This window comes from Sarcophilus harrisii, chromosome 4 (genome assembly GCF_902635505.1).
Source record: "Sarcophilus harrisii chromosome 4, mSarHar1.11, whole genome shotgun sequence".
Taxonomy (NCBI): Eukaryota; Metazoa; Chordata; class Mammalia; order Dasyuromorphia; family Dasyuridae; genus Sarcophilus; species Sarcophilus harrisii.
The window spans coordinates 280,205,511-280,277,599 of record NC_045429.1 but is presented as its reverse complement, the minus strand read 5'-3'; the positions used below and the strand labels follow the sequence as shown (position 1 = coordinate 280,277,599).

General features: G+C 37.7%; 1 protein-coding gene and 1 long non-coding RNA gene across 2 annotated transcripts; one reads left to right on the top strand and one right to left on the bottom strand.

Moving 5' to 3' along the window:
- The first annotated feature begins 17,747 nt into the window (after positions 1–17,747).
- MAPK13 (mitogen-activated protein kinase 13) lies at positions 17,748–35,918 on the top strand. Its single transcript, XM_003769000.4, has 12 exons — positions 17,748–17,962; positions 19,608–19,737; positions 20,256–20,314; positions 27,466–27,574; positions 27,715–27,744; positions 30,441–30,488; positions 30,679–30,793; positions 33,851–33,922; positions 34,091–34,170; positions 34,921–34,999; positions 35,138–35,314; positions 35,698–35,918. Exons 1-12 carry the CDS (start codon positions 17,844–17,846, stop codon positions 35,778–35,780), a joined length of 1,101 nt encoding a protein of 366 aa, XP_003769048.1. The 5' UTR covers positions 17,748–17,843; the 3' UTR covers positions 35,781–35,918.
- Positions 35,919–44,493: 8,575 nt separating this feature from the next.
- Positions 44,494–68,282, bottom strand: LOC116423207. The gene is made up of 3 exons (XR_004233711.1): positions 68,019–68,282; positions 58,672–58,735; positions 44,494–45,148 (listed from the first exon to the last, which is right to left on the bottom strand). It is a non-coding gene; the product is annotated as an uncharacterized LOC116423207 (long non-coding RNA).
- Positions 68,283–72,089: the final 3,807 nt, after the last annotated feature.

The window sequence follows — 72,089 nt, the reverse complement described above, 5'->3', positions numbered from 1 at the left end:
GAGTGTCACATTGATTGCTACTCTTAAACAAGCTCTTTCTGAATACAGAGTGATGAGTGAGGCACTGTGAAAAATAACCCAGTAAAGGAGAGAATAAGGTCTCTTCCCTCAGGTGATGGTATATTACATACCTCCCAGGCTGGAAATAGATGAAGAATTCAGGACACAAATCACAGTTCTGGAGTGGAACTATGATAGGAGGTTTCAACTACCTAAACATAAGCTGGAGCCTAAAACTTTACAAAAGAAGTTGGCTCAGAAAGAATGAAAAGCTATGAAGTGAAATTCTAAGCTAGACACAGTGGCCCAAGTGTGTAATATCTGGCACTGAAGACATTGAGGGTGATGGCTCGTTTGAACTTGGGTGCTTTAGCTGCAGAAGGATTAAACCATCTAAATCTTTGCATCAAAATGGTGAACCCCTAGGAATACTGAGATCACTGTAATACCTAACAAAGACAAATCAGCCCAGCCCAGAAACTGAGTCAAAGCTTCTGTGTCAATCAATAGTAGTGGAAGGAAGGAAGGAAGGAAGGAAGGAAGGAAGGAAAGAAAAGAAGAGAAAGGAAGAGAAAGGCCATGAATTAGCTCAGATACTGCATACTAGGCAATATAGGAAGATAGTTCAAAAAAAGAAAAAGAAAAAGGAAGGAAGGAAGGAAATAAAGAAGGGATGGAAGGAATAAAAGAAAGAAAGAGGAAGGAGGGAGAATGGGAGGAAAGAAAAAAGAAAGAAGAAATTCTGAAGACACAAATAATTCCAATAACAAACAAGAGAGACCCTAAGAGATCTGTGTGAATAACTTGGAGAACTCACAAGAAGATTGTATACAAAAGATGGAAGCAAAGATAAGCAATAGAGGATTAATACAAAAGCATTTCATGATCCTCTTAGAATAGTGTCAGGGGACTAAAGTTTGTAATAAACTGAATGTGATAGATGGAAAAACAACAACCAAATGTAATAATAATTAAAAAAAAAACTATTCTCTTAGCTATATTTAAAGGTAAGACTTTGAGGTGGTCAGGATGATAATAACAGATGATGCAAAGAAAGCAGAAGGGTTGAATCCTTTATATTTTTCTTTTCACTACAAGGAGAATGACCTCTGGACCAGGAAAGACTGACCAGAAATGGTTGGTTGTCAGGGAAGTGAAATTAAAGATAATTGAGGAAATGATGAGAGCTGGTTACCTTCGATGTGTTTGTCATTGGACCCAGACCAGGTGGTGGTAATAATCATAATTTCCGATAGTTACATAGGACTTTAATGAGAAAATTTGCAACTGTGGCTACTAAATTACCCCCTAGCACTTATAGAGAATAGTTAAGATATTACAAGACTGGAAATAGAAAAAAATATCCTTGTTTTCAAAAAGCAGAAAGTAGATTCCTGGCATAATTCTAGGACATTTTATCAAAAGGATGCTTTGTGAGCACATAGAATGGGAAATAACCATCACTAAAAGTCAACATGAAATCATTAAGAACAGGTCTTGCCCAGAATAACCTCATTAATTTTTTTCCCACAGAATTACTGGAACTGGTTATTAGGGGGTAAGAAAGCATTTTATAGATATATATATATATAGGGCAAACACTCACAAGAAAAAGTGATACATGGACACTCTCAAGGTCTTTCTTAAGAATATTATAATTGAATTATGACATGGGAGACACTGGAACAAAACTGCCCAGCATGGTGTGCCCTCATCAGAGAAGGTGCTGTGCTCTATGATCAAAGCAGAATTGAATTAGCCTAGAAGAAACACAAGATGCATAAAATTAGAGCGGCCACCCCAAATGTTTATAGGTTCTATTTGTGTCTGATTTAATATAGTGATGTCCTTTCTTCTTTTTTTCTTTCTTTTTTTTCTCTTTCTTTCTTTCTTTCTTTTTTTACTATCTCCCTGCTTTTTTTAAGTTTTTTTTTGCATGTATTGTCTTTCTCCATTCTTACCAAATATAAGGTACTTAAGGACATGTGCTGTCTTTCTTTTTGCTTGAATTTGTACCCCCAGTACTTTGCACAATACCTGGTGCACAGAAGACTCTTAATGCTTGTTCCCTGCCTGCCTTTCTGTCTGCTCAAAGACAGTGGATAGAGTCCCAGGTCTAGAATCAGGAAGATTCATCTTCCTGAGTTCAAATCTGTGCTCAGATACCTACTAGCTGTGTGATCCTGGGCAAGTCACTTAACTCTGTTTGCCTCATTTTCCTCATCTGTAAAAAGAGGCAGAGAAAGAAATGGCAAACCACTTCAGTATCCATAAATGGAATCACGAAAAGTCAGACATGACTGAGGGAGAATCCACTGCCTCTTGACCATTCCACCTTCAGACAGCCCTAGTAGGAAATTTGGTTTTACATCAAGTTTAAATCTGCTTCTCTATGACTTCCTGATTCCACACTCAGACAATTGCTAGCAAGGTGCGACTCTGTGTAAATCACTGAATCTCTTTGGACCTCACCAAATCATAGGTTCAGAGGAAACTCATAGGATAAACTAAAGCTGAAAGAAAGTGTGGCAGCCACTTAGTTGAACCCCTTTATGTACTATGAGAAAACTGGGCTGTGCTCAAGAAGCACAGATAACACGTTTCAGACATAGAATTTGAATCCAGTTCTCTGACTTCAGAGTTGGTGCTTTCCACTGTAAAGGATGATAATAACACCTGTCTCATAGGATTAATGTAAGGATCACAACTACTCAGTCAATAAACATTTATTAAATACTTACACTGCACTAAGCCCTAGGGATAAAAAGACACAAGAACTGCTTGCAGATTTTGAATTGGAAACCAATAGAAAATCAGAGGATGAGCTTAGATTCTCATGACAGAAAACAATGTGTAGAAGTGAGCTGAAAATCTGGGAGGAAAGGGGAGCAGGGGAAGGTACTATATTGGGGCATAGAGGCAAAATCTGGAGAGAGACAGGTCTGGATTCATTCTCAGAATAGAATTTCTGAAAGAAAGTAACAAAGAAAGAAAGAGAAAGAAAGAAAGAAAGAAAGAAAGAAAGAAAGAAAGAAAGAAAGAAAGAAAGAAAGAAAGAAAGAAAGAAAGAAAGAAAGAAAGAAAAAAGAAAGAAAGAAAGAAAGAAAGAAAGAAAGAAAGAAAAAAGAAAGAAAGAAAGAAAGAAAGAAAGAAAGAAAGAAAGAAAGAAAGAAAGAAAGAAAGAAAGGAAACTAACCAATGGGGAAAGGGAGTTTCAGGGAAAGCTAAGTATGTTAGACTAACTTTTCCTTAAAAGATATTAAAACCACTCTCAGGGGATTACAACATTAGGTTTTTGATCTTGCTTCCTAGCTGAAAGAATGTAAAAGAGACAGGAGGAGCTCCACTTGTCATCAGACGCTTAGCTGGTAGATCTTGACAAGCAACTCAGAAGCAGGAGAGCTTTGCTTAATTGAATCAACTCAGTGTGTACTGAATACACAGCCTTATTTTGAATAGCTTTTTTTGCTATGTTTAAATCAATTTCCTTTTGTTAACTTTTGAATGACTTAAAAATATCTTATTTCATTACAATATTGAATATAAACTACCAGGAAACTTTCCTAAGTCAAATTCAGTCTAGAACAAAAGCACTTTGTAAACTTTAGGGTACTATGTAAATATGTACTAATATTTCCAGTTTTGTCCTTTGGAGCTAGATAAAGAAAATCTAATCTTTCTACTACATAATAACCTTTCGAATTCTTGAAGCTAACTATCATGTTCTAAGTTTTTTCTTCCCCAGGCTCTATTCCAATTTAACAAAATTCTTCCTAAAACCTTTACCTGAATACTCCATATGTAGCTTGAACAGGTCAGAGCAGATGGGCCCTATTCCCCCATTATTCTAGATCTTATGTCTCTAAGACAAACATCATCTCTTTTTTGCTTCCATATTTGATTCATACTGATTCCTCATCTTCTACTTGTATTTTTTAAAAAACTCAAATGTAGGGTTAGTATGTAGTTTACATACATCATTTTAAAGAGTATCTCAACAGTCACTTTAAATTTTTAATAAATAGTATAAAATTACATCAAGACTTTTGGTTGTTGATTCTACTTCTACAACATTTGCCCCTGTCCACTGAGATAGCTACTATCCTAGTTCAGGTTCTAATCACCTCTTGCCTGGATTAATGTAAGAGTCTGCTAATTGGTCCCCCTACATCGAGTATCTTTCCTTTCTGTTCCATCCTCTACAATTTGATATTCTTTTTTTTTTAAATTTTATTTTATTTTTAATAGCCTTTTATTTACAGGATATATGCATGGGTAACTTTACAGCATTAACAATTGCCAAACCTCTTGTTCCAATTTTTCACCTCTTACCCCCCCCCACCCCCTCCCCTAGATGGCAGGATGACCAGTAGATGTTAAATATATTAAAATATAAATTAGATACACAATAAGTATACATGACCAAAACGTTATTTTGCTGTACAGGAAGCCCCATATATGACTTCAGATATTTCCTAGCTATGTGACCCTGGACAAGTTACTTCATCCTGTTTGCCTCAGTTTCCTCATCTGTAAAATGAGCTGTAGAAGGAAATGGCAAAGCACGCCAGTATCTCTACCGAGAAAATCCCAAAATCACAAAGAATTAAATATGACCAAACAATGACAAGTACATGTTCTAACTCATTCCTTCCTGATTTTGCACAGGCTTTCCCCCATGCCTATTGAGAAATATTTATCCCTCCTTACCTCCACCTCTTAGAATCTCTCCCTCTTATCAAGGCTCAACTTGGATGGCACCTCCTACATGAAGCTTTCCTGATCAACCCAATTGTTAGGGCTCATTCTTCTTTTCCCTCCAAATTTCTATTTATTTCTTTTGAATATATTTTAAATTCATCCATCCATCAATCATCCATTTATTTGTTTTTCTAATTACTTAGCTATCAATTTCTTTGTTTATTTGAAACTTTGGGGATACCATTTGGATTTATTCTGCAACATCCTCCCACTAGTATGTATACTCATTTGAGGTCAAGGACCATTTTCATTTTGGTCATTGTATTCTCAGAACCAAGCACAATCACTGGCACCTAGTTGATGCATTTCAAAATGTTTGTTAAGTTGAGTTTAATCTCTCTTAAATTTCATCTTATTATATTCATCTCATGGTTCTAGCCTGCCAAAATATTTTTGTACCCTGTCATCCAACGTGTTAGCTTTTCATCACTTACAAATTTGATCGTATGTCATCCATGAATTTATAGAAACTACCTCTAAAAATGCTAAGTACATTCAGTACATTCCTGGCACAGGGCCAAGAACTAACCCTTGGGGCTCTCCATTGGAAAGATTCTTCTACAGTGACAGTCATCCATTAATTATTACTTCACCAGTCCAGACATTCAAACAATTCTGAATCCTCCTACTTTTATTATCATCCAGTTAATATATCTCCATTCTGTCCACAAATGTGTCAAAATCAATGCTGAAAACCAAGTATTCTAAGTCTATACCATTCCCTGACTTGCAGCCTAGTAGCCCTGTCTAAAAGGGGAGGAGGGAAATAAAGTTGAGTCTGACATAGCTTGTTCTTGATTAAAAAAGAAAAAAAAATGCTAGTTCTTAGCAATTACTGATTCCCTTCTTAAATAATCACAAAATGTCTAATAATAGGTTGCAGAATTTTTACCAGTAATCAAAAGCTAAATGCATCAGCCTATAAATGAAAAGAAGTAATCTAGATGACTGCATGATTAAGGGGATTTGAAGGTGTTTAAATAACTGGATTCAAAGAGTGCTGTTTAATGACTCCATGCTAGAGAAAGGATTCCATGATCTGGTCCTGCTCTGTGTTTCTATCGATTGCCTATATAAAGGAACAGATGATAAGGAACTAGAGCTGGGAGGGTTAGCTAATATTCTGAATTCCAGAATTAGGATCTCAAAAGATGGACCAAATCTACTAGGCTACAAGACAATCCTTGCCTTCATGTAACTGAGGGCCTACCATGAGAAAGACAAGTTATGCTCACTTTGCTTAGCCCCAGGAAAACAGAATTAAGGACAATCAATGGTTAGCAGTTACCCAGAGATAGATTTCAGTTTGGTGTAAAGACAAATTTCCTAATCAGAGCTATGTGCTGAAGGTAGGGTGGCCTGCCTCAGGAGATAGTGGGCTCTCCATCACTAGAGCTGAACAGTCACTTTTGTTTTGGAAGGATTTGCAAAATGAATTCCTGTTCATTTAGGGTTAGGCTACTTCCTTATCCCTTTCAGCCCTGGGATTCTTGACTAAGCCAGACCTTATGTTATTTTTTTAAAGAATATATTGTATGGTAGAGGATACAGAAAAAAAGAGAAAAGTCCATGTACTTAAAAGGGATATATCCTGGTTAGAGAGTCAAAAATAATCTTGAACAATTGGAAAGCAACAGTAGTCAAGGAACCAATAAGTTAACAATGAAATTAAATGATATGACATGAAATAACAAAAGCTCGCAGGAGCTCAAACATAGGTATTAAGAGCTTGGCTCTCTGGTTAATATATAGGTAATTCACATAACGGTTTTATATCTTCCACATTTCAACTTTCCTTATCACAGTTTTGATATATTGCAGGTCAACATAAGAAATTAAATGGGAATTTTGGGGAAATTTTGCAGACACTGCAGATGACTTGCAAAGGTCAGCAGACAACAAAGACAAAATTTAGAAACTCAATAATGCATAAAATATGTGTATTGTATGATATCAACAAATTTTATCTTTGAATACCACAATAATTCAGACTTCTATGGTACAGAATGAAGGTCAAAAAAATGTTATGTGAATTTTTCAGAATGCAGGAAGACTGTGCTCTGACCTCCACAATTTGGAAGTGAAAATTGTGTATAAATGGGAGAAGAGACTTATCATCAGGACTATTCTTCATGTAGTTTTCTTTTAATTATTTGCATGAAAATATAAATAATGATCAATAAGCATTTATTAAGTACTTATTATGTACCCATAATAAGCACATAATAGGTGTTGAAGACATAGACAAAAAAAAAATGAAATAGTGCCTGTCCTCAAGGAGATTATGTTCAAATATGTATGTATTTGTATGTATGTACAAATATGTATGCAAACAAGATGTATATTGATGTAATGAGTGATTGCCCAGGTCATACAGTTATTTGAGTTCCTGAAGCTAGGTTTGATCCAGGTCTAGTGCTGTATCCATTAGGCCACCTAGAAAGGACTAGCACATCTGGTGTAAGCTGTCAAGACCTTTTCAGGGCTTTTTCATTCACATGTAGAATCCATTTTTCACCCAACTCTAATTTGTGGCTCCCAGAAGGTGTAGAATCACAATGGCCACATGCCAGCAAAATCATCTTGACAGATGGTCTAAACCAGGTTGAATTAGGGAGCTGTCTATTCCAAGCATGTGAAGAATTCTCTATTGGAAAGAGCAGATGAGAACAATTTGTTCCAATGTCCACAAAGGTGACTGAAGTGGACACTGGAGCCCTTAGAGTTTGGTTAGACAGCAAAGATACCAAGGTCATTCACTGCATCCACTGTCATCCATTGTCCTGACTTTTGTCTTGCTACTGGACTTCAATAACTATGGAAGAGTAAGGCTGATGAATTTGTGCAACTCTGACTCACTTAAATCCAATTCACGTACAAATGAAGACATCATCCCATGATGTTATTGGTCCTTCTTGAAATGAAAGAAAAACAACAGATGTGACAAGGGCGAGGTCTAGAGAAGCAATCCTAGGAGCATGAGCAAAAGTTCTCTATTGGATTGTCTCCTCAAAGGACTGGTCCTCTCTTCTGGAGAGATTTTTATTATATCAGCCAGTCCATTAAGCTGCTATCCATAACTATTCCTGCTGTGATTGATGCTATTGATGCTATGGCTTCTCTCTGCTCTGCCTCTCTTCTCTCTGCTTCTTGTTCCTCCTACTCACTCATCCCCACAAAAAAAAAACAAACAAATAAATCACCCAAACCTAAAACAAAAAACCAACTTTCTAAGTAAAAGCAGGGAACAGAAGCCCAGATAAAGGACTAAGCTTGAGACTTCTGGCTCTAAAAGAGGAGACTTTTGTCCACACCGTGGCTTGTCTTGATAAGTATATGTCCTGTCTGTCCACAAACTTCTGTCTGTGTCCATGTCTGGCCCCCATGTATCTAACCTTGTATGTTCTGGACAAGGCCTGGCTTGTCTGGCCAGCCCCATCCTAGGAGGCCTTCCTCCTACTCTCACTTTTCTGTCCCTGGTCCCCATGGATCCTCAAAATATTCTTCATGCATAGTCCTACAGGATCAAGATGAATCAGTGAATTTAATCAGAGTTTGGCTGGCTTTTAGTGTTGTTTTTAACTTATATTTATGCTATATTTATTTTTATTAGTGTTGGTATATGTAGTTTTTCTTGGTTTTACTTTTCCCTCGGTTTTTATGAATTTTCTGAATTTTTTGAATTAGTAATCTCATACATTGCATAATATTATATCAGTCACAGTTTTCTTTAGCTTTTCTGTAAGATAGGCACCCAACTTGTTTCTAGTTTCTTGCTATATTTTCCTCCTCTTGAAAGATGGAGACTATAGGTATGCATTCTTTATTATGCTCTCTTTAGTATGTCCTCTTCTCAGAGTGCATCATTATCATCATAATAATAGCTAGCTAACATTTATGTGCCAGGCACTATGAGGAGTGCTTTAAATATTTGTCTCATTTGATCCTTAGAACTCTGTGAAGCTGAGACTCATACAACTAAGTTTAGGATGTAGGAATTTACTTGTGAGGACCAATGAGACTTAAAAAGAAAGTGATGTTGAAGAGTAGTAGGTTACAACTGGTTTTCTCCACCTCTACTTCTGCCCTTATAGAAGAGGATCTCAGTGTATATGTTAACTCTCCCTCAAAAATCATCAGTTCCTTAATATACTAGTCTCAGCCACACACAAAGATGGTCATTCCCTTGACTTTGCTTTCATCCACAAATGCACCACATCCAAGCTCAAGAATTCTAAAACCCCTTTATTTGACCATAATCTCTTGGTTTTCAATTTTTCCTGCTGTCTTCCCTTACCACACCCTAATCTTCATCCATGCTATGACCAATTCATTGACCTCTACATTCTTTCCCAGTCTATTACCCTTGAACTAGACATTACCTCCTCTTTTCCCCATCGTAACCCTTTGGTGAATCATTTCAACTCATATTTGAGTCCTTTTTTTTTCCAACAATATTTTATTTTGGGGGCAATTAGACGGTTTAGTGGATAGAGCACCAGCTCTGGAGGCAGGAGGACTTGACTTCAAATCTGACCTCAGACACTTAACCTGGTGATCGTGAGCAAGTTACTTAACCCTAATTACCTCTCAAAAACCCAGTATTTTTATTTTATTTATTTATTTTAATAGAGCATTTAATATAAATAAATAATAAGTTATTTATTTTATTTTTCCAAATATATACAAAGTTAGTTTTCAACATTCACCTTCACAAAATCTTGTGTTCCAAATTTCTCTTCCTCCCTTCACTTACCTCCCTCCTCCCCAAGACAGCAAGCAATTCAATATAGGTTAAACATATGCAATTCTTCTAAACATATTTCCATATTTGTCATCCTACATAAGAAAAATTAGATCAAAATGGGAAAAAATAACCATGAGTAAGGAAAAAAAAACAAGCAAACAACAATAACAACAAGTTGAAAATACAACTCCACATTCAGTCTCCATAGTTCTCTCTCTGGAAGCAGATAGCACCTTCTATCTTAAGTCTATTGGAATTGCCTTGAATCACTTCATTGTTAAAAACAGCCAAGTGCATCACAGCTGATCATCACATAATCTTCTTGTTACTGTGTACAATATTCTCTGGGTTCCATTCACTTCATTCAGCATCAGTTCATGCAAGTCTTTCCAGGCTTTTCTGAAATCAGCCTGTTGAAAGATGGCAAGAAATACAGAGATAGTAATTTTATCTGTGAATGTGAATGGGATAAACTCTCCCATAAAACAAGTGGTTGGATTAAAAGCCAGAATCCTACAATTTGTTGTTTACAAGAAACTCATTTAAAACAGAATAATACATTTAGAGTAAAGATAAAAGGCTGGAGAAGAATCTGTTATGCTTCAGCTGAGGTTAAAAAAAAAAAAAAAGCAGGGCTAGCAATCCTGATCTCGAATCAAGCAAAAGCAAAAAAAGATCTAAAGAGATCTATATATAAAGAGATAAGGAATGAAACTACATCCTGCTTAAAGGTACTATAGATAATGAAGTAATTTCAATACTAAACATATATGCATCCAGATTCCAGACAGCTGCAAGAAGAATTAGATAGCAAAACTATACTAGGGGATCCCAACCTTGCTCTCTCAGAACTACATTGAACCACAAAATAAATAAGGAAGAAGTTAAGGAGGAAAATAGAATCCTAGAAAAATTAGGGATGATAGATCTTTGAAGAAAATTGAATGGAGACAGAAAGGAATATACCTTTTTCATGGCAGTACATGGAATCTATACAAAAATTGACCATGTATTAAGGCATAGAAACCTCAAAATCAAATGCAGAAATAGTAAATGCATTTTCTCAGATCACAATGCAATAAAAATTACATGCCATAAAAGGCCAGGGGAAATAGACCAAAAATTAATTGAAAACTAAATAATCTAATCCTAAAGAATGAATGAGTGAGTGAAACAACAAATCATAGGCACAATCAATAATTTCCTTCAGGAGCATGACAACAATAAGACAACATACCAAAATTTGTGGGATGCAGCCAAAGTGGTTATTAGAAGAAATTTTAAATCTCTAAATCAGCCTGTTGAGTCATTCCCTTGAGTCTCTGGTCCCCTTATTTTTCTGATTAAGTCTTGCCAAGCATCAGCATTGGACCTTTCTTGTCATCTATCACCTTCACTCTAACACATTACTACTGAAAAAAGGTAGGAAAAAAAATCATACAACTATTTTGACTAGGTCCACTACAAAGTTATGTGACAAAATCATAACAGGGTGTTTGTTGCTGCTTGGCTAGCCTCCTACATCTTTCTTGTCAACTCTATCTCACTCTCCATAACAGCTCTTATAAACTTTTCATCCCTTTTCACATCACCTATGGCTTCCCCTCCCACCACCCTGTCAGTTAAGAAATTTTACAGGAAAAAAAAACAAAAACTGAGGCAATCCTCTCCCCCACCCTTCCCATGATCTCCCTTTCCCCCTCTTCTTTATCTCATATTTTCTGCCATCATCTCTTCTTCCACTTCTGTCTCACATGAAGAGGTGACCTTACTCCTTATGAAAGCAAACCTGCACAAGTGATATCATTCTATCCCCCCTCTCCTTTAACAGATTATCCCCTCTGATATCCACACTCTCTTATCTTCAATTCCTCTCTGTCTCCTCTCTCTTCCCCTACTGCCTACCTATAGGCCCATGTCTCTCTCCCCCATTCAAAAAACCTTTAATTTGATCCTTCCATCCCAGCTAACTATTGTTCTTTACCTCTTATGTCCTTTGTGGCTAAATCCTTGAAAAGACTGTATAATAGATATTTCTCTCCCCTTTCTCTGGTCCCTCTCTTCTTTAAAAAAAATTTTAATAGAATTTTATTTTTCCAAATACAGGCAAAGATAGTTTTCAACATTCACCTTTGCAAAAACTTGTGTTCTAAATTTTTCTCCCTCTCTCTCCCTTCCCTTCTCTTAGCAATCTGCTATAAGCTAAATATGTCTCACTTTTTCTTAACTCCTTCATTACAGATTTTAATTTCCTCACTCCACTGAACCTGTTCTCTCCAAAGTTACTAATGATCTCTTAGTTGCCGAGTCCAAATGGCTTTTTATTGATCCTTATTCTCTTTGACCCCTCCAAAGTGTTTGACACTGTTGACCATTCTCTTCTCTATGATACTCTCTTCTTTCTAGGTTTTTGGGATACCATTCTCTGATTCTCTTCCTACCTATCAGTCTACTTCTTCTTAGTCTCCTTTGCTGGAGCTCGTGTTCACTAATTCATCCCCAGAATGTGTCCCAAAGGACAATCAGAGGTGCCCTTTTATCTTCTCCCTCACCATTACTTCACTTGGGGATCTCATTAGCTCCCATGGATTTAATTATTATCTCTATGCTGATGATTATCAACTCTCCCCTTCCTACCCTAATTTCTCTGCTGATCTCAGTCTTGCATTTCCAGCTATCTTTCAGATATTTCAAACTGGATGGCTAATAGATATCTTAAACTCAACATATCCCAAACTGAACTCAATATCTTTTCCTATAAACCCTCCCTTCCTCCAAACTTCCCTATTATTATCAAGGGCATCATCTTATCTCTCACCCTACATGCTCAATGGAAAAAAAAAAAACCCAAAATTTTAAAATTATAAAGTATTTTTTTAAAAAAAGAAAACTGCAAAGCACTATTTATTCTAAGTTTTCTGCATAATTCCAAAAAACAAAAAACTGAAAGAAATCTACATGTCTACTAAGTAAGGGAATGATTGAATGCATTGTTACATCAATGCAAGGGACTATAATAAAGATCATCAAGTAGGACAAATGTAAAACAATCTGTAAAAACTTTAATGAAATAATGCAAACATAGTTTACATTAACGTCACACAAAGCAAAAATTAATGAGAATGAATAGACAAACAAAGAATTCTGATAGGGACTTTGAAAAACTCTTATGGTACATACATATTGAAATTAATTAGGATCATGAGATTATAGATTCCAAAACAGAAGAAATCTTAAAAGTCAAAGTTCTAAGAAAAGTTAAGTGATCTGTCCAGTCATACAGTATTTTAATGGATGAACCAAGATTTGAATCTGGACATAAGACCATAGATTTGGAGCTGGTAGGTATCTCAGAGGCTATATAATCTACCTCTTCATTTGCTTTCATAGATAAGGAAACTGAAGACCATCAAAGTTGTGATTTATCCAAAGTAGTGTTTATTTGTGAAAGGAGTTAAACCAGATATTTAAATCAATCTTTCCTGAATTGGCTCATCAATCTTTCTATTGTGCTACATCACTTCCATTAATTAATAATAAAAAATACTGATATAGTAGTAATAATTAATTAAAATATAAGTAATTTCTGAGCAATTTAGTGGGTTTTTAATAAAATGTTTAAAAAAATAAAATATTACAGGAAGGTGGGAAAGATAAGAGGGAGAAAAAATTATTTTTTGTTCATTGAAAAAATAAAATGAAATCACAAAATGGACAAATTTGAGGGGAAGTGATATAATGACTGAAAGGAAGGGATTTAGCATTATATAGTGCCTACTATTATTATTCCCATTTTATAGTTGTGGAAATGAGATAAACAAAAGTTAAATGGCTTATCCAGGGTCACACAGCTAATAATTATGTGAGCCAGCCAGATTTGGAGTCTTCCTGACTCCAATCCAAAACTCTATGGATTGTGCTACCAGCTCCCTCCAGTGACTAAGGGATTAAACTAGTGACTGAAGCCAGTTTCTCTAATTTCAAATTCAGTACTTTTCCCATCATACTATATTGTCTCATAGTTAAACCATGTAGCAAGAATGGGGTTTGGTTTTGTTGCTGTTGTTCAAGTCAGTGTAAGAAATTCCATCTCAATGCAGATCTCTATTAGAGATTTTCAATTTCATATAGGATCTTTTTTTGAATATTTAAATCCCCATTTTACATGAGCTTTGTTAACTTCAGCATAAAAATTAATTTAATTAAAAGTCAGCTGATAAAAATAAAAAAAAAAGATAGAGAAAATTGACAGTCTCAAAAGGTTGTAACCTTGACTGGAGTCCCAGGACCAAGCCCAAACTTGAACTCAGATCTTTTTGAGGATCCCACAGTACCTGACAGTTGAGATTAAACAATAGATATCTGTGATGACCCAGTCATTACAATTTTAAGATTTCCTCCTGAGTCCTTGATATAGCAAATGATTTATTTCTCCAAGGTCATCTCAGTAGTAGCAGAATCAAGAGTCCAAGCCAGCTTCTCTGACCCCTAAGTATAATTTTTACTCTCCATGAGTTTCCAATGCATATACTCCCTGATTGAGATATCAGACCCTAAATAAAAATTCACTTTGACACATAAATGAAAAAGACATAATAACTAGACCAAAGACAAGAGATTATAATTATAAAAATTATTAAAAATAATATAATTACAAAGTTAGAAATTTTTACTCTTCTTCTCTGACCAGATCACATAGGGTTGGAAAAAGACAGTATGAGTCAGGTTAATTGCAAAAGAATGAGATGTTTTTGGAAATGCAGGTTTTGCTTAGGACAGTGTCCCAAGAGAATTAGGGACCCTTAGTCATTTCCTGACACTGTTGCTAAAGAAGGTGCCTGCCCAAGCTCTGCCATGCAAGACTGAAACAACCTGGGAATCAAAATTTCTGGGGTCTGGTCCTAGTTCTGCCCTGAATTCCTGGGTGACCCTGAGCAACAAGAAGCAATAAGTATTAGTTGAACACCTACTATGTACAGAGCACAGTGCTAGGCAAGGGGACAAATACCCAAGATTTACTTTCTGCCAATTCATATTGCAGAGAAAAAAAACTGAGGCTCAAAAAAGGTTTTCTCCAGTAAGCAGATAATAAATAGCTATGTTCCTCAGCTTTAGATCAGGGTGGTTTTGTTGTTGTTGTTTATTTGTTTGTTGGAAGGTAGGGTTGGTCTAAATTTTATATTCATTTTAAATTTAAATAGAAAATGACAAAAGAATCATTTTCATGTATGCAGTAGAACATAAAAGGGTATTCAATAAAAACCTATGAAATAAATGCTACATTTTTTAGAAATCCCTACTTTGCTTCCTTCTGTGTTTTCTTCTGTTCTCTGCCATGAATCTTTACTTTTTTTTTTCTCCCTCCCTTCCCTCACCCCATTTTCCCCAAACCAGGGTGGGTTTTTTTTTTTAGTATGTTTGTGGAGACAATCGGAGTTAAGTGACTTGCCCAGGGTCACACAGCTAGTAAGTATCGGAGGCCAAATTTGAACTCAAGTCCTCCTGACTCCAAGGCTGGTGCTCTATCTACTACACCACCTAGCTTCCTCTTAGATCAACTATTGTTAAAACATTTTTTAATATCACAGATCCCTTTAGCAGAATGATAAAGCCAATGGACTCCTTTTCAGAATAATGTTTTTAAATGCATAAAATAACAGGATTATGAAGGAAATAATATTGAATAACATTGAAATAAAAATGTAATTTTCTCCCATCCAAGTTCTTGAGTCCCCTGAAATTTGTTCATGGACCCCATCCAAGTTAAGAATCCTTGCCCTATGGCAGGTCTCTTTGTAGTGGCCAGAAACTGGAAACTGAGTGGATGCCCATCATTTGGAAAATGGCTGAATAAATTGTGGTATATGAATATTATGGAATATTATTGTTCAATAAGAAATGACCAGCAGGATGATTTCAGAAAGGCCTGGAGAGACCTAAATGAACTGGTGCCGAGTGAAATGAGCAGGACCAGGAGATCATTATATACTTCAACAACAGTATTATATGATGATCAATTCTGATGGATGTGGCCATCTCCAGCAATGGGATGAACCAAATCAGTTCCAATAGAGCAGTAATGAATTGAACCAGCTACACCCAGCGAAAGAACTCTGGGAGATGAGTATGAACCACTACATAGAATTCTCAATCCCTACATTTTTGTCCGCCTGTATTTTTGATTTCCTTCACAGGCTAATTCTACATTATTTCAAAGTCTGATTCTTTTTGTACAGCAAAATAACTGTTTAGACATGTATACTTATATTGTATTTAATTTATACTTTAACATATTTAACATCTATTGGTCAACCTGCCACCTGGGGGAGGGGATGGGGGGAAGGATGGGGAAAATTGGAACAAAAGGTTTGGCAATTGTCAATGTTGTAAAATTATCCATGCATATAACTTGTAAATAAAAAAGCTATAATAAAAATAAATTTAAAAAATGTTTTTACTTGAGTTGGAAAAAAAAAAAAGAATCTTTACCCTAGAACCTTCTGGTTGAACACCATTGCTCTATGGATAAGAATAGTAAAATGATTAAAAAAAAAAATAAGTTTTTCACCATCACAGAACTGAAACTATACATCATGGCTCCTGATTAATGAATCCATCCAGATCTTTGATTTCCTCAGAGAAGACAGCTCTAAGTGAGTAAACTATCTCCCAGTGCAAATTTCCACCTATAGTTACTTAATATTTTAGAGAGTTATATTGACTAAGGTCGGTTGTTCACCCAAGAACTTTAAACTATACAAGACTGTCTCAAAAGCTTCTACTCTTTTAATTGTAGGCAATATGGTATAGAGGAAAGCCCACTGGATTTGGAAACTAGGTTTTGAACTCTTGAGATGTGTGTCCTTAAATAAACCACCTAATCTCTCTGAGTCTCAGTTCCCTTATCTATACATCAGAGCTAAAAATACTTATACTCTCTATTTGACAATGATATTATGAGGATCAAATCAGACAAAAGACATGAAAACCTTTGTAACCATTAGAGTTCTAGAGGTATGTGATAATACTTTTTTTTTTTTTTAAGGTGCTCTTTCTCTTGATCCTCTCTACTCCCACCACACACGTTTAGATGCTAAAGGATCCTAGGGCCTATGCTGTCTTTGTCCTTTTAGAAAATGAAGGGGCAACCAGTTTTTTCTTGGACAGCCCTGAGAGACTTGATCAGAGACTCCCAGAATCCGAGTTGGAGGGAACCTTAAATTTCATCAACAGAAGAAACAGCATGGAGTAACAGCCATCAGTGGACAGAGGACTTAGATTCAGACAGACTCTCTCCTGATTTAAGCACTTCTTAGGTATATGACACTGGGAAGTCATAAAACTTTTGGAACTCCGTTATCTGTAAAATGAAAACCATTTGGACTTCATGATTTGTAAGGTCCTTTCCAGCTCTAAATCTATGATCCAAATGATTTGCAATTTATCACCAACCACTCCCTTCCTCCCTCCCACCCCCCAAACTCTGGAATCCTCTGGGTAACATCCCAATAGAACAAATCATTCAACTTTGGTTGGACATTTCCTTATTCCATTGCACTGGAAGTTCTTCCTTCCACTGAATCATCTCCTTCTCTGTAACTTCTACTTAGTGCTCAGGGTTCAGTCTGGGACGCCACACAGAATGATTCTTCCCAATGACAGCCTTTTGAAATATTTGGAATCAGGAACCATATCCCTCCTTTCTTCTCTTCTCTCCCCTACCCCCTCAACTCTATCCTTTTTTCTAGGCTAAAATTCCATTTATGAAATGATTTCCAGATTCCCAATGCACTCTGACCTTTCCTCTCCTCTCCTGTAAATGCACACCTCACCTGCCCTTTCTGGGGTCCCAGAGAGGTCCCCTTCTGTCTCCGCTAGAAAGGTTTTTGAAGCTTCTCTTCCCTGTGCAAAAACTCAAGGATTCCGAGTCTTCCAAATAGCTAATCTTTGAGATGGTACCTTGGAGAGAAGGGGAGAGTAACTAATGCTAGTGTGACTGGGAAGTTCCCGGGACTGGCAAGGGCAGGCCCAACTGGCTAAGGGGAGAAGAGGAGGAAGAGAAGGTGGAGGAGGTGCCCCAGGCTTCGGGCGGGGCCCCGCCGCCTTCTCCGCCACCACCTTCTGCACCTGGGCGAGTCGGGAAGGTAAGCAACTGAAACCTGATACCTGGCCCCGTGAGTACGGGGGCGGGCAGGGAAACAGAACTGCGAGGTGGCCTCCTGGGGCCGCGCCCCTTGGGCCTAGGGCGCACTGGGCAAAGCGCGCCATCCACGCGATTCACTGAGCGCTGTCCGCGGTGCACTGGCTGTCTGGGGGCCCAGACACTGAGCCCGTGATGAGCTTCATCCGGAAAAAGGGCTTTTACAAGCAAGAAGTGAACAAGACTGCCTGGGAGCTGCCCAAGACCTACGTGAACCTGACCCACGTGGGCAGCGGGGCCTACGGATCTGTGTGGTGAGACCCTGTTCCCATCTCCCGAGGACTTAGGTGGAGGTTGGCCTGGGCTGGGGAGTGAGGGCTCTGCTGGTTGATTTGAGCAAGTACAGGTTGTAGAGACTCCGGCAGCCGTTCCTGGATCTCCCCAGAGGGTCTGGAACTTTACTTTTTATGGTGGATATTGGAATGACTCTTTTTGTGCCCCTTGAGGACAGGATTTAGAGTAAGGAGTCCCCTTTCCTCCCACTGACTTTTTTGGAATCGCTGATGGGGTACCCTTAGGCAGGTAGACACCTCAAGCAGACAGATTCCATGCCTAACCTTGGCTTAAAGCTTTCCCATCCTCTCCCAGACCTAAACTTGGGTTTTCCGTGGGACCATTCCAGACTGGTAAGCCTGCTCAGAGGTCCCTAGCCTCTCTAACTGGAGAGTTGGGTGGAAAAGGAAACAATAGGGTTAAAGAATAGAGTATGAAAGAATAGATTTATAGTTGTAATAATTTCCAAATCAAAATATACAGACTGACCAAAAAAAAAAAAAATGTTACCCCAGATCTGTGAATGAGACCAAATATTTGATACTGGTCTGTCTTGGAAAATACTGAATATGGGAATGGTTACTATAGATAGGAGTAGAGCCGTGAACTAGCCTCTACAAATTCATGGAGAGTGCTGATGGTCTGAGATGGTTGTTTTGGTGTGAGCAACGGCTTACATTTCAGCTCAAAGAATCCTTAGATATCACCTAGTGCAACTGCCTCATTTTACAGAAGAAAGATGAAGTAATTTCTATAAAATCACAGATTACAAAACTGGAAGACTAAGATTGCATCATAAGTTATGGAAATAGGGCTGGAAGGGATCTTGGGATGTTGTCTAGTTTAATTCCCATATCTTTGGAGATAAGGAAACAAGAGACCCGGAAAGTTAAATTACTTGGTCAAGTTCACAAGCATAATATGTATCTGAAGCAGGTACTCTGATTCCAAGCCAGTGCTCTTAGTACTGTACAGATCACATAGCAGAACTGGGACTCAAACCCAGCTTTTCTGATTACAGACATAATGATGACCCACTGCATTCTGCTGTTTCTCATTATTTATGCTGCTTTTTGCTTACAGAGCTCTTTCACATGCAATTATCTTATTTGAGCCTTGCAGTAATCCTGTGAGGTCAGTCAGGTAGTTATTTTACCAATGGAGAAATGGAGGTTTACCTTATTGAAACATCTGCACAGATATCTGCCTTGTAGTTCTGTGACTGTATGGAGGCTAACCCTCAGTATGTCTCAGCATCTTTGTACCTAATTTTCATTGGTAGTTGATTGTTGGGTTTTTCCCCCAGTTCCTGCCTATCTTGGTCTATGTTTGTAATGTAGTAATCCTCTCTTCCCATGCTGGTCTTTCCAGATTTACCTTTTGGGGGAGGGAGACTATAAGCAGGCAGGCAGGTGGAGGCTGATTCCCCCAATTTGCTCTGCCACTCCACCCCCAGAACAGGATTAGGAGTAGCAGACTAGAAAAGAGTCATCAGAAATTGAAGGGGTGTGTGTGTGTGTGTGTGTGTGTGTGTGTGTGTATGTGTGTGTGTAGAGTCTGTTGCACATAGCAAGAACTACCTGAACTGTTACCTCCCAACCAACCCTGTTCCCCATGTTTCTATAGCTCAGCCATTGATAAGAAGTCAGGAGAGAAGGTGGCAATCAAGAAACTGAGCCGACCTTTCCAGTCAGAGATCTTTGCTAAAAGAGCCTATCGGGAGCTGATGTTATTGAAACACATGCAGCATGAGAATGTATGTATACGGGAAGGATCCAAAGGGGACTTGGAAGGGAAGGGGCCCAAAGCGTCTGCTGAAGTTCGGGAAACAAAGAACAGCGGGGATTAGGTGTGGAATCCTGTCAGGGATCACTCATCCAGTTCCCTCATTTTAAGGAGGAGCTAACCCAACCCCCAAGAGAGGAAGTGATTTGATTGAGGTCCCCCAATAAGTCAGTGGCAAAGCCAGAACTACAGGTTAAAGTCTCCTGCCTCCCAGACCCATGTTCCTTCCATACATAGCAATGGAAAAAGGAAACTGGACCCTGCCAGTTCTTTTCTTCTACCTGGCATAGCCCTTAACCATCTGTGATGATGAGGCAATAGAAATAAAACTTCATAACTCTGACTTAACGCCAAGGTCCCTCAAGAAAGAAGGGGGAGGTTGTTGGAGGTGAGCTGTACTCAGAACAGCCCCCACATCTAACTGTATAGCCACTGACCACAAGGGGAGGCAGGGAGAAGCCCCCTCTGACCTGCTGATTCCTCCTCCAGGTTATTGGACTCTTGGACGTCTTTACTTCGGCTACCTCCCTGCACAACTTCCATGATTTGTAAGTTTGGGGTGGGTGGAGTCCTGGAGTATTTGTCTGTCATTTCAGCTGAATTAAAATGCTTGGGCTGGAAGTGAGCAACCCACCTTGACATGTGCCTGCGGCTGTCCATTTAGCCCTTATAGAGTTCTTATATATGTACCTTTCCCCTACCTGGCATAGTAGGAGGTTACTGCTAGGCACTGAGAAGATTAAAAATATGACACAGTCCCTGCCTTTTATGGATTTACAGTCTACACAGGAATGATAAGAAAATGCACACAATAAAGGAGAACATATGACTGGAATATATATTACATGGTCAGAATTGGAAGAGACAGCTGAGACTTCTTGTCCAACCTGGCTTGATTAAGAATACCTGTAAGTTGTGATAATCCATTATTCCGCCTCCAGTGAGGGAGGCACCCAGCTGCTACTCAAGCACTTTTTCCACTGTTGGGTAGTCCTAATTGTTAGGAAGTTTTTCCTGACATCAAACCTAAATTTATAGCCTCTTTTCAAGTTTACTCTGTGCTTCCAGTTTGGCTCTTTGAGCTACATAAAACAAGCATGTAGCATATGTAGCATCTCTCTCTCTCTCTCTCTTTTATAATAATTTTTAATAATAGCTTTTTATTTTCAAAAACATATGCAAAGATAATTTTCAACAGTCACCCTTGCAAAACCTTGTTTCCAATTTTTCTCTCTCTCTTTCCCCACTCCCTCCTCTAGACAGCAAGTAATCCAATACATATTAAACATAGCATATTCTTATATGCTAAGCTGATACATTGTAGACTGTTTATGATGTTTGGGTATTATAATTGTAGTCACTTTTTTAGTGGAAAAATCTTTCCTGGGCTAATTGGTAGACATGATTTTTTAACTCCTCTGAATGAATACAGATAACACTTTCTATCTGCCTCAGTACTTTAATATTCTCTCTTATATTATGACTTATTTTGTATGCATGTTAGATTATAAACTATACGAAGGCAGGAATCATTCATCATCAGATCCCCTATAGTGTTTCACATAGTACCTTGCTTATGGTACATACCCAATAAGTATTTGCCAAGTGAATGAATGAAAGAATGAATGTTTTGGGGACATATAAAATCAAATAGAAATTTATTTTAAGATTATCACTTAGATCTGGTACTGAAAGTACCATTATAGTGCTGAAAGAAAATTTGAAATCTCAATTAGCTTATTTCCATACCTTAAAGCAGGATTGTTCTAAATCTATTTTAAAATTTATTCAATAAGCATATTTTAAGTACTTACCAGATGCTGGACATTGTACAAGGCACTAGGGCTGTAAAGGCCAATTAAAAAAAAAAAATTTCCTTCCTCAAAGGAGTTTACAATCTACTATGTATATCTCTTGACAAACTATTACAATATCTATTAACCCTCATTATTAGGAAATTCTTCCTTTTGTCTCACCTGAATAATATCCATCATTTATGTAGCATTCATAAGGTTTACAAAGTACTCATTTGATTTTCACAGCCCCATTGGATATAAGTATTTGTTGCTATTATTATTACCATTTTAGAGATTGAAGTAGCTGAGACTCAGTTCAGAAAATGATGAGTGAATAAAAGGAGCAAAAAATTCTAGTAGCTCAGCCCAGTGGAGCCTGGTGGAGGAATGTGCCAACAGAGGATGAGGAAAGTAAAGAGAATGTCTTTCAGGAGGGGAAGAGACTGGCAGGGCTGAAAAAAGGAGGACTGGGGGGAGGGATTAAAGGAGATATTTGTAGCTGTCCAGGCTGTCATCAGGACAGATCTATTTAACCTGGTAACCCAATCACATCTACAACTTGGAAAATTTAACAAGATACACATAGTGAAATTGTTGTTTTTATTTTTATTATTTTCTCCAACATTTTTGATCTTAGTTCAGATGTCTACCTGCATCATATGACGGCTTCAGCAAATTGTTGAGATGACAAACATCTGTAAGGAAGGCAGATCATAGAATAGATTATAGTATGTGAGAGCTGGAGGCAGCCTTAGAGACCATCTTGTGCAGGGATGGGAAACATGAAGCCTGAAAACTCATTTGCCAAGGCAATCAAAGGTGATGATGAGCAGAAAACTAGGTAAAAAAATCTCCCACTGCTTGAATTTTAAAAATTGATTATTTTATGTGGCCCATAAATCATGTTATAAATATCCAAATGGCCCTTGGCAGAGAAAAGGTTCCCCATCCCATTTAGTCCAATCCCTTTAGTTTAGAGATGGGAAGACTGAAGCTCAAAGGGAGAGAGTCAACTTGTCAGCCAGTATTTATTAAGTGCTAACTGTGTGTCAAGCACTGTGCTATGTTCTGGGGATGTAAATCAAGAACAAACCTAACTCTCAAAGAGCTTATAGTCTAATGGGGGGGGGGGCGGGGTGCAACTTGCACACAACTATGAACAGTTAAAGATACAGAGTAAATTGAGATAGTCTCAGAGGAAAGGCATAGGGTATGGGGAAAGGCTTCTTTCACACATAGTGAGAGGCCATGCTAGGACAAGGACCTGATTGCTTGGCTAGTGTTTCCTTGTCATGCCCTCTCTTCTTTCTTCCCTCCTTCTTTCTTTCCCTTTCGTCCCCTCCTTCTGTGTCTTTTCCCTCTCCCCTTCTCTCTTTTGCTTTTTCCCTCCTTCTTTCTGGAAACATAGGAAGCATGGTAGCAGGATGAAATATTTAACGGGTCAGAGCAAGAAATGTCACACTGCTGCAAATGAAGGCATATGAAGGGTACATTTAATAAGTGTTAGAGACATTCAGAGAGAAATAGAAAACAAGGCCATTGTTGGTTGGGTAGATTGCAAGGAGAAGGAATTTGAACTAAATCTAGAAAGATGAGTGGAATTTGGACAGGTAAAACTAAGGCAAAATTTTCTCTTCACCACCAAACTTCTCATTTGAATAATCTATATTTGATTCTTCCATTTTCTCACCAGACTCTCCCCTTAACTCTATCTTCCCTCCCCACCTCATTCCACCAAATCAACTCTCAGGTCAAGGGCTTGCAATGTACTGAATTGAATGGCTTCTTCTTAATCCTCATTCCCTTGGGAATATTTTATAGGATTCTTCACAAGCAATCGGAGGTGGGCGATTTAGGGAGGGTGAGGTAAGACAACCATACACTATATAAAGCACACTGTATATGCTTGGAGTCAGAAAGAACTGATCCAATTTCTCTCAGACTCTTACTAACTATAATTCTGGGCAAATCACTCAGTCTCTCTAGTGTGTGTGTATGCACAGGTACATGTGCATTTTTTTTTTTATCTAAAAATGGGGATAATAATAGCACTAATTCTGCAAAGTTTGTTGTGAGAGATAAATGAGATGTATAAATACTTTGTAAACCTTCAAGCCTATATTAATGCTAGCAGTTGTGATTTTTTACCAATATGGGAAAATTTTCACTTTCCTAGGTTGCTTTGATACACCTCCCCCAGCCTGATTTTCTCTATACACATACTGGCTGGTATCCTTCTCCAACTCCACTTCTTCCTTCTACCTTCTGAATTTGGTCCCACCCCCATGGGGCTGCTCTCCAGCCCTGGCTCTCATCACTGTGATTCCTGCCTCCTTAAGAAAACTGAGCTAACTATGTTTCTCCATTCCTCTGCCTGTAAACACGATTATCTTGAGATGCTGAGTTGTTGGATTCACTGCTGCTAAGTCAATAAACCTCCAGGAACTTGAATATCCTAGACCAGTGGTTCTCAAAGTATGGTCTAGAGAATCCTGGGGATCTCTGAAATTCTTTTAGAGGGTCTATGAGTTAAAAAATAGTTTTTATTTCCAATATGGTAAATGTCTATAAATATAATCCAGATAAACAAAAACGCTTTGGAGATATCCTCAATAATTTTTAATAGGATAAAGATACTGAAAACAAAAGTTTGAGAACTACTGACCTAGACTTTTTAAAACCTCCCCATCCATTGGAAACTCTGGAAAGGTAGCCTCTGTGTTATCAGGTTCTTGGTTTAGATATGGTCCCTTTGTAACCATGTCCCACACTCTGTGGTTTCCAGACATATTAAAAGAGCCACAAAATCTTACTGCCAATGTGCCCACAGAGCTTACTTACTGTTTCCTGAATCAGCTTTAGAAAGAAGCTGTCATATTTCCTGTTCTCTGTACTCTTATATACCTTACTTAACTGAGTAAAAAAGAACTTGACCACTCCTTGACTCCTTTCCCTCCCCATCTCCTATGTAATAATTCTTCTCTGTAAGTCCAGACCTTCTGTCTGTGGTTCAGCAAAGTGGTGGAAAGAATGAGAGGGGGGAATGAGGAAGGGAAGAGGGTGTGGTGACATTTTGCACAAAATGAGAAGGAAACATTTGCAGTTGTACCTGATACATGCTTTTGTTCAGTGTGTGGAAAGATAAAGGAAAATGATGTAATAAAATAAGATAGTTGACAGAAGCTTAAGATCTCAATTACAGAAGCCTGCCCCAAGAGTCATTCTGAGTTCTGGGGAAAGTCAGTCAATAAACATTTACTATGTGCCAGGTACTGTGCCTTTCCAAAGAGTTTTCCATGGATAGGAAGGCTTTAAAAATTCTATTTTATGGGGCAGCTAGGTGGTGCAGTGGATAGAGCACCAGCCCTCAAGTCAGGAGGACCTCAGTTCAAATCTGGCCTCAGATACTTAATACTTCCTAGCTGTGTGACCCTGGGCAAGTCACTTAACTCCAATTGCCTCAGTTTTTAAAAAAAAAAGACAAACTATCTTATTCAAATTCTCAATAGCAATATTTTTAAACTTTTTTTTTGTAAATAACATTTCCAATTACATGTAAAAATAGTTTTCAGCATTCATTTTTATAAGATTTTGAGTTCCAAATTTTTCACCCTTCTTCCCTTCCTCCTCTTCACCCTCCCCAAGATGGCAAGCAATCTGATTTAAGTTATATGTGTCCAATCATGTTAAAACATATTTCTGTATCAGTCATGTTGTGAAAGAAGAAACAAAACCAAAAGGAAAAACGATGAAAAAAAAAAAACAAAGTGAAAATAGTATACTTCGATCTGTATTCAGATTCCATGGTTCTTTCAATGGTAGTCATGTTGTGAAAGAAGAAACAAAACCAAAAAGGAAAAAAAAAAAAAACATGAAAAACAAAACAAAGTGAAAATAGTATACTTTGATTTGCATTCAGATTCCATGTTTTTTTCTATGAATGTGGATAGCAGTTTCTATCTTGAGTATTTTGAGTATCTTGCTATTACTGAGTATAATGTTCTCTCAGTTCTACTTACTTCACTTAACATAAGCTCATTTAAGCCTTAAAAGGTTTTTCTGAAATCTGCCTGCTCATCATTTCTTACAGTACAATAGTATTCCATTATAGTCATATACCACAATTAGTTTAGCCATCCTCCAATTTATGGGCATTCCCTCAATTTCCGAATCTTTGCCATCCCAGAAAGCTGCTAGCTAGATTATGTGATGATAAACTATGATAGCCTTATCTCCTTTCAGAAATACAGTGATCCAAGACAATTCCAATAGAATTGGGATAAAAAAAAAAAAATGCTATCTGCATCCAGAGAGAGAACTATGGAGACTGAATGAAGATTGAACCAATTCTGTTTTCACCATTTCTCTGGTATTTTGTTTGCTTTTTTTCCTCCTTGTGTTTTTTTTTTTTTCCTTTTGTTCTGATTTTTCTTTCACAAGATGACTAGTATGAGTATGATTGTACATGCATAACCTGTATCAGATTACTTGCTATCTTAGGGAAGAGGGAGATAAGGGAAGGAAAAAATGAAGAACTTGAAATCTTACAAAAATGAATGTTGAAAACTATCTTTACATGTAATTGGAAAAATAAAATACTATTGAAACTTTTTTTTAATTGCTATAAATATTTTTGTACATGTATATTCTTTCCCCTTTTTTATAAACTTTTTGAGATACACCTAGAAGTTGTTTTGCTAAATTAAAATAAGTTTCCTAAGTTATAAGCAAAAACTGACTTAGCAAAAGTCAATAACCCAGCTGTTCAAGATATTTATGTGTTCAGTCAGAACATTGTAGAAACACAGGGTTTGTCAAGAGAGAAGGAGAACACAGTGGGATACAAAGAAAGGCCAAAGATATCCTATTCCTCAAGGAACTCACTATAAAACAGGGAAGACAATCTGCTCACAACTACATACAAACAAGCAATATGCAGGTTAAATTGGGAGTAGTCTCTCAGGGAAGATGCTAAAATAAAAGGGAGTGGGAAAAGCTTCCTATAGAAGGTGGGATTTTTATAACCATAACATTTTCAAGCTATTGTTTTCCTTTGTTTTTTTCTTCCCAAGTGGCTACCAGTGATGATGGGATTCGATGCTACTTGGCCATCCATGAATATGGAAACTCTCAAAGGGGAATTAATGCCCAAGATTCCCCAGGAAATAAAGTGGCAGATCTAAGATTTGAACCCAGGTTTTTTGATAGAAAAAAACCCAAGTTCTTCTACCACTGTGGGGCAGTAGCTCACTGTTGATTTTTGTAAACTCTGAAGGAATCTAACCTGTGAGGGAGCATGTTGCTTTCTGGAATAATATTTCTGTTCTGGATCATGCTTGCCCACTTTTTTTTTTTTTTTTTTTTTTTAACTTTGCTCAGTTCAGTTTCTGAAGCTGCCCCCAGTTTCCAGTAATATCCCTCTTCCTTTTCTTTGGAACCATCTTTTGTTTTAAAAGAAAGAAAGAAAGCAGTTTAGCGAAGTTGTCCAATGTATTAATGGAGTTTGGCAATGTATATTTCATCTTCATGGTCTCCTGCCTATGGGAGAGGTAGAAAGAAGGACATTTGGGGAGGGAAGGGAGAGAGGGGAGGAGAAAGAAAAGTCTAGTCCCTATTTGTTTTTGCCCCATTTAAAAACTCATCTGTTAACATTGAGTTCTGCTAGTCTTGGGGGCTGAGGGTGGTAAAGCAGTTATGCTGGGATACTGGAGGCCTGATGTTACATCTTTCATTGTTTCAGAGGAAAGATAATGGGATTTCATTCATATACATTGGTGCTTTGTCTGACAGAGAATCAACAAATTCTGAGTCCCCATTCTCTTTCCTACTGGAAAGCAACTCTGACACTGGATGGAGACTGGTATTACAATTGGATTCATCATTCAAGAGCCTTTGTTTTTCAGCTATCTGGTGATGCCATTTATGCAGACTGATCTTCAGAAGATAATGCGCATGGAATTCAGTGAAGATAAAATCCAATACCTTGTCTATCAGATGCTGAAGGGGCTTAAGGTGAATGAGAGCCAACTTGGAAGGGACCAAACTCTTCCTATTCTAAGAAAGTACTTTTGGTCCAATGTCAGGGTGGGTAGACAAGATAACAATAAATTAATTCACCCTTCTCTTTTTCTCATTCTCTTTTCTCATTCTAGTATATCCACTCTTCTGGGGTCGTCCACAGGGTAAGTCCCACCATTGGTCTTCTCTTTCCTATCTCCCAAGGTCCCTTTGCCATCTTTGGTGTTCCTCTGACACCAGGTAGGGAGGGAGGAAGAAGAGAGGCATCTCCAGAAAAACTAGGAGTGTGGGGTTGCCTAAGACCCTGTTATAGAAACAAAGAAACCAGAATTTCTTTGCAGCTTGGACTAAAGCCTCCTAGGTTTGGAACCATGGCAACTTGGAAAAAACATTGCCTCTGGAATCTGAGGGCCTAGATTCAAAATCCACCTTTGCTTCTTTCTAGCTATGTGTCCCCGGACAAATCACTTAAGCCCAGTGGGCCTCAGTTTCCTCAGCTGTATAATAGGGGTATTGAAGTAGATGACCCTTCTTCCAGCTACATGGTACAATAGGAGATTTCTGGGGCTGAAGTCAAAACCTGAGTTCAAATCCAGCCTTAGATATTTACTAGCTGTGTGATACTGGGTTGTTTGCTTAACCTCAGTCAACCTCATTTTTTTTTTTCAAATATAAATAAAAATAATAGCAGCTATCTCCTGACGTCATTGTGAGGATCAGACGAAATATTAGAGGTTTTAGCACAGTGCCTGACATATAGTAGGTGCTTAATAAATTTTCCTTCTTTTTTCCTTCCCTAAATTGATATTTCTGCAGTTTTATGACTAGTCTGAAGGCAGTTGGATGACCTAGTAAAGTGCTGAACTTGAAGTCAGAAATGATTTTAAAAAAACATTTGTTAAGTGTTTATAATATGCCAGGTACTTTGCTACGTGTATGGGGAAGTGGGGAGGAGTGTGCTATCTCTGTTCTCAAAGAGCCTACATTCAAATGAGAGAAAATAACATAAAAAGAAGGGGAATATATATGCAAAGGCATGGTTTAGAAGTAGTCAGGAAGTGATGTGGTGACCTGGTTCTGAACCAGATGGCTCAAAAACTCATCTATCAGAGCTGAGGATCCCAGGAACAGTCTGAGTTCCGAGGTATATGGCTAGCATGTAGCTGGCAGGGCTTGAAAGTAGCTTGATGACCTTAGTTCTGAGCAAAAGTATAAATCAAAGGCTTCCCTATCAGAAGTTCTAAGTTTGAGTTTTGCCTCAGATACTTATTAGTTGTACAATCCTAAGCAAGTCACTTACTTACTTCAGGCTCAATTTCCTCATTTGTAAAGTTGGGACAATATTAGCATTTACCTCACAAAGTTGTTGTAAGGATCAAATGAGGTAATATTTGCAAAACACTTTGCAAATCTTAAAGTGCTATATAAATGATTGTCGTTATTTTTATCATTATTATATCTGATTTATGGTATTGGTCAATGGCCTAAGAGTATAGTGGTGCTAAAACAAAGTTACTGTACTATACTTTCTTGATTCTTAGAATAAACTTTTTAAGAGTTAGAAGGTACCCTAGAAATTATCTAAGTCAACCCCCACATTTTAGAGCTGAAGAAGCTAAGTCTCAGAGATAATTAGTGGCTTGTTCCCAATGTAACAACCAATAAGGAGTATAGTTCAGAATTGGAAACTAAAATTCTTAGGTAAATAAGAAATTTGTTTATCCTCACTATTTACAAATTCCCTGAACCTCTGTATATCATTTGACTTACTCTGACATTTAGTAGGTAAGAATGTGAAATGAAGACAAACTACATATATATTATTTTGACTTGAGGAGTTAGCATGGTGAGAAGTCTTTTTTGGGCATTACAGCCACCTCACTTAGTGGTCTTGGCATGAAGTCTAAGAGACAGTGGAAACACTGAAAGACCTGGTCTTGTTTTCAGGATGCCTATAGAATGGTACCCAGGTCTTAACTCATAGCCCATAGGTTTTGAGGCTACCAGAAGTTGAAGAGCATTTAAGATTTCTCATTATTACATCTTCATTTGGATGATCTCAGTGGTCAGGAATATGGTGGAGGAAATTCATACTTAGGAATAGTTATAGTACATGTCTTTTGAAGTCCCTCCCAGGGGAACTCAAGAAACCCAAGAAACTCTTAAGAGATGGAGAATTGCCTAATGGGAAAGGTAGAGGCCCCAGGTTTCACCACTTAGTGATGTTCCAACAAATGAGATCTTGGCTATTAGGAAGAGTAAGAATACTCCTTCCTCCCTTTTTTGTGGAGGTGGAAAGCTATAAATATGAAATGCTGTTATGGTTCTTTAGTCATTTTTCAGTTGTGTCTAATTCTTCTTGGACCCAACTGGGGTGTTGCAAAGATACTGAAGAGGTTTACCATTTCCTTCTCCATTTCATTTTATAGATAAGAAATTAAGGCAAACAGAATTAAGTCACTTTCCCAGGGTCACACAGCTAGTAAATGTCTGAGGTTAGATTTGAACTCAGAGATAAGTTTTCATGACTCCAAACTTGACACTCTATCTACTGTGCCACTGAGCTGTTGGTGAAAAAGTATTCATACTGTCAGATTTGATTACTGTGTTAGCTTTGCTAACTGTTTGCTTAGCTGTTGGACTTTTGCGGGGTTGGGAGGTGGTTATTCTGTTATTGTTATTACAGTTGCTTTTCTGGGTGGGAAAAAGGAAAGGGAGGAAATGGAAAGTAAAGTTGATAGAGAAGATATATATATATATATATATATATATATATATATATATATATAAAATTTTATTTATTTTTTTCAAAAAAGTGAGCTCAACCTTGGTCTTGATCTTCTATTCTTATTCATTGTAGGACTTGAAACCAGGAAACTTGGCTGTGAATGAAGACTGTGAACTGAAGGTGGAATCAAAAGAGACTGGGTTAAATTTGGGAACAGCTACCAAACTGAATCAGAGATGATGTTTCTAACAGGGTGGGGGATGAGAAGAGAGGAGGAGGAGCAGAGAATTATGAGAGCTTCTTTTGAGGAAGTGTTTGTCATACCCTTCCTCAACAATAGATCTCCCTTCCTTTTTCTACTAAATTGTAGATCCTAGATTTTGGGTTGGCCAGGCATGCAGATGCTGAAATGACGGGCTATGTGGTAACACGTTGGTACCGGGCCCCAGAAGTGATTCTCAGCTGGATGCACTATAATCAGACAGGTCAGTCATGGGTGAGGTGGATAAAAAAAACATTTCATTTCTCTTTGGTTGTCATATAAGTTTTATGAAGCCTTCTCTTTGGTTGTCATATAAGTTTTATGAAGCCTTCATTTAGCTATTATTATTAGCCCCCAGGAATCTTTCTCTCCTATAGCCAATCAGTCAATAAGCATTTATTAAATGCTTACAGTGGTTCTCAAACTTTTGTTTTCAGTATCTTTATCCTATTAAAAATTATTGAGGATCTCTCCAAAGCGTTTTTGTTTATCTGGGTTATATTTATAGACATTTACCATATTGGAAATAAAAACTATTTTTGAATTTGTAGACCTTCTAAAAGGGTTTCGGACATCCCCAGGATTTTCTAGACCATCATTTGAGAACCACTGGCTTAAGACATGCTATACTATGTTAAGTGCTTGACATACAAAATGAAGCAAAAGTCAGTTTCTGTTCTCAAGGAGGTCACAATCTAATGGGGAAGACAGGATGCAAATGACTATTTACCAACAAGATATATATGGGATAAAGAGGAAATAATCAATAGAGAGAAGGTGTTAGAATTAAGAGAAATCCAGAAAAGCTGCCTGTAGAAGATGGGAGTTAGAGGCAGTTAAGTAATTCAGTGAATAAAGTTTGGAAGTTTGACTCAGGAAGAGTTACCTTCCTTAATTCAAATTTAGCCTTAGACACTAATTGTGTGGTCCTGGACAATTTACTCCATCCTGTTTGCTTCAATTTCTTTATCTGTAAAATAAGCTGGAAAAGGAAATGGCAAAACATTCTAGTATCGTTGCCAGGAGAACCCCAAATAGGGTCACAAAGAGACAGACACGATCAAGAGAAGATGAGGTTTTTAAAGAATCCAGGAGGCAGAGGTGAAGAAGGAGAGAATTCTAGGCAGAAAATCTTGTCCAAGGAGCAGATTATTTGCCAGAATAGCTGTTTATTATATCTTCTGAATATCTTCAGTGGTGAGAAGCAGCAGAACATAATTAGAATCAGGAAGATTTCGGGTAAAGTATATACTGGCTCTGTCACTCTGGACAAGTCACATTCTCTCAGACATCTGGACCAGAGGTGTCCAATTCAAATAGAAACAGAGGCCTCTAATCCATACATAAGGATCTCTGTGGAACCATATATTGACTAATTTTAAAAATGTAATGTTTTAATCTTTTATCATATTTTTATTTATTTTGTTCAATATTTTTCACTTACATTTTAAACTGAATCTAGCTACATTTGGGAATTAGTCCAAGTGTTCTCTATTCTCTATTCTAGACAACTGTCTAAGACTATAATTACAGACAGATACCTGTCTGTATTGGCAGTTTCTTTTACAATGAAATGTAGTCTAAGTCCTCAGTGATATCAGATATTCATCCTGTAATGATAGGTTTGATTTTTCAAAATCTGCAGAAGAAGGAAGGAAGGAAAGAAGGAAGGAAGGAAGGAAGGAAGGAAGGAAGGAAGGAAGGAAGGAAGGAAGGAAGGAAGGAAGGAAGGAAAGGAAAGGAGGAAAGAAGGAAGGAAGGGAGGAAGGAAGGAAGAAAGGAAGAATTTATTAAGCATCCACTTAGCATTAGCATAGTACCAAACACTTTACAAATATTATCTTATTTGACCTTCACAACAATCATGAAAGGTAGTGCTATTTTTATCCTCATTACATTATCCCAAGAGGAAACTGAGGCAGGCAGAAGTTAAGTGACATGCCCGGCTGGTAAATACCAGATACCAGATCTGAATCCAGGATTTCCTGGGCTCTATATCCAATGCTCCAAAGCTAGTAGATAAAACAGGCAACCAAGTTGAATGCTATATTTTCTGGCCTAAAATGAGGTAGGCCTATAAAGCTGGTGGTGGTGCTGATATGTTGTCATAATGAGAAAGGTATGAGGTTTTAGGTGGAATCCTGGTTCTGCCATTTGATATCTGTGTAATCTTGGGCAAGTTACATTTTCTCTTGGTTCCTCAGTTTTTCATTATTCATTTAAGTGAGAAGGGTTGGACTTAGATTATCTCTAAAGTTCTTTCCAAGCTAAATAGTGTGATCCTATGAATGAAAGCACATCATTGGAGGTTCCCAAGGTTTCAACTTAGTATTTTAAGCTGTGGTGACATCATTAAAATAAGTATATAACCTCCCAAGATTTGAAAAAACTTTGAAGAAAAGTCCTCATTTGACTTATACTTCAAGTTATGCTTTTTTTTTTAAATTTCTTAAATGTTATTAAAAGTCAATCCAGTAGATATCTTTTATGTCAGTGCTAAGTGCTGAGAAAACATAAAAAGTCCCTACCTTCAAGGAGCTTACAATCTAATGGTAACATATAAAAGTAGGCAGGAAAGTGGGCCAGAACAGGGGAAGGACACTGTTGAAACCAGGCAGAACAGCAGATGCAAAATGGAGTGAACCACAAAAATTTAGTTTCTGCCTTTCATAAAAGAAGGCACTGGGAGGAGTGCCATACTCCACCCTCCAACCCTCAAGTCACATTCAATTACTAATATGCCCCTCCTGGCCTATTTCATGGGAGCCTTCCCTTTTAATAAAGACTTAAAAGAAAAAAAAAAAGCAATTTAGCAAAACCTGTTGGTTTAAAGACTTGTTCTTGGGAAATAGCAAAGTGTAATAGAAAGGAATAGATTTAGAATAAGGAGACCTAAATAAATTCTTATCTGATCTCAGGGATTTTTACTAGTTGTGTGACCAAGAGGAAATCATTTCTCATCTTGGAGACTTGTGGAAATAAAACTTTAAAAAGGGAGGATTCCCTAGAGAGGAGATTGGAAGCAAAGTGCTTTGCAGCCTCAGGAGTCCTATATGAATCATACTTCATTCATGCTTGTCTTTTTGTTTCTTTGTTTTATCTTACCAGCTGTACTTTTAAATTCTTTGAGAGCAGAAACATTTCTATCATCACACAGACCCACTGTAAATTTTTGTTGATTTGCTGATTAGTGTTTTCATGACCAGATTCATTTTTATTCTCCATGATTTTCTTTCATTTCTCCCTCTTGCTCACTTCCTTCTTCATATTTTATCCATAGTGGACATCTGGTCTGTTGGATGCATCATGGCAGAGATGCTGACTGGGAAAACTCTGTTCAAAGGAAAAGACTGTATCCTTTTTTGTCCAGTCCATATTGGATATTGTGGGTAATTCTGCCTAATGTTGGAATCTAGGTCTTGGAATCCTAGTAGTGGTGGGGAGGGCTGGGAAAGGGCCCTAATTTTTTTTTTCTATAAATTACTCAGGAGGAACTATGAGCCTTAACTCAACTGGCAAGATTTGGACCAACTGACCCAGATCATGAAGGTTACCGGGGTTCCTGGAGCAGACTTTGTACAGAAATTACAGGACAAAGCAGTAAGGGACAAGTAGCTGGGGAAGTAGTTGATTAGAAAACTGGTTTGAATGATGAACAAGTTCCTCCCTAAAGTCTGCTGTCTTTGTTTTGAGACGGGTATTCAAAAAAATAAAAGAAGATGAATTTGGGCCCTCTCCCCACTGCCTTCCTCTGACTTGCCCTATGTTTTACTGATGGTGGTCTTGGAATCCTGGTCTTCTTCTCAGCCCTGTGCCATATATTTTAATGTTTTTGGGAAAGAGGGAGAGAAGGGAGGAAGTGAGAGAGAGAAAGAGGAGAGAAAGAGAAAGGGAAGGAGAGAGAAGAAAAGAAGAAGAATCAAAAGATATTGATTGGAAAATGTGAAGCTTAAGAGAATTTGAAATCCAGTCCTTCAAGAGAGAAAGCTTGGGGGCAACTAAGTGACACAGTGTATAGAGCACCAGTCTCAAGTCAGGAGAACCTCATTTCAAATCCAGTCTCAGATACTTATTATCTCTGTAACCCTGGACAAGTCACTTAAGTCCAATTGCCTCCAGAGGAGTAGAAGGGGGAGCGGAAGGGAGAAGGAAGCTTGGTGTCTTGCATAGAATGTTGGACTTGGAATCACAGGAAAATGTGGTTCAAATAATTACTAGCTGTATGACATTGGCAAATCATTCCAGATCATACCTGAAGCTCAGTTTTCTTATCTCTGAAACCTTGATTCTAAGGTCCTCCCAGCTATAGATCTATGATCTTAAAAATTAAGCTGTTTTGTTTTCTTTCAGGCCAAATCCTATATCCAGTCTCTGCCTCAGTGTCCCAAGAAGGATTTCTCACAATTTTTCCCTCGTGCTAGTCCCCAGGGTGAGACTTGTTGTTGATACTCTGTGGCACATGAAGGATACCAAAAGACCTTTTCACTCTAGAACCCTGGGTAGGCTATCTGGGTGGAGTCTTGAGGGAGTATGGGCTAGTGGGGCTCACATATTTTGCCATTTACAGCTGTGGATCTGTTAGAGAAGATGCTTGAGTTGGATGTGGACAAGCGCTTGACAGCTACACAGGCTCTCGCCCATCCCTTCTTTGACCAATTCCGGGATCCAGAGGAAGAGACGGTAGCCCAGCAGCCATTTGATGATTCCATGGAACATGAGAAGCTCACAGTGGATGAATGGAAGAGTAAGTTAGGAATGAGAAAGTAGGGGAGAGAGAGGAAACCAGGGGATAACTGACATCACACCTTTCCCTTCTGTGGGTCACCTCCCTGTCCCTGGAATTGGCCTCCTTCAGTAGTAACGTATGGGTCTCCACACCCCACCACCAGTCTTTTTTCTTCTCCCTTTCTTCTTTCCAATGAATTATACCTTCTAGTCCTTGCCTCATAACCTTTTTGGGGATCCAGATTCTTTTGTTTTACTGGCTGTCTTTCACCCCTTCACGTTTAACAAGTGCTTACCTGTTTACCCCTCTAGCCCCAACCTCCAGGGTTCCATTCATTGCTTTGTGACTTTTCATCTCAGTCCCCCATTGCCTAACTTAGATGTTTTATCTCCTTTTCCCAGGTCACATCTATAAGGAGGTTTCAAATTTTAGTCCTATAGCACGGAAGGACTCCAGGAGAAGAAGTCTCATGAAACTACAATGACCATTCCAGATCATCCTGGGTTGAGTGAATGCTTGCAGGACAAGATGGCTCCACCTGAGGAGATACCCCTGGGACAGATATTTATTGTGGAATAAAATGGAATCTGCATTTTTGATGCAAGGATCCAAATAGAAGACAGCTATGGTCTTGTTTTCTTGGGGAGGGAACTGTATCTACCCATAGGTAGACTACATGGGTCTTTTTTCTTTTGTATTCGGCACAGATGGTACTATTGGCTCAAATATTGCCCAGCCAGGAGAGCAATTGCAGTAGAATTAAGAGAGATTCAAAGAAAATAAGTTGATGTAATAATCAGGAACCTATATTAAGGTTACTTGGGGTGGATAGGTGGTGGCAAGTAAATGAGACATTGAAACTTGGTTTTTCAGAAGAGAAAGTGAAGACAACATATTTTTTGATCAGTGCTTGATGGCAAATGGGCAGAGGAACAAAATACACACTCTTGTGATAATCATTGCAACTTTTCCCTGCCTTCTGGGATTCCTGGTCTCAGAATGTGTCAAAAAAGACTGTTGGTGAGAATTTTCATTAGCAAATTGGATTATTAAGTGAGAGGCAGAATGGGAATAGTAGAAAGAGACTCAGATTCAGGAAACTTGGGTTCAAATCCCATCTCAGACACCAAATGTGTAAATATGGGTAAGTCTATTCTTTCTGAGTTTCAGTGTCTGCATGTTCTATTGGGATAACAGTATTTAAGGCACTCCCTACCTCAGGGGGCTGTTGTGAGGAAAAAAGTTTTGTTAGCCCTTACATACTCTTTAAATATGATTTTAAAACTTGTGATTCTAGGAGAGCCCAGTTTCCTCTTCCATCCTATCTGATTCAGTGAGATTCTGTACCATTGGATGGATCTGTGGAATCTTAGTTCTGTCCTTCCTCAGCCATAAATTGGCCAGTTGTTGAATGAACAGTTTTCTAAAGCACTAGGATCTACACAGCTTCTCATGGTGCATGTACCGAAGGATTTCTGGATAGAACTCAGCTGGCCATTTCTACTTTTTCTTGTCCACATTAGTGCTAGTGGGGCAGGATGCCTCTAGGTACAGAGCCATAGGTTCAGCCATAAATTCTAATTCATGTCAAAAAGTCAAGGTCTTGGGATGACTTACTTTTTCTTGTCTTGGTGTCCTCATCCAGCAGATGGAAATCTAATAGAAGCCTTAATGGTCCCAGAGGTTCAAAAGGTGTGGTGGTTGTGATCCCTTCTTGTTGTTATAGACTTTCAGGTTATTATCTAAAAAGGGAACCTAACAGACACTAATCCTTACCCTGGGCAGTCAAGTGGCACAATGATTAAATTGGTTAAGCCTAGAGTCAGGAACACTTGTCTTTCTGAGTTCAAATCCCACCTCCGATACTTTCTAGCTGTGTGACACCCTTAATCCTGTTTGCTTCAGTTTCCTTATGTGTGCAATGAGCTAAAGAAGTAAGTGGCAAATCACTCCAGTATCTTTGCTGAGAAATCACAAAGAGTTAGTAGGCACAACTGAAACAGCTCAACAACAAAAACCCTCATCCTCTTCCACTCAAGGATGTGACACAGGTAGTCCCAGAAGTCTAGAACCACAAAAATATGAGCTAGAAGGAGGTCTTAGGGTCTGTCTAGTCCAATATTATTTTATGGAGGATGCATCCATGCCAAGTATAAGATGATGCAGGACTTGAAAACACAGGATACTAAAACCCATCTAATCTAAACCCTTTGTTTTAAAGATGAAAAAGCTGAGACCCAGAGAGGAAGCGTGGTTTACTCTTATTATAATCCCAAGACCGGTTTCAAAAGTTATGATGTGGTTTTTTTTCTTTCATGTATCTGAATTGGTTTGCAGATCAATCAACAAGCACTTAATGATTGCTATTTGCCAGGTGCTCTGTGTGTGTGTGTGTGTGTGTGTGTGTGTGTGTGTAGGTATGTGTGCATGTGTGTGTATGTATAAAAAAGACAAAAATTAAACTCTACCCTCAAGTAACTTACATATAATGTAATTACATATAATGTGAGTAAATGTAAAATATACATACATACAAATCCAGTTTAAAAAAAAAGGTGTGGGGGGGGAGGAAAAAAGTTGATAAGGGTCAGGAAATGATCTTAGCTAACATAGCTTTCAGGTTTGCAAAGTATTTGTCATTTGATCCTCACCACAACTCTTTGAGGTAGAGGCTGTTATTGTTTCCCCATTTTACAGATGAGGAAATTAAACTGAGAGAATTTATGACTAGAGGATCACACAGCTAGTAAGTGTTCTAAAGCATGATTTGAACTAAGATCTTTCTAAATCTAAGTTCAGTTTCTCTATTCATCTAGATCTGGGCTCCCTAATTACATCATAAAGAACTCAGACAAGAGATGGCATTTGAGCTGAGCTTCAAAAAGAATTAAGGTTTCTGACTTACATGGATTAATGCAAAGTGAAGTAAGCAGAACCAGGAGTACAGTAACATTTATTAATACAGTGTTACTGTATTCCTGGTTCTGTATTACTCTGTATTAACAGTGTAACACAGTGTAACAGTGTAATACAGTGTATAACACTGTATTAATCAACTATGATTGACCTAGAACTTCTCAGCAATACAATGGTGCAGCACCATTCCTAGGGACTCATATGATGAAAAATGCTATCCACCTTCAGAGAAAAAATGCTGGAGTCTGAAGGCATATTGAAGCATACTATGATTCACTTTATTTTTTTCATGTTGTGAGGATTTTTTTAACATGACTAATATGAAAATGTTTTACATGCTTGCATATGTATAACCTATATATTATATAGTTTACTGTCTCAGGGAAGAAAGAGAAGGGAGAAAGGAAATCAATTTGTAACTCAAAATTTTTTTTAAATGAATGTTAAAAAGTGTTTTTATTTGTAATTGGGGGGAAATGTTTACTTTTTTAAAAAGAGGATTAAAGGGGGCATCTAGATGGCGCAGTGGATAGAGCACCAGCCCTGAAGTCAAGAGGACCCGAGTTCAAATCTGATCTCAGATACTTAACATTTCCTAGTAGTGTGACCCTGGGCAAGTCACTTAACCCCAATTGCCTCAGTTAAAAAAAAAAAGGATTAAGGTTTTCAAGAGGCAGAGATAAGGAATAAGTTTGTTTCAGGAATGGATTGTTATAGACAAAAAATAGGTAGATTTGTAAGTCAGTTTGACAGATCAAGAGATGGAGAGAAAGAGAGCATCAAAGACAATAAAAAGCTTCAAAAGGCAGACAGGATCCAAATGTAAAGACCTCATCTTTAAAGGCCAAACAGAAGAATCTACATTTATCCCAAAGGATTAAGGAACCATTGGAACTTTTTGAGTAGGAGAGAAATGTGGTCAGACTTTTGCTTTAGGAATTTCACTTTAGGAACTCTGAAGAAGATAGAATGGGAGGGGAAATACTTGAGACAGAAAGAGCAATTAGGGCGCTATTGCAATAATCTAGGAAGCAAATCTAACACTTTTCTCCCATCTAAAACCCCACTATCAATGATCTAGAGTCAGACAAAGGGATGTATTGGAAGAAAGAACCAAGTTCTTCATTAGGCCTCCCCCTCCCTTTATGTTTGTTTAAAACTCAAATGAAGGGCTTTGTGGAGCAGTAGATTCAAAGATCATAGTATTGAGAGCCTCATCACATCCAGTAAAGGGATTCTAATTCCATCTTTGATACTGGGAAATAAAAAAGGCAAGAAAAAAACAAATCACACACACAAACACACACAATGGCTCTAAATAGACTTGAAAACAAATGTGGTCAATTTATATAAAATCCAGATGAAACACCCCTTGAAAACAAGACCAACTCCTTATCTATATGTTGCTTCCTTTCATGTTCATTCCTATCCCCAGTCAGTGAGCTCACAGCACAATTATCTCATTCATCTTCAAGTATCTTTGTGATCTAGGGATAGTGGCTGAGGGCAGTGATCTGATCTACTGCATGCTGATGCAAAGAGAAGGTAAGGAAAGGAAAAATAGTGACAAGTCCCTAGGAGCAATTATCCCAAGGGATTGGAGATACTCAAAGTGGATTTCTGACTCATGTTTCCTGACCTAGTATCAGAATCAATAAACTACAGCTGAATAGTTACAGCACTTAAGAAACCATGTACTCCAATATACCTCATTTTATTGATACCGAAACTGAAGCCCAGAGAAGGTGAATTTGATGGAGCCAGATGTGGCTTAAAGCTAAAAAGAGCATCACAAATGTACTTTGTTCCTGGGATGGGTTTGTATGTTCAACACTTAGCTACTGCACTCTGCATGAAAATTTTCTTAGCAAATGCTTTTTTCATTCACTCATCCATTCATTCATCTATTTACTCAATCAAGTTAAATCCTCATCACTTTTCATTTCACTGGGGTTATACTTTCTTTCTCCTCCTAAATTACTTTCTTACTTTTGGACTTCAAAACTATGTCTGGGAACAGTTAGGTGGCTCAATGGATTAAGCTTACAATTGAATGGGAGAGACAATATATGTGTATGTGTATGTATATATACACACATATACACATACATACACACAAAATAAGCTCTTTATAGGACAAATAGGAAATAATTGACAGAGGAACACTAGAATTTAGAGGGGTTGGGGAAGGCTTCCTATAGAAGGAGGGACTTAAAGGTCAGGAAAGCCATATGTTTCAGGCATGTGGACAATTAGAGAAAATGCTTAGAATCAAGAAATGGAGTAAGATGTAAAAAGACTGAAATGGTAAGAAGGAACTAAGTTATGAAGAATCTTGAATGCCAAATACTTCTTTCTTTTTAGGCATTTTTTGCAGGGAGGCAATCAAGATTGAGTGACTTGTTCAGGGTCACACACAGTATCTGAGGACAAATTTGAATTCATAGTCCTCCCAATTCTAGGGCCAATGCTTTATCCATTGTGCCACCTCACTGACTCCAAATGCTTATTTCTTTCTTTCTCATTGCATCAAGTTGCTCTCCCTACTTCAATCCATCTCATACATAGTTGCTGAAATTATTTTTCTAAAGCATGATCTGATCATGTCATCCACCTCCTCTCAGATGGTGACTGAACCATGAAATTAAAAGATACTTGGTCCTTGGAAAGAAAGCTATGGCAAATCTGGACAGCATACTAAAAAGCTAAGATACCACTTTTCTGACAAAGGCTGTATAGTCATACCAAGTGGTTTTCCCAGTAACGATGTATAGCTATGAGGGTTGGACTGAGAGATCTGAGGGCCATCAAATCTACGCTTTCAAATTGTGGTGCTGGAGAAGACTTCTGAGAGTCCCTTGGTCAGTGAAGAAATCAAATCAGTCAAAATTTAAAGAAATTAACTCAAATTGTTCACTGGGAAGCCAAATACTGAGGAATTCTTTGGACACATAATGAGAAGACAGGATTCATTGGAAAAAACTGATGATGGGAAAAATTGAAAGCAAAAAAAAAAAAAAAAAGAGAGAGAGAGGGGAGATAAAATGAATAGATGATGTCATGGCAACAATAAACATGAATGTGGACAGACTTATAGAAGGGTACTATGGTCCATGGGTCACAAAGAGTCAGGTTTGACAAAACAAGAACAAAAACTCTCAAATTTTTCTCTCTGGAGGTGAATAGAATTTTTTTTAAAAAATAGGATCATTTGCAGGACCAGGAGATCATTATATACTTCAACAACAATACTATATGATGACCAGTTCTGATGGACCTGGCCATCCTCAGCAATGAGATCAACCAAATCATTTCCAATGGAGCAGTAATGAACTGAACCAGCTATGCCCAGAGAAAGAACTATGGGAGATGACTAAAAACCATTAAATTGAATTCCCAATCCCTATATTTATTCCCACCTGCATTTTTTATTTCCTTCACAAGCTAATTGTACAATATTTCAGCGTCTGATTCTTTTTGTACAGCAAAATAACGTTTTGGTAATGTATACTTATTGTATATCTAATTTATATTTTAATGTACTTAACATCTACTGGTCATCCTGCCATCTGGGGGAAGGGGTGGGAGGTAAGAGGTGAAAAATTGGAACAAGAGGTTTGGCAATTGTTAATGCTGTAAAGTTACCCATGCATATATCCTGTAAATAAAAGGCTATTAAATTTAAAAAAAAAATAGGATCATTTGGAATTTTCTTGGAACATTGTCTTTCACAGTTGATCATCCTTACAATTTTGCTGCTATTGTGTGCAATATTTTCCTGATTTTACTAACTTCATTCCATATCAGTCATATAATTCTTCTCAGGTTTTTCTGAAACCACCTCCTCTGCCCAAATACTCTTTCAATATCACATTGCCTGTCTTTCTTATATATATTTCACTCCATATGTTCCCCATGTTTGAAATTGCTTTCTCCTTCCTCTCTGCTTTTTGTTGTCTAGGTTTTCTGTGGTATACATAGCATGTGCTATGTTTTCCTAGCTACCATTAGTTAATTTTTTTTTAAGGCAATGGGATTATGTGACTTTTCTAGGGTTACACAGCTAGTAAGCATCTGAGGTCAGATTTCAATTCAAATCCTCTTGACTCCAGGGCAGGTGCTCTAGTGATTGAGCCACCTTGTTGCTTCTTTTGGCTAAATTTTTATGTAGATTTCTTATCTCCCTAACTAGACTATAAATTCCTTGAAGGCAGGAATTGTATCTCGCAACTTCTTTGTTTCTATAGTCTATATATTTCTATGTATTCTGTCTGTTCATATGGGAAGTATGAATTTGACACATTTATTATTTTGAAACTCTTTCCTGTATGCTATTGGGGAAGCAATGATCATGCCATCCTGTGACTTAAGTAGAGTATTCCAGATTGAGGAATGATGTATCCTGAAAACATCCAGTTCATCTCCTATGTCAAGGTTGAAAAAATTGTCATTCAAGGTAAGAGTGTAGCAAGACTGATGATGAATCTAGTTCTTATGAGTACAAGCTGATGTAATTCTCCACTTGGAAACACCTTAGGAGCCTGCTTTAGGGAGAGCTGTGATGATGTGTATTAGAAGTGCCTTGGAGAGATTTAGAGCATTAGTAAACATTCTATCTCTGGATAGGCTGGCTAAGATAAATATAATAGTCTCATATGACTATCATGTAATAGCCTAATATAATATGATATATGGTATAATATATGTATTATGTCAAATAATAATGTATTGTGAAATATGAAACATATATTACATATATTATGCAATATATGTCAAGTAATAAAATAATATACACTCCCAAGGAAACAAAAAATGGTGGTCTGCCTGCCCTGCCCTACTCTTTCTTCCACCCCCTTTCTAATTTAGGAGTCTCCAATGCATTTGTCTCAGATAGAAAAATTCCTAGTACAGCTCTGTACTAATCACCCAATTCAAAGTTGTCTGCTTGTAGGGTCAATCAGAGAAAGTTTTCTGAAGGTGAATTTTGAGCTTATTTGTGGCAGAGATGAGTCATAGATTGACTAAAAGAGGAGCCAGGAAGATAAGGTCAGGAAAATGCAAATAAATAGCTAGGAGTTTGGAAAGAAAGCATTCTGTAGAGATTAGATTAGTAGACAAACAAACCCAAAGGTCTGTGTATGACAGCCTAATACAGCTTGATTTTTCAAGCCTCCCACTTTTAAAAACTGTCCTCCAAATAGAATATATTGATAGGTGAACCATCAGTAGCTGCTGCAGTCAAACTGGAAAGAATAAAAGCAAAACTTAAAAAAAAAAAATTGAATCACTTTCATTTTTCTGTTATGATAGCAGCAAGATATGAATTCCTGGGAAATGGAGTTGTACTGGTCCCTACATAGCCATTCAACACTGCTCTACATGCATCATTTACCATCCAAAATGAAGCTGCCATTCTTGGAATGAAATTAAGTTCTTCCATATTCTGCCCGAGAGCCCATTTTCTTAAAGAAAAAGTAAACTTAAAAGTTACTTGGGTAACAGAGATCCCAAAGGCTTAGGCTTAGGTTTATCTGAATTACACCTTCTCTAGTTGTCAGGTGTAAAAACCATTTCTGCTAAGATGTATAGGGAAGCAGGGCAGAGACACCCTTTCTCAACCTACCCCCATCCCCAGGGGGATGAGCTACCTGCCACATGGGAAAGTGAAAGGAAGATAGAGAGCTAAAAGGAACAATTGCATGGAAGGTATACTGAACTTACCTGGCAAGTCCTATAGACATCAATAGCTCAACCCTGAAAGCCATGAAGATTTGAAAAGATGCAATAGTCTGGAGAAGGTGCTTCTTATTCTGATTCTCCATGGCTTCTTGGATGAGAGAGCAGAGAGGACTGGTCTGTTCAACCAGGCAGAGCCACCTAATTAGTAGACTGACTCTCTTGCTCCCTCTCCCACCCCCTCCTCTCCCTCACCCCTGTCTCTCTCTCTCTCTCTCTCTCTCTCTATATATATATATATATATATAATGAAAAGGTTGAGCAGCTAGGTGGTATAGTGAACAGAGAACTGAGCAGAGCACTGACTTTAGAACCTGAGACTTCTCTCCCTGACTTCAAATCCAGCTTCAGATACTTACTAGCTGGGTGATCCTGGGCAAGTCACTTAACTCTCAGTTTCTTCATCTACAAAATGAGTTGGAGAAGAAAATGTTAAACCACTTCAGTATCTTTGCCAAGAAGACCCCGAATACGATCTGAGATGAGTGAATGACAATAACAACAATGATATGCATGCATTGAAAAAAATAGACACCCACCACAATTCAAAGTTGTCCTGAAGCCAGATTGATTCTCATCTGTATTTGTCACTATCTCCAACAGTATATTTGTTTAAAAAAGATGCCACAATCAAAGGTCCCCATTTTGTGCAGGTTGGATACTTGATAATCCAATTTTTTTGGTGGATTTTACTTGTTCAACTAGGAAAATGAAATCACACAAATGAACATCATTTTGTCAGTTGTGAAATTGTACAATTCCAGTAATTATTGCTTGGAATTTTTTGGACTATATTCCATCTCATTCAGTCCACTTTCCTAACCTTCATGTTCCAAAGGAAAATCGGGCTGCCTCTTTAGTTTGATGTTTCATCAATGACTCAGAATATTCCTTCTCTTCATGGGATCACTGTAGAAAATATTTGGCAAAATTCTTCAGTGCCACACCTTTCTGGTTGATATTATAAGACATGGGCAGATGGATATAGGAGACATGGAGCCCCAGGTAAATCTGCTAGATATGATGGCAACGTCCAAGTCCTCGGATAATTCAGTTACACCTGGGAAGGAGAGGAGCTCAAGATGGTCAGAAGTGAAGAGGTTCCAGTGAGGGGCTGGAGAAGCTGTTGTGAGAGGTGGGCATGCATTCTTCTGCAAAGAGTTTTAATTAGTGGAGAGATGGCTAATGACCAAATAGCTCCTGTGGGGAATACAGTAGTCAGTTACTCTCAAGCACCATTGAAGCAGGAAACTGCAAATAATTCTTTTTCCCAATGGTTCTGAATCTACTCAGAAGACTTTAAAAGGAGTGACTCCATCCTCGGGCTCCCTTTCTTTCTACCTTCCCTGAAAAATCAGAGAGAGGCAATCTTATACAAGATCGCTGTGATTTTTCTGAGAAGGCAGCTACAAGCACATTAGTTGTTACATGCCCTCCCCTAGGCAAGACTCAGTCTTGAGATTAGGGCTTCAATTCTGCACATTTTCAGTTTTGGAAGCAATCTTGTGAATTCCAGAGGTCAGGAGCTCCTGGGTCCCTAGTTCAATGCTACCTGGCATCAGGAGTAGATTTTGTATCTGGAATAAGAGACCTACTTGTGAACCAGACTTAGGAGTGGGTCTAATAACCAGTAGCCTATTAGTGCAGGTTTGATATTGGAATGAAATAAGATACTTATAAAATCATGGAAGAATTAACAGAAGAGATTTACTGAAACCTAATGTGGCAAGGATTCCATGGCACTTAATTTTTATGACATGGTCCCCTTCATCTCCATATGGAAATACATCTGGTCAGCAGGGCACTGTTTGGTGACTCACACAGTTTTCATTCACCCACTACTTTGTAAAAAGTCCCTGCTTTACATAAGTGGAACTTTTTATGTCCTTAGGTGATCAAAAAGTTGAGTCAAAGGACCAATCAAGTCAGAGAAACAGTTTTGTTACTTTCTAGATGTAACACCCACTATCCTGGTTCCCATTGTTTGCAAGGCTAAGTATGTTAGATTTCATTTCTTCCTTAAGGTTTTTTCATATTTTTAAGGAGGATAGAGGTATCAAGGCTCTCAGCAAATGACTCCAGTCCCCACTGATTCTCTCTTCTCAAAGCACCACCCTATACCTTAGTTCCATTTAGTTTTTACAAAGAAATAGTTACTTCAAGGGGTATAATCACAAATATATAAACTTGCTGCCTCCACTCCCCCAATATATAGAAGGAATAATGTCTTATCCTTTATACCACTTCAGTCTCTAGAGCAAGAGAGAAAATTAGATTCATAGTTTAGTTCATTTCCTATAGAACATACAGACCAAATTCTAAGTCTAAATCCTTCCTGGGTTTAAATCCCAAGCATCTTTCTGGATCAAGGTCACCATGGCTAGAATTTCTGTTGCTAAGCCACCTAAAACTGAAAAGGACAAATATCACAGAACAGCATAAACAACAGGCTTACTTCTTGGAGCCTGGATAAGAGAGGGAGTAAGGGGGAGGAAGTCCTTTCTATATCACAACTCATGCTAGCCCTACTGTGGGTGGACTATGATCTTTACTCTGGAAGCAACGGGGCAAGAAGATAGCACAAAAACCTGGGATCATAAAACAGAGTGGTTGAGTCTAACCAGTTTTATAGTAGCAGCTAGTCAGGTTATGCAACCAAGCAAAGGAGGCTACACCTATCCCCACAGGAGGGGATGGAGAATGCCTCCAATTTAGGAGATCTAGGTATGAGCAGAAAAGCCACCTTAGCAATGTCTCTGTTAGGTGATATTACAAAGGCATAGTTCAAAAGAGACTTTCCCATTTTAAGTAAACTACTCCTAGCACCTAGAACTCTTATCTGGGCAGAGACCCTCACTTTTGTTTATTCTGCAAACAATACCCAGCTCAAAAAATAAGCCCTTTTTTATCCTTGCTATTGGTACACTGCATAGAGAACCAGGTTTGGAGTCAGGAAGACTCTTTCACCTGAGTTCAAATGCAACCTCAGATTACATTAGCTGCAAGTCACTTACTTTTGTTTGTCTCAGTTTCCTCAACGGAAAAATTAATGGAAGAAAGAATGGCAATCCTTTCAATATTTTTGCCAAGAAAATCCCAAATGGGGTTCTGAATGGGATCCCAAAGAGTCAGACATATGATAGTAGCAAAGCCAGGGAAAACCTGATTAAGATAGCTTATATTTTTCTAGCCAAAGATTATTTGAGGAAACTGGGTTTCAATAAATTAGTTAATAATTTATTTCTTAAGTGTCAGAAAGAGGTAGGTCTGGCACATTTGATAGTTATTTTCCCTAGTTGTAGTGAAGCTGTAGAGATCTGTAATTCTTCCCCTCTTTTTGATGATGTAGTGGGGGAGAAGTTATGAACTCTTAGCCCACCCCTGCATTAAGATATCCATCAATCAGTATTGCCAATGGACATCCCATTGATGTTTCTTCCGGCTAATCAGAAGGAAAACATAGGTATAAAAGGTATTGTCTGCTTATAGTCTGAGGCTTTGGATGAAGAATGTAGGCAAGTCTATAAGACTCCTCTGTTACCAAGTTGCATTCTCCTGTTAATAAAGTATATCTTAGAAAAGTATATCTTTGTTAAATTCTGGACCCCACATTGACTACCATGCTGAAAATGAATATACATATAAAAGGTATGTACAAATGAAGGCTTTTTCTTTCCTGATGGAAGTTTGAGTAAGTAGAAAGAAAAAAGAAATGTCTGAAACTGCTGAGTTAAGGGAGAAGCAATAACTGAAGGAGAATTCCCAGTCCCTATATTTATGCACACCTGCATCTTTGATTTCCTTCACAAGCTAATTGTACAATAATTCAGAGTCTGATTCTTTTTGTACAGCAAAATAATGTTTTGGTCATGTATACTTATTGTGTATCTAAGTTATATTTTAATATATTTAACATCTACTGGTCATCCTGCCATTTAGGGAAGGGGGTGGGGGGGGGGTAAGAGGTGAAAAATTGGAACAAGAGGTTTGGCAATTGTTAATGCTGTAAAGTTACCCATGTATATGTCCTGTAAATGAAGGGCTATTAAATAAAAAATAAAAATAAAAATAAAAATAAAAATAAAAATAAAAATAAAAAGCTGTTTGCCTGCCCTGCCCAGCCTAGCTCTTGAAGTAATTTAGACATAAACTGAATTAGGTTGAGAGATCAGCCCAAAAACTCTTTGTGGAAGCCTGGCACCTGTAATATTAAAATTAATATAAGTGAATCCATTTTGTTTTTTAACCACCATTTTAATCACTATTTGAAATAAATTTCAGTTGCTTGCAAGTCTGATTTTAAATCATAAATTTATTTCCTTTCCCCATAGGAATACTCTTTACCTCTCACCTGATTCTCTCCTTAGATCTTCTACCAATAGGAAATTTTGTATCATAATCACTTAATCCTATTTCTTCTATTTTTTTAATTCCCTCTAAATCCTATGTTAATGAAGTTGAAACCAATGGTCAATGTCTTTGGCTACTGAGAGTCTTGGTCCTAGTTTGCTATGCAAATAGCTTGCATTGCTTGATAAACTATTGTTTGGATGTATCCACTCAGTATCTTTAGTCTATTATAATGCTCAGCTGGGACATAATACTCATTATAAACTGTGGTAACATTCTGCTAAGATCAGATATTCAGCATTCTCCTATAGACCAGTGAATAGAACAAAGTCAGGTGGAGATGTATCACTCAGAAGGCCCATTGAAAACAGGACCATCACTTTACTGATGACCTTGTTTCAAGGTCCTCCAGACACAAAGCTAGGTGCTGCTTTCCACACAAGTTCTCTGGCCACAGGGGTTCCCAATGTCTACATTTTCTTTCATTATCCCAATTCATTCCTATTGATAATGTGTCCCTTTGTGGTAAAGGGGAAAGCTTTGTGGGGGAAAGGAAACCTATTGTATGGTGTTTGTTTTTTGTTTTTTTTTTTCTATTTTATTAAATGCTTTTGATTTAAGTTAAATGTGTTCTTTGACTAGGGAAAAAAAGATATCTCTGGGCTATGGTTTTGAGTAGATATGGACATCTGAGGGCCTACTCATATCCTGGATTACTGACCCTATTGAATTATCTTGTGTAAAGGGCAGGAACGCTGGAGAAATATTAAAGCTCATTATGATTGATTTAATCTTACAACAATATACTGATTCTCTAGTTTACATGTACTTAATATAGTTCTACAAGATTGACACCTATGACGATGGACTTGTATTGGCACTGAGGGCCAAGTCAGCCACAGAGATTCCATCTTTGATCAGCCTCGTGGTGGCTCTCCTGCCTCCTGCATTATGGGGGAGACTGAAGGAGACAATAAAGACTTTGGACTCTATTCCTGACCATTCTTGTGGTTATTATTCTGCTGAGACCAAGGATGGTCCCTGTTATGGGCCAGAACTCTGTACTTGAAACAAGGATTCTTACGAGGAGCTAACTCAATGGAATTGATAAGACAATGGTTACCTAGTTTAGCATGGTGATTAATAGTTCTCTACTTCAGTACATGAACTTAGTACTCAATATAGTTCTATAAGATTCACACCTATGATAATGTAATTAGAATAGGGCATATAAAGCTGGGACAAACTCAGCCAGATTCATCATTCATTCCATCTCACACCACCTTGGTGACAGACCCGTCCTCCTTCATTTCTCCACCGAGACCAAGGCCCGTCTGAGCCGGAGACAGACTCTGAAGGGGACTGGAACAGACTGGGGGAAGACAGTGGCTGGAGGCTGGAGCTCAAGCTCCCAGACTGAGTCAGACTTTAAGACAGAGACCATTGTGGTGGCCCTCCTGCCGCCCCCACAGTAACCAAGACACATTCTGGAGGGCCTCCAGAAAGGTAACCCAGGCCCCAGACAAGGAGACAAGACTGTGAAGGAGATAATAAAGGATTTGGACTTTATCTCTGACTATTCTCATAGTGATTACTTTGCTGAAACAAAGGCTGGTCCACAGACCTCCAGAAAGCTAACCAGAACTTTACAGGTCCCGAGACCACCAGAAAGCTAACCAGGACATTACAATCTTGTACAGACAAAGCTAAGCTGTACAGATGCCCATTGTTCTACAATTTGGAGGATAAATTATAGGCATCAATTTCTGATACTATCTTATATAAACAGGAAGCCCATGACCACTAGTTGATTTACTGACACACACAATTGGCATAGTTAGAACACTTTTCTCTGAATCCTTTCCCATAAAAGGTCTCACCTCTTCCCTTGTAAATCTTGAGTTCCACTAGGGAGCTTAGTCTGCCTTATGGCTTCACAATAAAGATTTGCCCCTTGACCTGGGGATGTTTTGAGCCCTTGAATTCTCCATTTTATAGATGACTTCTTCTACCTCATCAAGTCCTAAGTGTAGGTTGATTCCTAAATATTTAATACATTTTATAATTATTTTGAGTAGTATTTATTTTTCTATTTCCTACTACTCTTTTTTTCTTTTAGTAATATACAGAAGGGCTGATGGTTTTATGGCTTTATCTTATTTCTTTCTATTTTGCTGAAGTTACTAATTGTTTCCATTTCTTTTTTTTCATTGAATCTCCAGGATTATCACTCTCCCTTTTTATTCCTATGACTTCTCTAATAACAAAATCTCATGCTGTTCTTTCTGCCTCTCTGTCTGCTCCCTCCCTGGCTTTTGCTGAATCCTCATCCTCCTCTTGACTCTGAAATATGTATTCTCCAAGGTTCTTTCTTGATTCCTCATCTGTTTTTAACCTCAGAATTTACCTCAGTTATCAATCTCAGAATTATTGTGAAAACTAATTGATATAACATAAATAAAGCACTTTTCAAACCTTAAAGCACTATATGAATGTGCTGCTACTGCTGCTGTTATATTTCTTCTCTTTCCCTGCCCCTATAGCTTCACGTTCAAATATTCAACCATCTGGTGAATATATTTCCAATTGGATGTCCTGCCTAGTACTACAAACTCATGAAGTCTAAAACTTAAGCCATCTTCTCTTATAAACCAGGCCCTCCCTCCAAGAAACTGGAAACTGAATGGATGCCCATCAGTTGGAGAATGGCTGAATAAGTTATGATATATGAATGTTATGGAATATTATTGTTCTATAAGAAACAATCAGCAGGAATGATCTTGTGATGAAGAGAGCCATCTACACCCAGAGAGAGGACTGTGGGAACTGAGTATGAACCACAATATAGCATTTTCACCCTTTTTGTTGTTGTTTGTTGGCATTTTGTTTTTAAAAAGCTTTAATTAAAAAGGGGTGGGGGACTACAAAGCTGGGAAAAAATTTTTACAGCAAAAAAATAAAATAAAATAAACCAGGCCCTCCCAGTAATGTCTACTCTTTTGGTTAAATAGGACCACCTGGTCTTGTAATCTCAGTGTCATCTTTGACTTGTCTCTCCTCTTCATCCTACATATTCAGTCACCCAAGTCTAGTGATTTCTAATCTCAATACCTCTTAGACTGATAGATCCCCTTCATTCCCACCAAAGTAATCACACTAGTCCAGGCTGTTTTTTCTTCTCTTTTAGACTATTGTAATAGCCCCCAAACTACTATTCTCTCTAGTCTTCTTCCTATCTCCAGTCTTCTTTTCATTTCTTCCTCTTTGTTATTTGTGTAATCTTCCTAATGTATCTCTAGGGTACCCCTTTGAATCATTTAATCTATCAACCAACATTTTAAGTACTTATTATCTGCCAGGCACTGTGCTATATAGGTGCTAGGGATACAAGTACAAAAGTGAAAGTCCTAGCCTGTTCTGTAGAGTTTACATACTCAAACATCTTCAGTGGCTCACCACTGTATTTTGAATAAAGCTGGAGTCTACAAGCCAGTCTGATATGAGCCAACGATAGTTTTAATGTTTTTTTAAAAGAGATCTTTGGTGGAAGACCAGTTTCAGTTGAGTGTTGAATACAAAAGCTAGACTTTCAGCAAGTTTACAAGAGAGTAGAGACAAGGAAGTGATTACATATAATGTAGGCAGTATCTATTTCTTTTGAATCTCCACATAATGGACTGTCTAATAATCAGTAGAGAGGATATCAGCACTCCATAAAGAAGAATTTATTGATTACCAGGGTCTGCTTTCAATTGCCACTCTCAGACAGTTTCAGACAGATCCTGTTATACTTATGACAGGCTTCCCAGAATGATAGCTCTTTGCCCTAATTGCCAGCCTCCAGAGTCCTTTCTAGCTAAAAGGAACTCATGTCATTCACTGTAAGAGGACTATTGAAAACAGGGCAAAGAGCACTTAGCCCATGTCTTGGAACCAAATGTCTCTTCATAAATGTAGGGCATTCTCTCCCACAAATGCACACACTATTTTGTACTGTCTTGCTTGTTTGACTTACTGTTCCCAGTTTCTAGGTTGGAAGTCCACCACCTGGTTTCACACCTAATTTCTTATGCTTAGTTTCAAATCTTTGCCCATACACTAGTTCATGGTTATCTACCTGCCTTGCTTACTCCAACTTACCCTACCCACTTTAGCTCACTGTTACTGGCAATTTGAACTCTGATCACTGTCCATGAGTGCTTCCAATTTAGTTCTCTGCATTCATAGTACACATAGCTTTTTTTGTTAGAGCTAGACCTCTGGTTATAATTTAGACCATAGATTTAGAATTGAAAGGGACCTCAGAGACCCTTTTACACATCTTTAATTTTACAGATTGGTAAATTGAGGCCCACAAGGGAAAATGGCTTGCCTAATGCCACACATGCCAAAATTGGGATTTGAATTGTATATTGAACTGTATATATATTCATCTGTATGAATGAAGCTGCTCATTTCACTTATCATGCCATTTCTTGGTCTGTTCCCTTCTCACAAAATCTGGCCTCCATATTGATTTCATTTTAAGTTTAGATATTGATTTGTCTAATCACTGCAAATTTGGATCCAATCTAGGTATTAGCTTGGGTTGATCACTTTCAGGCTCTGTTCTATCATTTGGATTGATTTTTGTCCTAATAGGAAAGGAAAAAGGAGCTGACTATAACAAAATCTGGCCTCCATATTGATTTATTTTAAGATCTCGTGGTAGCTGGAGTCTCATATTAACTTTCATTTCTGTCTGCCTATATTCCATATCATGCCATCTACTGCTCAATTTGCTTCCAGTACTTTCTTTCCCTCAGTTCATGAGCAAGTTAATCCACTCATCTCTACCTTCTCCCAGAGACTAATCCATCTTCACTGGTGAGTGACTGCAAACTTTATCTAGTCTACTAGACTTAGCTATTCCCAAGTCAAACTCTGCTTGACATCCTGGACCATTTTGCCATCTGCTATCTTGCTGTCCACACTTATAACCCTTATTTTCCCATTTTTTAGTCTGTTTTAAAAAGCGTCAAATAAATGTTACCACTGTTACTGGAAAAAGAGTCCAGTATACTTTTTGACACACAGTCTTGGTTATTCTCAGGAATGAAATTCCCTTCCATGTCCTGTGCTCCACTTTATGTACTCTTTCCCTATTGGAAATATATAAGTTCCTAGATCAGAGAAAGAGGAATAGGACCCATATATGTATAATAATATTTATAGCAGCTCTGTTGGAAACTGGGAATTATGGGAATTAAGTGAACCATACTGACTTAGTCTTGTGACTCAATTCTGGATCTAGTACAATTTTCTTTTTATTCAATTATGGGTCTAGTCTAATTTCTGTTTTGTGAGAAATATTTATTGCATTGTTTGAACCTAGCCTTGCATAACTAGGAAGCTGGACTACTTCTACCTATTGCTTAGATTATGCTAACCAGAGATACAGTCAAACTAAAGATTGATGCCAAGATTTTTCTCACAATTATACATCTCAAACAGTCCATATGTCTTATCTGAAAACTGGCCTTGTACTGGTCAATCAATCACTGTTTCCTTATTCCTTTAATCAACCAAAGGGGAGAGTGAGACACTCTGATTTCAGGGAATTGTACCTATTTGTTTCCCCCACTCCCATCTTAGAAACTCCCTAATCTTTCCCTCAATTAGAAATCAGATTACCTAATCTTGTATCCTGGTTTATGTCCTGTTAATTTTTTACTTTTAATGCATAAAAATCTGTCTCCCCCATATTCAGGCTCCAATATCAAGCCAAGGAAGTCTGGTCCTGAATTTTTATACAATTGGCTCACATTGCTTAACAAATCAATATTCCAGAAGTTCAAACCCTGGTTTCCTCAGTTATTTCAGATTTTACCTCTTACACAACAGAGTTGGGTACCCATCAATTAGGGAATGGCTAAACAAGTTGTGGTTTATGTGATAGAATACTATTGTGGTATAAGAAATGATGAAAGGAATAGTTTTGGAAAAACCTGAGAAGACTTATATAAACTGATACAAAGAGAAGTGAGCAGAAAACCAGGAGAATAAATAAAACAGTAAAGAAACTCTCATCAACATGACCAACCATAATTACTAAGAACTCAAAATAAAATATGCTTTCTACTTCCAAATAGAGAAGTGATGAACTCAGGATATAAATCAAAACATTTCTTCTTTTCTTTCTTTTTGGATATGGCTAAAGAGGGAATTAGTTTCTTATGACTATACTATTTGAAATGGATTTTGTTTTTCAGGCCTTTTCAAAGGGTAGGGAAAGAAAAAAGGAACGAGAGAAATTGGAACGGAAAACAAAATCAAATTAACTTTAAGCATTTAAAAAATATGTAAATTCCTAAAGGACTGAAATGATCTCAATTTTTATAGATGTATCATCAGTACTTAGCATAGTGCCTTGCACATATTTAGAGCTTTATAAATGCTTACTTTCTAATTATTTATTCAGTAACCATATAACTGCTTGTTCCACATTTCTGCTTTCATACTAGGATGATAAGCCCTAAGTGAGACCCATAACTCTATCCTGGGCTTCCTTCTCTCTTTACATTTTCTTTTAGTATTTTCCCATGGGTTCAATCATCCTTCCTATGCAGATGATTTTCAGATCTTTTATCTAGTCCTAACTTCTCTCTCAAACTCCAATTCCATATTATAGAATCACAGAATTGAGTTGGAATGGACCTTTCATCCCCAGGAGAGTAAACTCCTCATTGTCCCTATGAGTTGTCCCATTGGGGTCATTTAGTGCAAATCATATCTGAAAAAAGTCACTACAACTGCTTGGCAGATAACTATCTAATACTTTCTACTGAAGACTCTCCAATGAGGAATATCCTCAACCCATCTCCTCATTAGTTTTAATAAGCACCATGATCCTTCCAGTTACACAGGTGCATTCTCAAAATCATTCTTGACTACTCTTTAGTCTCCATATGTTTTAGATTTTACCATGCTCTCAGGTGATAGGTTTTCTATTTGCTTAAACTCTAGTATTTACTTACTCAGTGACTGCCTATTGTCAAAAGGGTGATGGAAAGGGAATAAGCATTTATATAGGATCTACTTTATGTCAGACACTGTATAAGTGCTTTGACAACATTATCTTTATTTGATTCTTCCAACAATCCCAAAGATAAGTGCTTTTATCATTCTCATTTTAAAGTTGAGATATCTGAAGCAAAGAAAGGTAAAATGACTTGATCAGAATCACACAGCTAATAAGTGTCTGAAGCTGAATTTGAACTCAGGTATTCCTGAATGCAGGCACAGTGTTCTATTCACTGTGTTACTACCTTTCCTACTTTCATTCTATAGCTCTCAGCATCCTGCTTTGTCTCCCTGCTTCACTGACATGTAAGCAAGTAGAGATTCATTAAATCTCTCCTCTCCCCAGGAGCACTGAGCTATGGCATACAGGCTCAAATCAATATATGGAAATTGTTTTGTTCTTTATACTTATATCTCTAGTACTTGTTAGATATTCAAAGAAGACTAATACATTTCTGTGGGTTATGAGGGTTGCTGAGCCCTTTTGAGAGTTTCCTTACATCTTTGTTATCTATTTGATTTACCCAACTCTCACTTGTGGCTGCAAGAAGTGGTAGCATAAGCAGTGGACACAACTAGTAAATGATTTCAACATTAAACTAAACCAGATTGAGGGTAACTGAGGAGTCTCAGAACCATTGGTGAGTGAAGATTTCCCCCAGGAACAGGCAGATGAGAACAATTTGTGCTGTGGAATGTTTACTGCAGGGGTCCTCAAACTATGGCCTATGAGCCAGATGCAGCAGCTGAGGACTTTATCCCCCTCACCCAGGGCTTTGAAGTTTCTTTATTCAAAGGCCCACAAAACAAAATTTTGGTTTTTACTATAGTTCGGCCCTCCAACAGTCTGAGGGTCTGGCACCCTATTAAAAAAGTTTGAGGACCCCTGGAACTTTAGAGCTTTGTCAGACATCAAAGATGCTAAGGCCATCCACTGAATCCTAAGCCATTGCCAGTTGCCTTGATTTTTGTCTTGCCAGTTGGAGTGTGATGACTCTGGAAGAGAGAGTGAAGCTGAAGATTCATACTCAAAAGAAATATGAGATGTTCAAATTTAAAGACATCTCATCCACATGTTCTTATGGACTATTTGTGCCCAGTCTGGCTATGGCCTTCTGAATTTGTATTGGTCTGATTAATCACTGTTGAACACACTGTACTTTGACTCTCAATATGGTAATTTCACTTTGGTTCTCTTAGAGACCAAAGGACAACAATCATTTATCTTTAGCACCTGGGATTGTACTTTGCATTGGTAGACACTTGTTGATTGACTGATACAAAGGAGAGGGGAAAAAGGCAAGTGATTAATAAAAAGCTTGAATATAATAGGTGATTGAAGATTGCTGGCTTGAATTGAAGCTAGGACTATGGAAAATGTCACCAGTGGAGGTGTTTTGCTTTTAGCTGTAGATGGAGATTAATTTGGACTTTGGAGAAAGGGGAGAACTAGAGAAAAGTTGGAGAAAGTCCATTTCAGGCTTGGGGGTATCAGGAGAAAAGACTTGGAGATTCTGAGAATGAAGAATGAAAAAAGAGGCTACAAAGTCATTAAATTTGGCTAGAATAAAGAATATATCTAGAATGCGGAAGGCTTTGAATGCCTGGGTTTGAAGTATACTTTCCCTCCAGAGAGCAGCATGTCTAATAGTCCGTTTTCCATTTTCATCTTTTTTTTTTTTTTTTTTTTTGACCTGCATTTAATATTGTTGACCAGTCACTCCTCCTGGAAAGAGCTTTTTTAAACCAATTATCTTCTGTGCCTGGAATATATTCTTTCCCTCCTTCTGACTCAAAGTTTCTTCCTTTTTTTCCCCCTTTCAGTGGTATTTAAAAAATTTTTTTTCCAATTACATGTAACAATTTTCAACATTTATAAGATTTTGATTTCCATTTTTCTCCCTCCTTCCTCCTCCCTAATTTCCACATTAGTCATGTTGTGAAAGAAGAATCAAAATATTTAGGATAAATTGAGTGAAGACACTCTCATGGGAATATGGCCTTAAACTATTCCTTAATTATGACTTGAAACTTTAGTAAGAAATTGAGGTATAGCTATAAAGCTGCAGGTATTTTGATTATCTTGAATGAACATTCCCCTCCTATTTCCCACCACCTCTTAATTAGCATTTAAGTACTTCTTTTAAAGGTAATTTACTTAATTTTTTTGTTTTGGGGATAGATTTCCATGTTTAGAGTATAAGCCTCTATTCCCCCAAATAAAGGGAGAAAAGGTCAAGAAGTGGGGTGGAGGTGGAGTGGGAAAGGAGGAGACTTCAGTTCTATTTAATCTTTGTTTTACTTTGTGCTTCGTACTCTGGAGCTCTCTCAGTTGGGAGATTGCTTTTCTTGAAAGACTGTAATAAAGCCCCTTGTGCATTTTCCTATTCTGAGAGTTTCTGATCGTTTTTGTGATAGCTACTGTCCCATACAGTTTGGGGATTCATCCAAATTATTTCCTGTTCATGAGGGGTCTCCCATACTGAATTCTTAGGCTGGTACTGAAGAAAGGACCCCGAAACTCAAACTCCTTGAAGGAGAAATTCTCCTTGGACTTTGCCTCAGTGAGGGACCCCGTCTGAGGGAAACAAGATAAACAGCCTCATTCTGTTATCTAAGTGGGGTTGGTTCAGTACTGAGCAAAAGAATTCCAACCTTATTCAATTAAAGAAACTCATTCAATTCTATTCAAATTCCAGCTCAAGCTGAAACCCAGCTAGTAGATGAACCAATTTGGGACTCCACCCACTAACCCCCTTCAGCTTGTAACCAAAGCTCCTATTATAAAAGAGCCAATCTAAAATCCTCTCTGCAGAAGTTCTAACCATGCTATGCTAAACTATGCCAAGAAAGCCTCTGCCCACTTGAATAATATTCTTTTCCAGTACCACCCTCTTTTTATCCTCACCTATTTCCCTAAGGAGGACTTTATGCCTGTCAGGATTTTAACTTTATTTCCCAATCCTCTTTTATATAATAAACCTCTTTTATAAATCTTAAGTTTTGGGGGTTGTAAATTCCTTTACAGAGAATCCCTGCGCCACCAGAAGGGGAGTCCCCAAAACTCCTTGTGCTGAATCCCAAGGAGGTACAGGGGAGTCAAACTTCTCCATTTGGTTCCCTGAACCCCGAACCTGCCACTAGACCTTATTTTACTCCCTGACCACCAGAAACCCTAATCTCATTTTGGTTCCCTAAATCTAGACCTTATCATTTGGTTCCCTACTAAAGGGAACCCCAAAACCTAAATCTCATCATGTTTTGGCCCCCATACTGGGAACCCCAAAAACTAGACTTCATCTCATCAGTACCTTTCGGAGTATGGTCCTTGGACTCGACTCAGGAAGTCCCAAATCGGGTGAACTCCTGAAGACACTTGGAGAAAGCAAAAACGAAAGTAGGCTAGCAAAGATAGAGCATTTCAGTTGAGGAGATAAGTCAATTAAGAAAAGTTTGAAATCAATCAGATAAGTTTGAAGAGGGAGGGAAACTGTTCCCTTTACTGAAGCTGTGTTCCCTTTAAGATCATCATTCTGAAACTTGTCTTCCCTTTTGGAGTCTCAGCTCCTCCTGGGGAAGGCATATCCCCCCAGATAAGTTACCTTTTGGGGATACCAGACCCTTTAATTCAATTAGAAGTCCTGGTCAAAAAGCACCCCTTGGAAGTGTTGTTAATTCCAATAGGAGATCTGGGCTGGATACTGATAAGCAATTTGCTAGGACCCTTCCCCGCTGAAAAGGCATTCTCTTCTCAGTGCCAGACTCCATTTCCCTAATAGGACTTTGCCACTATAGAAGTCAGTCTCTTAGCAAACTGGTTTCTATCCAACAATAAACTTTCATTTTTGCCCATCAATAATTCAGGGTTTCATGAATTCTTTCACAAAGAGCCTTTGTGCTGATCATAAGGGGATTTTAACAACTCTCTTGTAATGTTCTTCTTGGTTTGGTTTCTTGGGGTCTCTGGGAGAAGCTTTCCTTTCAGTTCAGTAATCACCACAAGAGTAGTCAGGGGTTAAAGTCCTTATCTCCTTGCCTGGGGCCTGAGCCAGCTTTCTTGAGGTCCTCCTGAATGTGTGTTGGTTTCTGTGGGGAAACTTTGACATCGACCCTCCTTGTAAAAGATCTCAATTTATATCATTACCATTTCCAGTCAGTCTCCCCCTCCTACTCCCTTTCCCTTTTCCTCCTCTCCTTCCTCCTCCCCTTCCCCTCCCTCTGTCTTTGTCTGTCTGTCTCTCTCTCCTCCTCTCCCTTCCCCTCCCCCCAACCTGGGTTATGCTATACAACTTGATGAGATTAGTGGCACTAGACTGACTCTAAATGGTAATGATATAAATTGAGATCTTTCACAAGGAAACTTTGACATCGACCAGAGGGGATCTCTTACCCACCTCAGCGTAAGATCCATAAAAGGATTTTCTTTTGTCAAGAATTGGTAAGCTGCCTGGGTAACTGGAATTGGGTCTGGGAGAATTTAGGCAATTCAAACGCTTAAAAGGCTCCTATTTCCCTTTGATATCAGGAAAATCCTAAGTGGTTTGAGTCCATAAAGATTGTCCTATTTTCCTTTGGTAAGATCATTGTCCTCCACAGAGAGGACAAGAAATTATGAACCTTGAAAAGGAAGGTAGCTTGCTCTAAACCTATCTAGTGTCCTGGGAAGATTGTTTTTTTTTTTTTTTTTTTTTTTTTTTTGTTTTTTTAATTTCCGAACAGCTTTATTTTCTGGGAAGATAGTTCTTTAGGAAGAACTGGGATGAAGTACCAAAATATATAAGGAAAATACTGTTGTTTTGAGTAACCTGTCCATCTCCCAAAGACTGGATATTTAAAGGAGCCTTTAATACCTGGCCAGGCCTGCTCCTAAGGTTTCAACTCCAGTACTGTCCTCTTTGCTTCCACTCCAATGTGGGAATGAGAACTGGAGCTAGATTGATTTAGAAAAATAGTTTGTGTTTTTGGGTATGTGATCTGGGTCTTCTATCTTCTCTCAGTCAGCCAAATTACAAAGGAAAAGATTTTGGGATTTAAAAGTGCTTGTTTTGTACATAATTGGATCTATGCAAATAGCTTTTAGCTGGAAAGAGGAAAGATTAGTTCTGAGATGGTGAAAATTTTTAACTGCCATACCACAAAGGAAAAAACCCTGACCTTTCTGTGGGTCTAGAATTGGCAAATTTGGATCTGCAGAAATAGTTATTTAAAGTTACAGAATTGTAAAAACATTTTGGTAGATTCTGGGGGTTTTGAGTCTAATCATTAAATTGCTTGATATTGTCTATCAACTGAGTTAGTCGATTGTAACTTTAAGTAGGTCTAACATATTACTAAAAGCTTTCTGATACCTGAACTTGAGGCTTGCAGAAAAACTGCAGAAGGAACAAAAAACCACCCTCTTTTGGATTTTCCAAGCTTCTTAAGTTGGTGTCCCTGGCTGGTCTGAATTCTTCTAGGGTTTGTGCTAGTACCCCAACATATTCACTATGCCTTCCCCCCGTTTCTGGCATGGAGAGTGGACTAGTCACTGCGCTATAGACCTGCAGCCGGACACATGGATCTAAAGTTCTTCGATCCTCTCCCCCAGGGTCCTTAACCCTGCCAATTTCTTAAAGCCTTGTAAACAGACTTGAAAGGGCAGTTTTCTGTCACCTTAAATTTTGACATTGTGTGTGTTTAAATTGGAATTGTGGTTCTGAAATTGTATGAGATTATTACTATTTACCAGTGCATATTAAAATTTTGAACTTGTTTATTCCGTTATAAGGGTTTAGAAATAGGTACGTTGATATTGAAGTTTTGTTACTAGAAATTTAAATCTGTATTTGATTTGATTTTAAGTTAAAAATTTTTGGTTCTCTGGTAACTTGCCTAAAGAGATAACATGTTTCTCTCTCCTAATTAGATGAAATATATTTAAGCTACTATGTTGTTTGATAAATTATACATTGGGCAATTTGTAAAAATATGAGCTATACTTTAACATTTTGTCAGCCCTGCTGGATATGTGATAAATTTTGTGTGGGTAGTGGAATAATATTGGAACAAATTATACTTAAGTGTAGATTACTAATCCACTATTGAGACTATTGATTCTGATAAAGGAACATATTTTACTTCTAAGGTTTTATAAGAAAAAATGGGAAGGGATTGCAAATAGAGTGGCAATTCCATACACTTGGGCATCTGCCCTCATCAGGAAAAGGGGAAAGAATGTATCAGATTTTTAAGAAATGGATCACTAAATTGATGTTAGAGACTAAATTGTCTTGGACCAAATGTTTGCCTATTGCTTTGTTAAAGAATTAGAACTATTCCCAGAAGTGACCTGGGACTTTCCCCCATGTAAAACTGGTTTATTTGGGAGGAGAAAAAAAAAAGGCTCTCTTTTGAAACAAAAGATAAGCTTTTAAGGAATTATATACTGGCAATGTCCTCATCCCTTATTAACCCTTAGTAAATAAGGATTACTGATCTGCACAACCTTTGGAGTTTGCAGTTTGCAGGAGAGTGGGGAGGAAGCAGAATGGGAAGGACCCCTTATCAGACATTACAGATGACTGAGAGGCTGAGAACACCAGGCTTAAAGTATCTGTAGAGAAACCTCAAGAATGGATTGTTAAGGATAATTTTCAACCTCTAAAACTGACTTTGCAAATAGGAATGTTTTGGTGGGAAGCAAGATTAATTGTGCTTAGAAGAATTTTAACAATATTGGAATTATACCTGTTAAATATATTTCCAGAAAAGTTTATGGGGACTCTTTGATTGGAGGAAGTTGAATAAACATTTATTTTTTAGGATGAAAAAATTATTATTATTATTTTTTTTTTAATAGCCTTTAATTTACAGGATATATACATGGGTAACTTTACAGCATTAACAATTGCCAAACCTCTTGTTCCAATTTTTCACCTCTTACCCCCCCCCACCCCCTCCCCTAAATGGCAGGATGACCAGTAGATGTTAAATATATTAAAATATAACTTAGATACACAATAAGTATACATGACCAAAACATTATTTTGCTGTACAAAAAGAATCAGACTCTGAATTATTGTACAATTAGCTTGTGAAGGAAATCAAAAGGAAATCAAAGATGCAGGTGGGCATAAATATAGGGACTGGGAATTCAATGTAATGGTTTTTAGTCATCTCCCAGAGTTCTTTTTCTGGGTATAGTTAGTTCAGTTCATTACTGCTCCATTAGAAATGATTTGGTTGATCTCGTTGCTGAGGATGGCCTGATCCATCAGAACTGGTCATCATCTAGTATTGTTGTTGAAGTATATAATGATCTCCTGGTCCTGCTCATTTCACTTAGCATCAGTTCGTGTAAGTCTCTCCAGGCCTTTCTGAAATCATCCTGTTGGTCATTTCTTACAGAACAGTAATATTCCATAATTTTCATATACCACAATTTATTCAGCCATTCTCCAACTGATGGACATCCATTCAGTTTCCAGTTTCTAGCCACTACAAAAAGGGCTGCCACAAACATTCGTGCACATACAGGTCCCTTTCCCTTCTTTATAATCTCTTTGGGATATAATCCCAGTAGTAACACTGCTGGATCAAAGGGTATGCACAGTTTGATAACTTTTTGAGCATAGTTCCAAACTACTCTCCAAAATGGTTGGATTCGTTCACAACTCCACCAACAATGAATCAATGTCCCAGTTTTCCCGCATCCCCTCCAACAATCATCATTATTTTTTCCTGTCATCTTAGCCAATCTGACAGGTGTGTAGTGGTATCTTAGAGTTGTCTTAATTTGCATTTCTCTGATTAATAATGACTTGGAGCATCTTTTCAGGATGAAAAAATTATTAATGTTAATTCTGATAGGGTTCTTTAATGTGAAATTAGGATATTCTATATTCTATGTGAGTTTTAATTGGTTGTATTGTGTAATTTTAAAGCTGTTTAGGGAGATTCTGAAAACAGTAGTCTTTGTATCTTTGAACATGGCTAATATTTTGAACATGTTTTGATATATATTGGTTATTGGAACAACAACTTAAAGCAAAATAATTTGTGTAATGTTGAATTTAAAAGCTATCTACTTAGATATCAAGATAAAGTATGAACTTTCTAGGATGAATCTCTTACTATTATCAATATAAGTAGCTATAGTAAATACTGATTTAGGATATGTGATCCTTGAGAGCTAAATTTCACCTGAAGTTTTAATTAATGAGACTTGCTATTTGAGATAAAATGTCTTGGGACTATAGCTGATATTATTTGGAGTTTTGAATTCAGATAATGATTGTCTGATGGATCATCAAGCCAGTAACTCACCATCTGAAAGGAATTATACCATAAACTATTCATAAGCTATTAGAGGAATGTGATCCTGAATTGTTACAGGTGAAGGTTATTATCTGGGCAAGCGTTGGGAGGACAACCTTGGCCTCCGCTTAAAGTGGGAACCTTCTGACTCAGTTTCTCAGTGATGTTCCTTTGAATATGAACTCGCCTGATTATTCCTGAATCTGGCTATAAGATGGAATTATTAAACTGAGCTAAGGATGCTTTATCCTGTCATGTATGTGCTCTAAGGCTGAAACTGAAGGACTATTTTTGATTATAATCATGTCCCTGCTTTTTCCTCTCATAGCAAATTTCTATAATCAGGGCAAGTATTCAGTAGATGTTGTAAGATAGGAGACTGTAAGATCTTATCCTGACCCAAAGGAAGGTAGCAGTCGCAGGATGTCTCACAAGTAGGTTTTATAGGGAAAATTTAACTTCAGAAGTATGATTGGGATTTCCACAGAAAAAAAGACTGAACAACATGGAGAGGGAGGTCCAGTTAGATCTGGACCTTTAGAAGGTGGGACCAACAACTCAAATTGAAAACGGGTTCTTTGGTTCTTAATGAGGGTGGAGTAAAGAAAAGGTACAATACTCGGAGGGATTGGAGAATGAGAACAAGATGGTTGAGGAAATGTTTCAAAAATAGTGTGAAAGATCTTCAAAGATTCAAAGATTAATAAATAAAATGAAGGGATTGAATTGGATTAACTGAGTGAAGACCCTCTCATAGGAATATGACCTTAAACTATGCCCTAATTGTGACTTGAAACTCTGCAATAACAAATTGAGCTATAGCTAAGAAGCTGCAGGTGTTAGATTGTCTTGAATGAACATCCTCCTCCTGTTTCTCATCACCTTAATTCACATTTAAGTATTTCTCTTAAAGGCAATTTATTCTTTTGTTTCTGAGATAAACTTTTGTGTTTAGAGTATAAACCTGGACTCCTTCAGACAATAGAAAAAAAGACAAAAGGCAGGGGAGGAGGATTCTGTTGTAGTTAATCTTGTGCTTTGCAGTTTGTGTTTTGCACTCCTTTAACTGATCATATATTGGTTGGGAGATGTCCCAGAAACCCCTTTTTGCTTTTCCTTACTCTGAGAGTCTCTGATTGCTTTTGTGGTAACTATTGTCCCATACAAGAACAAAAGGAAAAAAACAATGAGAGGGGGAAAAAAACCCAAAAAAGTGAAAATAGTATGCTTTAATCTGCATTCAATTCATAGTTCTTTCTCAGAATTCCTTTCTTAAAGACATCTCTAAGACCATCTTCTGCATAGTTTTCTCTGATTTCTACCCAACAAAATTTCTAGTGCTCTCCTTCCCAACTATTTTGTGTATATTCATGCACTATATATTCTCTCCCATTCTACAACTTGTTTGTAGATACTATTTGTTTGTCTTTGTACCTAGTATAGTGTCTGACACATAGTAAGAATTGAAGTAATACTTATTGACAGATTTGATGAGGTTATTTCTGATCTAGATTGCTGGTGAAAGGAGGTTAGTGGCTGTGAGAGTTATTAAGAATCCCCTTTAAATCAGCCGCAAGGTTCTAGGAGTGAAAGAATTCACTCATTCCCAAATTATTAGTTGCAAATGAAAGTTTATTGTTAGATAGAAATCAGTTTAACCAGAGACTGACTTCTATAATGGCAGATCTATGGAAAATGGAGTTTTGCACTGAGAATGCAGTTCTCAGTGGACAGAAAGTCCTGGCAGCTGAGTGAGCCGCCAAGGTCCATCTGCAAAGACCTTAGTTGATGGAAGCTTATTATCTTGGCTATCTTAGTGGGGGTTGGGAAGCTGGAGCAGAGCAGATCCAGTGGGGGCTAGGACAAGCCCGGATCTCCTATTGGAATTCAAAGGGATGCTTTTAATGAGGATTTGTGAATCAGAGGCTCTGGAAAGACAACTTGTCTGGGGAGGATATGCCTCAACCAGGAAGAGCTGGGAATCTGAAAGGAATCACAGATCAATAGAAAATACAGTTTCTTAAAGGGACCCCAACCTGCTTCAGATTGATTAAAGGTAAAAAACTTGCTAGAGATACTCAAATTATACATATGGAAGGGAAAAGGGACCAATACTTACAAGGAAACAAATAGGCAAGTATGTATGAAGTACACGCATTCCATATTTTGATAAGCTTTACTTTCATTAAGGACAGTAGGTGGTTGCATTTTTGATTTCCTTTACAAGCTAATTGTACAATAATTCAGAGTCTGATTCTTTTTGTACAGCAAAATAATGTTTTGGTCATGTATACTTATTATGTATCTAAGTTATATTTTAATATATTTAACATCTACTGGTCATCCTGCCATTTAGGGGAGGGGGTGGGGGGGTAAGAGGTGAAAAATTGGAACAAGAGGTTTGGCAATTGTTAATGCTGTAAAGTTACCCATGTATATATCCTGTAAATAAAAGGCTATTAAATTAAAAAAAAAAATAAAATAAAGGACAGTAGGTGGTGTGGCAGATAGAGCACTGGGCTTGGAATCAGGAAGACTTATCTTCCTGAGTTCAAATATATCCTTAGGCACTTACTGTGATTCTGAGCAACCCTGTTTGTTTAGTTTCTTCTAAAATGAGCTAGAGAAGGAAATGACAAACCAGTATAGTATCTTTGCCAAGAAAGCCCAAATTGGGGTTACAGAGAATCAAACACAACTGAAGTGACTTGACAACACCATCTTCATCAAAAGATGTTGGGAAGCAAAATATAAGATCAATCATTTAAGCCTTCACTAGGAATTCATTGAGTATAGAGAGACTTAAGAAGAGATCTCTGACCTCCGGAAACTTGGCTTGTAGGAGTTGGAGAATGGGAAAGAGAACACAGTTCATTGTAGGGGAGAGAGAATGGAATTCTATTAGAGGAAACCCACACACATCTCAATCACCCTCAGTTGGCGTTGATGGTTTTCCTGGGCATTACCATTTGAAAGATGAAATGTGAGTCCCCAAGCTCAGTGACTTTGATATGAATATGTACTGATGGGTACAGAAGCACTGAACCTTCCCACAAAATAAAGTTGTTTTTTTTTTTTAAACAATTAACAAGGGAAGAGGCAAGATTCCTAATGGAACTCACAATTAACCAGGAAAAGGGGAATAGGCCATGAAGTTGGAGGTATTTCATTGATGGGCAGGATTTAGCACCCTAAAAGAGTCAGCTATAACAAGGAGAAAGATATCTTGAGGAATGTGACAAGGGATGAGAACACCATAATACTCTAGCTAAAAAGGGATTTAGTAGAGATGAAATAGTCACAGGCAAATTTGTGGGTGGAAATTTTACCTGGGGTTGGGTGGGATGGTAGTGATGGTTGACATCATAATTTGGCTTTCTGATTGGATACAGTAAGGTGGGGTTATCCCAGACATCCACAGGGGATGAGATTATAAGACTGAGCAGATCCCTAGCAGTGCCCTTTCCTGCTTGTCTCTGGAAGTATTATAATTTTATCAGTACTTCAGGCTTTCTCTGCCAACCCCACCTAGTTATCCAGGACCTCCTCAATTCCTACAACCCTTTATCAGATAATTAACACCATTAGTAGTTCTTTCAATTAACATGTGGCAGTGATGGGGTTTGAATCCTCTCAATTCCCAGTGATGATGAGGTTAGTGGCAATAAGAGAGTTGTTAAAATCCCCTTTCAATCGACTGCAGGTTTAAAGTGAAAGAATTCACTTATTCCCAAATTATTAATTGCAAAATGAAAGTTTATTGTTGGATAGAAACCAGTTTGCTAAGAGACTGACTTCTATAGTGGCAGAGTCCTATTGGGGAAATGGAGTTTTGACACTGAGAGAATGCTCAGCAGGCAAGGTCCTAGCAAATTGCTAGGATCAGCCCCAGCTGATTACACTAGGATTTCACAATTGAATGAGAATTTAGAATTTCAGCAAGATCTATGGGAGTTGATTTGCCCTTGAATAGTATTGCTTCTCTTATCCTAGGAAAATGGGCCTTCTCTAGACTCCTTGGAGCCTGGGAGATCCTGATCTCTGAGATCAGAAAGGGGACACAACACAGTTTAGTGATAATCTTAAAGGGAACTTAGCTTCAGAGTGATAATCTTAAAGAGACCACACTTTTAGTAAAAAGAACAGTTTCTGTCCTTCTTTAGCAGTATATTAAAAGCTTCAGTTTTAGTTAAACTGAAAATATGAATTAACATTTCCTTCAGCTTAAAACTCCAGACTTTCCCCTTTAATTCATTGGGTATATCAGAAAACAGAAGTTCTCTTAGGGAAATATATGGGGGGGAAGAGTGGAAACCAAATTTAAACCAAAGATACCTTTTATCTTGCTAGAAATTCTACTTACCAAAGAAAGAACCTTCTTTCTTATTCAGCAAGGAGACTGATTCAGTTCTTTCTGGAGTGGACGAACAAGAAATGGAGTAGGAATTGATTATTCTATTTGTTTAAGTAAAATATTAACTTCTATTTTACTGCTTCAAGATTCCTACAAATAGTACCTCATGTCAGTTTGGACATTTTTCTTTCTATGCTATAAAGACTGGGATTTAGAATAATGTTAAATTAAATAAAATTGTGACTGGCAAATTTATACCTAAAATACAGAGTTCATCATTTTCATCAACTCGGGCCCTTTAATTGCCAGGCATTTCATTCGCTACTAAGTAGTTATCCTTCCAGGATTTCTTGACCCAAGTACCTGTGGGAAGTAGTCATTTCATTAATATACTAATGATGAGGTAGGAAAAAGTAACAATTCCTGAAAACCCTAAGGCTAACCAGCCTTGGGAGTGCCACAAACCATGCTGGCCAAGAGCAGTAATACAATACTGATTCTGTTGGTCAAAATTGGGAACTACCCCACTCCTACCACTCTGAAATCTATCTCTAACCTTCTTAGCATATTAACCTAATATTTCTCTTTCCTACAAAATTATCTCCTTGATTTTGCCTCTTTGACAACAGGCTAATTCCAGGGGAATCTAGCAAATAGTGTAATTTCTTCTCCCTTCTGTCTCTTTGCTAAACTCCTTTAGAAATTAACCCACCTGTAGAGTAGCAGAATAAAATCTTTGTCCCTTAACTTAGAAACTGAATGTATGAATTCTTTTGCCAAACCTGTAACACTGACTAGGGGGACCCTAATCTTGTTGAGTCTTTCTCCTCAACACTTTTTGAAATAATTATTTATTTGCAGAATGCTAATGTGACTAATCTCTATACCTTAAGACAAGAATGTATACTGTCTATCTTAATTATTTTGTATATTATCCATTCCCAGTTTGATTTGGGCATGTAGTAACTGATTTTTGTAATACTATAGTATTACATAATAATTACATATAATAATAATAATAATATAGTCAATCCTCATCTTCTCTTCCCTGCTCCCCAATTCTTCAGTTGGACTTTTTGAAGGACAAAAGTTTTTTTTTTTTTTTTTTTTTTTTTTAATAATAATTGCTGGGGCAGCTAGGTGGCATAGTGGATAGAGCACCAACCCTGAAGTTAGGAGGGCCTGAATTCAAATCTGATCTTGAAGAAGGGACCCTGAAATTCTAAAACTCATTGAAGGAGAAAATCTTCAACTCTGCCTCAGTGAAGACAATTGTTTCATTCTATTATCTAGGTGGGGTTGCTTCAGTCCTGAGCAAAAGAATTCCAACCCTATTCAATTAAAGAAAGTCATTCAATTGTATTCAAATACTAGCTCAAGCTGAAACCCAGCTTGTAGATGAGCCAATTTGGGACTAGCCCCCTTCAGCTTGTAGCCAAAATTCCTATTATGAAAGAGCCAATCTAAAATCCTCTCTTTGCGGAGGTTTTAAACATGCCATTCTAGGCTATGCCACGCTATACCAAGGAAGCCTCTGCCCACTGGAATAATGTTCTTTTCCAGTGCCACCCTCTCTTTACCTTCACCTATTTCCCATTATGCTTCTCTGTTAGGATTTCTAACTTTATTTTCTAATCCCTATAATAAACCTTTTGTCAATCTAGGTTTTTGGGTTTGTAAATTCCTTTGCAGAGAATCCCTGTGTGATGACCGCGTATTTTAAAATCGGCGGAGTCAGGATTTTAGGGTAAGGGAAAATCTTCAATCTTTATTCTCAGTAGAGGTGAAGGGGGGTTCACGATCACAATGTGTGCAGCTGAGTCGAGAAGCCTGCCAGACCAGAAACCAGCCAGTAGTCTCTCTCCGCTTCTCTCCACCCCTCTGCCTCCACCCACCAAAATCATCATTTCTATACAACACATCAGGATTTGCACAAAGAGTGGGTGGGGGCCATTCTTTCTCCAAGCATATATGTTATAGAGTATGGTCCAATTACTATTTAGCCTCATGTGCTTGGGACCTCAGTGCATCAACTCGAGCTTCAGCCCATTACATCCCTGCACCACCAGAAGGGGGTTCCCCAAAACTCCCTACCCTTGCGCCAAATCCTGAGGGGATGCAGTGGAACCAAAACTCTCCATTTGGTTCCCTGAACCCCGAACCTGCCACTAGATCTTATTTAACTCCCTAACCACCAGAAACCCTAATCTCATTTTGGTTCCCTAAATCTAGACCTTATTTTGGTTCCCTTCTAAAGGGAATCCCCAAACCTAAACTTCATCAGTCTCAGACATATAACACTTCCTAGCACTGTGATCCTGGGCAAATCAATTAACCCCAATTGCCTCAGGAGGAGAAATAATGGTATGAAAATGTTTGAATTGTATATTATATACATATGTCCTTTGTTATATGGATGTTTTGTTCACAGAAAGAGACAGAAAAAATATCAGTGTAGGAAACCCATGATAAATTCAGTTTGAAAATATAACCCATCAGATAAAAGATTTGAGAAGAGACAGACTATTTGGAGAATCTGAAAGAAAACTACTTCTAAGATAAGAATCTCTGAAGACAAACTTTAAATTGAGTTAAAAATGGCTGATCCATCTTTGGTTATCATAATCTTTTACAAATGATTTCGGAGTTTTGAAGACTATAACTGTAAGTCCTATTAATGTATGGGACTGTGGATTGATTACATAAGGATCATTGGGGTCCTACTTGACATAAAGGAAGATTTTCTTTAAAGGTTTCACATGGTAAGTTAGGGATGAGAGGGTCAAGGAAAGGGAAAGAATAAGCATTTATATATCACTTACTATGTGTCAGGTGCTAAGTGATTTACAGATAATGATTCCACTCTTGTTCTTAATCATGATTAGAGAAAGGCAAATTAAAACAACTCTGAGGTACCGCTTATACCTATCAGAAATGACAAATGACAAAGGCATGGGTTTGTTTTGATTGTATTGGAAGGTTCTCCAAATTTTTTTTTTGAAGTGGTGAGGAAGAGGAATGCAATAGGAGAAAGGGGAAGGGAAAGATCAAATGGGGAAATTCTGGAGGGGATGAGGAAAAAATGGGCCCATCAATGTGGAGTAGAGAACTCACCCAACCATTCTAGACAACAATTTGGAACCCGGCCCAAAGGAATTTAAAACTAGAAGTAGCAATATCACTAGTAGTTCTGTTTTCTAAAGAGATCACAAAAAGGGGAGAGAATCTATATGTAAATAGATATTTATAATAGTTCCTCTTGTCATAGCAAAGAATTGGAAATTGAAAAATGTTCATCAATTGGAGAATATCTGAATATGTTGTAGTGTATGATTGTGATGGAGTAACTATTGTATTGTAGAAAATGACAAGAGGTGTGGTTTCAGAAAAAAAAAAAAAAACATTGCAAGACCTACATATATTGATGCATGGAAGTGAGAACTGGAAGATCATTGTGCACAATAATAGCCATATTGTAATGATGATAACGTGAAAAACTTATCTATTCTAATCAATACAATGATCCAAAGGATCACATAAGTAATGCTTTCCACCTCCAGAGAGAGAACTGATGAGCTCTGAATGGAAATTGAAATATATTAACTTTATTTGAAATATACTTTTTTAAAAAAAATATGACTAATGTGGAAATATGCCTAGTATGATTTTACATATATAATTAATATAATATTGTTTATCTCCTCAGTGGATATGGGAGGGGGCAGGAAGGAAGGAGAGATTTTTTTTTTTTAAGAGTTCTATTTGTGCCTACTTTCTGTTATTAATATTCTGTTCATTGGTGGGAGTGTGACTAGGTTTAGAGGCTAGGCAAAATAGAACATGCATGCTTTTGCCTTCTATTGATGAAATATCATGATTGTTTTTTCTTTTTCCTTTGGGTTTAGAAAATGTTTTGATGCAAACACACAGGTGGGGACTGAGGAGTCAGACTGATTATGAGAATATTTCCTTCTACTCCCTGCTTCACTAAGGTTACTCACAAAACTGTAAAAGAGTGTGGTCAGGTCTGGGGAGGTTTACTCAGAATAGAACATCTGACCACAGTTATGACAGCAGAAA

Excerpts from the sequence above, each read along its gene's own strand:
- MAPK13 (XM_003769000.4), top strand. The coding sequence starts at position 17,844 with ATGAGCTTCATCCGGAAAAAGGGCTTTTACAAGCAAGAAGTGAACAAG. Across the intron at positions 27,575-27,714 it reads AGATGCTGAAGGGGCTTAAG|TATATCCACTCTTCTGGGGT; the intron begins GTGAATGAGAGC and ends TTCTCATTCTAG. Across the intron at positions 30,489-30,678 it reads ATGAAGACTGTGAACTGAAG|ATCCTAGATTTTGGGTTGGC; the intron begins GTGGAATCAAAA and ends ACTAAATTGTAG.